The sequence below is a fragment of the Tachypleus tridentatus genome, chromosome 7, assembly GCF_004210375.1.
Source record: "Tachypleus tridentatus isolate NWPU-2018 chromosome 7, ASM421037v1, whole genome shotgun sequence".
Lineage (NCBI taxonomy): Eukaryota > Metazoa > Arthropoda > Merostomata > Xiphosura > Limulidae > Tachypleus > Tachypleus tridentatus.
The window spans coordinates 3,362,703-3,434,791 of NC_134831.1; the positions used below are offsets into that span (position 1 = coordinate 3,362,703).

Consider the following 72,089-nt stretch of genomic DNA (forward strand, 5'->3'; position numbering starts at 1 on the left):
AAGAGTAGCGCAAGATTTGTGGGTTGGTGGTGATGACTAGTTGTCTTACACTACTAAATTAGGGACGGCTAGCACAGACTACTAAATTAGGGACGGCTAGCACAGATAACCCTCGTGTACCTTTGTGCGAAATTCAAAAACAAACTACCAATCATAATACTTTAAAAGAATCTTCGTATGTCGTTGTTTGTTTTACTAGTTAAAATGGAAATATTTTATGAACAGTTTTTTCAGTGAAGTTTTCGTGTTATTTATTTAATTTTAAAGTTATATAAAATAATTCCATTATTACATCGGTTTTTGTGGTACTATGGGTATCGACATCCATCACGGTCCGATATGGCCAGATGGTTCGGGTGCTCGACATGGTATAATATATGATGGTCAGGATAACTTTGTAGGAAGAGATATCGAAAAAAGTGGTGGATATGTGGGGGTGCATTGTATTACCCTTTTTCAACACTCATCTGTTAACATCTTCCTACACTGTTTCTCATTATTGATTGGTCCAGCATGAAGGTTGCGGGTTTAAATCCTCGTCACATCAAACATTCTCGCCTCTTTAGCCTTAGGAGGGTTACAAAGTGACTGTCAATCCCATAGCTGGTAACAGAGTAGCTAGCCCAAGAGTTGACGGTAGGTGGTGATGAATAGTTGCATTCTTTCTAGTCTCACACTGCAAAATTAGGGAAGGCTAGCGCAGATAGCCCTCGTGTAGCTTTGCGCGAAATTCAAAGTAAACCAAACCAGTCGATATTTATAAACATTACACTGTCAAATTATTCTTTAATTTACAACTCCTATGCAGTAGACTAGTTTTGACATATTCACGGTTCGTCAGAACGTCTTGAGAGAGCGAAGCAAACAAAATGAATACATGAGGCCTAATGTTTTGGTTGCACGTTTGGGTGAAGGAAAAAAAACTTTTACAAATAAACTACGAACTGGTCCGCTGAATAATAATGATTAGTGGTGAAAGAAGAAGTGCACGTGAGGGCCAAAGATATTCTACTATGTTTTTTCATAATGCTTTCATAATTTGTAGATGCTGTTGTTTCTGAATCATAACCTATATATGTTTTTGCCGCGACATAGTAGCTCATAAAACGGCTCTGAGTTTGTTTGTTTTTTGTTGGTTTTTTTTTTTTTTCGAAGTACGACTTTTATTTCATAGCTTTGTCTCCTCTTTACCAATTTTTGATCAAATTACAGTTTTGGACTCAGAAGGTTAAACCTTTTAGGTAGTATATGTGACTACGCCCTAGGTTTCATAGATTAATTTACTCGAACTCTGCCTGAAATAATTTCAAGTGCCGCGGCTATTGAGAATTCCCTCTTGTTTAAATGAAAGATTGTTTGTTTGTTTGTTTGTTTGGGAATTCGCACAAAGCTACTCGAGGGCTATCTGTGCTAGCCGTCCCTAATTTAGCAGTGTAAGACTAGAGGGAAGGCAGCTAGTCATCACCACCCACCGCCAACTCTTGGGCTACTCTTTTACCAACGAATAGTGGGATTGACCGTCACATTATACACCCCCACGGCTGGGAGGGCGAGCATGTTTAGCGCGACTCGGGCGCGAACCCGCGACCCTCGGATTACGAGTCGCACGCCTTACGCGCTAGGCCATAAATGAAAGAAAGGAAAAAAAAAACACCCAACAACTTATTACCAGGTAATATTTTTTTCAACATTAACACAAGCATTTTATTTGAGTCATTTAAATTAGTACGTCACGTGTTGTATACGCTATAAGTTACTACTTTACGCGTCGTACACCCAGTTCTGTAGGTTTGCCCATATAACAGAGTTGACTGAATCTGTGAGAACCATTTATCGATCGCTAGATTCGTTGTCGCATGTTTCAAACTTCTTCATTTCGCACACCCACACACATCAAACCACACGCGAAACTGTTTGTTGAGAAAATACAATATTTTAGCTAAATTAAAACTACGAAATAACATTCGCGTTAAATATGGTAAATAACGTACGTGTGACAAGTACAGAGAAAGTGAAAACGGCATACGTTTGCTGAAGGTTAAGAGCTATGGTGACCGATATAATTAGGGTTAAAACATAATACAAATCCAAGGCTCAATGTTCTCACAACACTGTAGACCAACAATTATTACAAAGCAAAACTTAACAATATTGCAGCAATAAAAAGCAACTAAAAACTGAGGAGGGACGTAAAAGTTAACCATTGTTCGGCGCCATTTTAAGGCTACACGATTGTTGGATATTTTCGCAGCAGAGGTTTTAGCAAATATACTATTATAAAAGTGGCACGCTAAGCAGTGGTTTGTTTCGAAAGTTCGCGCAAAGTTACACGAAGACTATCTGCGATAACCACTCTTAATTTAGCAAAGAAAGAGTAGAGAGAAGTCCAACTCTTGGGCTATTGTTTTACCAACGAATAGTGGGATTGACCGTCAAGTGAAAATGCCTCCACGGTTGAAAGGTGAAGCATGTCAGTGCCAGGTTAACAGAATTTGTTGTTGTTGTTGAATAATACACTGCCTTATGAAACTACAATACAACACCAAAAGCTTCTGTCATTCAAATTAAAATATTAAATACATATGATTGTCTCAATAAATTATATTAGTTTTTAGAGGTCACAGATCGGCCCTGGTCCCACGGTGTCACCGTGCTATGTCTGTGGACTCACACTACTAGAAACCGGGTTTCGATACACGGAGTGAGCAGATAGCCCTTCCTGTAGTTTTTGCTTAATTCCAAACAACAACAACAAAAAAAAATATGGACCCTGTAGCACTAGTTAGTGAACTTGGTTTAAATCCATACGATATCATAAATTATTCCCTGCACTTTTATCTGTTTTTGTTTTATAAGAGTGACAGTCAATCCCTCAGTGTGAGAGGGTGCTGGCCCTTGGCTAATTTCTCTCAGGCCAGTAAATTTATGGATGGTGCCTGATCGTCTTAGTAAATTAGTAACTTTAGTAAGCACACAAACACACACTTCTCAAAGTGAATTGTCCCGGCATGTCCAAGCAGTTCGAGCTCTCGACTCTTAATCTGAGGGTCATGGGTTCGAAATCCCGTCACACCAAACATGCTCGCCCTTCAGAGCTGTAGGAGCGTTATAACATTCCGCGCAATCTTACTGTTTGTTGTAAAACAGTAGCTCAAGAGTTGGCGATAGTTGGTGATGATGACTGGTTGACTTCCCTCCAGCGTCACACTGCTGATTTAGCTACTTTTTTGCTTCGAAACACGAATAATTGAAGAAACACGTCTGTCGGTACCTTTTTCAGCCACATGGAGAAATTCACCATCAATAACTTTTTAATAATTATTTCCGAAACTTATTCTAAAGTTTCGTTTGTTTCAAAAATATTTTGAGGAAAAAATGGTACAAAATTAGTGTGTCATCAAAAACCTTAAAAACCTGTGATTTTTAACTTAGTTGTGTATCCGTATTTTTCTTGTAATAATATTATTATTCAATATTATACTATGCTTGATTGTTTGTAATTAGGTACAAAGCTAGACAATGGACTATTTGTGCTCTTCTCACCACGGGTATTGAAACCCAGTTTCTAGCGGTTTAAGTCCGCAGACATTCCACCGTGCCATTAGGGCCATTATAATAGGAGTGGTGCAAATCTGTTGTTTTTGATGAAATCTTTAACACTTAGTTGTTGTTCGATATAGCTCACAGTCAGTTGCATCTAGTTTCTTTGGTGATGCTAAGTATATTGATTCTGATAAGTTTATTGAGATGTGGTCCGTTACGTAGATGATATTTAAAATACACTTGTAACCGGCTCAATTAGAAATTCACCTAATCCCTCAATCACTTCGATCGTAATGTTGGCTTGTCCAGGGGCTTTTCCATTTTTACTTTTCTTTATTGCATTTTTACGTCTTCTTTCAAAACAGGAGGATCCTCAGAACTGTTCCTAGATGTAAATTGTCAAATCTTTCATCATTATAAAGTTTCTTGATGTATTTTGACCTTTTCTTCAAGACCTTTTCTTTCATGATGATGTCTCTATCCTTTTATTTTAGACAATTTGTTGATGAACTCATTTTTTTTCCACATACTTGGTCAATCCTCTTGTAAATAGTTTTAGATTGGAAAATCCTTCAGCTGTCATTTAACCATTTCTTCTTTGTTTGTGTGCATTTTTCTAGTATTTATCAACTTAGTCAATTGTATTCTTCCTTATTATTTCTACTTTGTCTTCTTTTGTCCATAAAATTCAAAATATGATCTTCTTTGAACTGGTGGTATTGTAACTGGGGTTGTTTGATTCACAGATTTCTTTCAGCAATTTCCATCATTTCTCGACATCTCTAATCCTTTTAACACTTCCAATTTATTATTTACTGCTACTATGCTTTAAAAGCATTACTTAAAGTAATTATTTACACACATTGTAACTATTCTATACATGTATAACGTTAAATTGCTAAGTATCTGTAAAGTTCAGCCATAAAATACTTATTAGGTATTAAATTAAAACGATGAAAATTTAGAATTAAGACCTTTACAGAATTATTTAAATTTAATGAAAAATAGCGCTCCCATATTTTTTAAAATATACGTGTGAACAGAATTAAACTTGTATTATTAGCATGTTTGGTTTGTATTTTGCGCAAAGTTACATGAGGGCTATTTGTGCTAGTCGTTCCTAATTTATCAATGTAAGACTAGAGGGAAAACAGTTAGTCGTCACCACCCACCGCCAATTTTTGGGTTACTCTTTTACCAACGAATAGTGAGATTGGCTCTCACATTATAACTCTCCCATGGCTGAAAGGGTGAGCATACTTGATGTGATAGGGATTCGAAGCCGCGACCCTCACAGTGCGAATCGAGCGCTGTAACCACCTGATCATGCTGGATCAAGAGGATAAAACTCCTGATTATTATTGTATACGTTACTGCTTCAAGTAATGGCCAATAACCACTTTCTGTTTGATATAGTTCCTCTTTGACCTTATCGTCTCTAAAAGTTTGTTATAGAAATTACTGTAAAAATTTAGTTCTACAGTTGAGAGGAAAACGAGTTTGAAACCTTGCCTGTTAGTTCAGAGCGTCGAAATCAAAGTTTAGCAACTTTTGTAGTTAGATCCGTTTGTAACTTTCTAGGATTAACTTGAAAGCGAAGTGCTTCAAACACTTCGAGAGTCATCATGCAGAAGAGAAGAATGTTGTGTTCACAGGTAAGGATGCACTTGAGAAAAATCAGCATTTAACTTGTGAGAAAGTGAAATCTTTATCTAATGTTCTAATGGGAAAAAAATACAAGTTTTGTTAGGGTTTTAATCTGTTTACAAGTCAGCAATAAACGAATAACCAGTTATGATCCACTCATAAAACATGCTAGAGATTCTCTAATAATAAGCACGAAGTTCAAGTTAACTACCACGTGATTTGAATGAACACTAGTTAGTGAACTTGGTTTAAATCCATACGATATCATAAATTATTCCCTGCACTTTTATCTGTTTTATAAGAATGACAGTCAATCCCTTTGTTTGAGAGGGTGCTAATCCTTGGCTACTTTTTCTCAGGTTAGTAAATAAAAGTTATGGATGCTTCCTGATAATCTTAGTAGCTTTGTCATAAGTACAAATAAAGTTATGGATGGTGTCTGATAGTCTTAGTAGCTTTGTCATAAGTACAAATAAAGTTATGTATGGTGCCTGATAGTCTTAGTAGCTTTGTCGTAAGTACAAATAAAGTTATGGATGGTGCCAAATTGTCTTAGTAGCTTTGTCATAAGTACAAATAAAGTTATGGATGGTGTCTGATAGTCTTAGTAGCTTTGTCATAAGTACAAATAAAGTTATGGATGGTGTCTGATAGTCTTAGTAGCTTTGTCATAAGTACAAATAAAGTTATGGATGGTGCCAAATTGTCTTAGTAGCTTTGTCATAAGTACAAATAAAGTTATGGATGGTGTCTGATAGTCTTAGTAGCTTTGTCATAAGTACAAATAAAGTTATGGATGGTGTCTGATAGTCTTAGTAGCTTTGTCATAAGTACAAATAAAGTTATGTATGGTGCCTGATAGTCTTAGTAGCTTTGTCGTAAGTACAAATAAAGTTATTGATGGTGCCAAATTGTCTTAGTAGCTTTGTCATAAGTACAAATAAAGTTATGGATGGTGTCTGATAGTCTTAGTAGCTTTGTCATAAGTACAAATAAAGTTATGGATGGTGCCTAATTGTCTTAGTAGCTTTGTCATAAGTACAAATAAAGTTATGGATGGTGCCTAATTGTCTTAGTAGCTTTGTCATAAGTACAAATATTTTGACTAAGATATTTTACCTTTTAATGTTTTAAACATATATGGTTTAAACACTTTACGTTAACCCTAAAAAGAAGCAAAATCCAATTTTTTACAAATGTTTGTTTTTTGAATTTCGTACAAAGCCACTCGAGGGCTATCTGTGCTAGCCGTCCTTAATTTAGCAGTGTAAGACTAGAGGGAAGGCAGCTAGTCATCATCACCCACCGCCAAATCTCGGGCTACTCTTTTACCAATGAAGTGTGGGATTCACATTATATCGCCCCCACGGCTGAGAGGGCGAGCATGTTTGGCGCGACGGGGATGCGAACCTGCGACCCTCAGATTACGAGTCGCACGCCTTAACCCACCTGGCCATGCCCGTTTTTACAAGTAACTGGTATCAAACCAAGCGTAATTGAATACGTTTTACACGATTGGCGTGTAATTCAAATAAATAATTATTTAACCGGAATTTTTCAAACATTTGAAGATTTTATCATTCATATAAATAACCGAAAACTGGGTTCACGAGGAAGTACATAAAACTGTGCAATAAATACGATTGTTTAATTATTTAGTGCAAAAAACAGTGCAACAATTTGGTTTAAATTTAAACATATTAACTAAACACAAAATATACGGTTTAAAGAAAATGGCGCTCGAAAATATGACTTTTATTGGTTATAAAAGATTTTAGAATAACTTTAAATTATTTATTTCATGCGAAAAGCATTTCATTCGTCAGAATTACGACATTTTTTTGAATATTTCATTTCATCTTCTATTCAATGTCGATCTCTGTCTAGATATAAACTTGAAACTAACGTTCGTCTGCAAAGTATCCTCCCAGTCTTCTGGATTATTGGTTGGTTTTTTCAAAGTAAAAGCACATGGACTAACCATTGTATCCTCTGCGGGGAACTGAACCCTGCATTTTAAGGTTGCGATTCCATAAGCTTATCACTGTTCCATTGAGGGACCCAGGAAAGTAATAAAACCTGACATACTATAGAAACTGGGGTAGAATATACGTTTTAAACGGTTATGTGTATTGTGTAAAATAATAGAAGAGACAGCTAAAGTAGACATGCATCTGTAGACATATGGACATGATTAAACTTATTTAGACATTAAACTTGCAAGTAACAAAAAGAGACCGTTGAACAAATTCCCACTTTAAAATTGGAAGAAACAGAAAACAACGAAAATAGAAGGAATAAAAATATTCTGTAAGCTACAAGCAAAGAACAACAAAATTTAACCAAGAAGCAGTGAAAAATTTGTTTCTAGCAACAAACGAATAGACAGAACAAGATATGGAAAGTAGACCAGGGAGAAATCTAAATGTTTCCCAAAGTTCCAGACAACAGACAGCACCTACCATTATGAATTGACTGTGGAATGAGCAGAAACTGATCATAAAGAACATTTGTAAGAAACAAATGTGTGATTATACAATCTACTTATGTACCTCATAATGCGTATATTCACCAATATATTTCTACAAGGGTTTCTCTATGAGGCATTTGAAGCCAATTTCACATTCAGTTTAATATCATTACTTTCTCTATCAAATAATACCTGGCTTTTTGTACTCTTTCTTATTAACCCAAGCTTCTGTTTACACTCACGGCCCGGCATGGCCAGGTGGTTAAGGAACTCGACTGGTAATCTGAGGGCCACTGGTTCGATTCCCCGTCACACCAAATACGCTGCCCTTTTAGCCGCGGGAGCGTTATTATGCGATGGTCAATCCCACTATTCGTTGGTAAACGAGTAACCCAAGAGTTTGCGGTGGGTGGTGATGACTAGCTGCCTTCCCTCTATTCTTACACTGCTAAATTAGGGAATGCTAGCGCAGATAGCTCTCGAGTAGCTTTGCGCGAAATTCAAACAAACCACTCCATCGCCAGTGAGGAATATTTGAACTCTAAGTTTAAAAAGACTAAGTCAGAAACAAGTTGCCCTCAGTTAGAGGTAAGATGATATCTTGAACTACCTCTGACTGCAGTTAGTTATAATCTATAACTGTTTGTTTCTGTAAATGTCACATTTGCGGATCCGACTAATTATAAATTTATACAATAGTTCTAGTCGCAGAGAATGCTTAAATGAACCATAAATTATAAATGTTTCTGTGACTTAAGATACACATATATAAGGTCTATAAAATACCGATTTCCATAACAATGACATTAACATGTTTTGTTTTTGCCTTGAGAAGATTATATTGTATCTCAGAACGGGCTGGTATTTTAGGTTGAAGATGACCTAAGAAGGTCGAAACGTTGCTCTTTGCTTTATTAATAACAGTGTTAATACCCATACTCAGATACAATTTTATTCCAAGTGGGTTTCTCATCATCAACAAGATGATATTGTTGTATAAACACCGACAAGTTTTGTCCCTGCCTTTAGAACGTAAAACTGTTGTCACATAAACACAAATGATTCAGATGATGGACATTTCACACACTCATGTTTTTTATTTGTTTTTATAATGATTTTAACCTCATAATAATGAATGCAAACTTTACACATAAAATGTTTTTTGTGTCCTATTTTGTTCTCACTAATTAATATTTCTAAATTATTCTGTAGACGAGCTGTTTAAGATACTAGAATATGTTGAGATACTCAAGAGAGGGAGAAACCGATATAATCAGTGACGAGTGGTGGTAAACTGAATGATGGATTAGGCTTCACATAAAATTCTAGTATCTTAAACAACTTCTATGATGAATAATTTAAAAGAATAAATTAACACCATCAGTGATACGTACCCGTCATATCCTGTATGAATATAAGCTTACTGCAATTCGTAAAGTGCAACTCATACACCCTTCACATAATATACAGTATAACACCAGTCTGTCTTCTTTTTGGATGGTAGAAAAGGGGTAGGGTACTTTGCATTCTCCAGAGTCTCTGATGAGGGAGTGGAACTTTTCTGACTGATAAAACTCACTGAGAAAAGATGAATGATAAATTGGACTTCATATTAATTTGTGAATAATATTTTGTTTTTTATGTCACATTTTCTTGTCTGAACATCTTAAAGAAAATAAGTTTTTTATTGTTTTTTTAGTTTTGCGCAAAGTTACTAGAGGGTTATCTGCGCTAGCCGTTCCTAATTTAACAGTGAAAGACTAGAGGGAAGGCAGCTAGTCATCACCACCCACCGCCAACCTTTGGGCTACTCCTTTACCAACGAATAATGAGATTGACCGTTAAATTATAACGCCCCCACAGCTGAAAGGGCGAGCATGTTTGATGCGACCGCGATTCGAACCCGCAACCTTCGGATTACGAGTAGAACGCCGTAACATACTTGACCATGCCGGGCCAGGCCTGAGCGTAGCTTTACGATAAAATTAATATTTATATATATATAAAAATGCAATGAACACGTATACATAATTAAACATAGCTCTTTTGAAATGGAGATAAATTTTAAGCTTTGTAGAAGATAGATAATGTATTTCGCTGTACATTTTGTGTAATACTTATAGTATAGCAGAATGAAAAAAACCGTTATTTCTTTCTTTTGGAAAGCAAATGTAGAAAACATAACTTGAAATATTTCCCTGTTTCAAGAGTATAGGTGGATATACTTTACACAGCTAATTTGATTAGTAAATTACGACGCAAAATGCGTCATCCAACAAAATTTCATAAAAGAACGGCTTCAAAGTAAGCCTTTCATATGTGAATGATGTGTTTTCGCTATGATTTCAGAACAACGTTACCTCTTATTACAAATATTAAGATAATGACTTATGTTTTCAACAACAAAGATACAAATAATAAAAACACAGAAACGGTTTTTGAGAAATTTCTTTATTTTTATGTCCTCATTACGTACTGTATCGATTTTAGGGGTTCCATGCTTATGGCTTTATTATGTACTGTATGAGTTCTAGAGGGTTCCATGTTTATGTCCGTGTTATATCTTTTATATGGCTTCTATTTTTGTCCTAATCATATGACATATCAATTTAAGGTTCTATTTTTATATCCTTGCCCCCCGCTAGTACAGCAGTATGTCTTCGGATTTACAACGCTACAATCAGGGGTTCGATTCCCCTCGGTAGGCTGAGCAGATAGCCGGATGTGATTTTGCTATAAGAAAACATAAACACATTTTATATCCTTATTATATGATATATCGATTATTGGGGTTCTATTTTACGACCTTATTGTATGACATATCGAATCAAGGGGTTCAATTTTTTTATGTTCTTAAAATTTGAAACATCCGTGCTGGTGACTTGAGTTTTGTTTTAGCATTTTAAGTATTGATACTGGCGATTCCATTTTCATGCTATTTTTATGATATGAATTATACATTTTGGAGAAAACTCTCAACTGGAATATTAAGACGGAAATTTCCACTTGAAATGTCTGATGCTTTTAATTTCTTATAATTCTTGTAGATATTACAAAACGGAATTCTACTTCTTTAGGTAATTATTAGTGCTTGCATTATGAGTAACTCAGCGAGTTTTCTGAGCTATTGAAATGTACTTATGGAAGTAATTTTTAACAAAATTGTTTATTAGTGATATAGGCTAAGCTTTATCTCATACGTTGAAACATAAAACTGATGAAGTGTAGCATTTTTCAAGAGGAATATAATTGATGTACATGTATTACAGGGGTTGAAATACTGAATATATGCAAAACATTCCCTTACTAAAAGATCACCCCTATTTATTTATCTTTTGTTATCAAATCAATTTCAGTTATACGGTGACTGTTTATTTGTTAAGTGGTTTAGAGGTATAATTTTCTTATTATAATTGAGTTTTGTTTTACTTCAAAATATTTTATGGTAATCCAGTGCAAGTTGTAACGGATATTAAAAAGTTATAACATTTTAAATTCATAAAACCTTTCAACAGGACCAGGCATGGCCAGGTGATTAGGGCTCCCGACTCGTAACCTGAAAGTCGCAGGTTCGAATCCCCGTCACACCAAACATTCTAGCCCTTTCAGCCGTGGGGGCGTTATAATGTAAACGTCAATCGCACTATTCATTGGTAAAAAAGTAGCCCAAGTGTTGGCGGTGGGTAGTGATGACTAGCTGCCTTCCCTCTAGTCTTACACTGCTAAATTAGGGATGGCTAGCGCAGATAGCCCTCGAGTAGCTTTGCATTCAACTCGTAATCTGACGGTCGAATGTCCGAATTCCTGTTACTCAAAACATGCTCATCTATTTCAGTCATGGGGGCGTTATAATGTCACCATCAATCCCACTATTCGTTGGTAAGAGAGTAGCCCAAGAGTTGGCAGTGGGTGGTGATGACTAGCTGCCTTCACTCTAGTCTTGCATTATTAAATTAGGGTCGACTAGCGCAGATAGCCTTCGTTTATTAAGAGTCTAGTCATGTACGTAGATATTAAACATACAACAACTTTCTTATAACGTATGTTAAATAAGGAGTATGCAACGTATGGAGTGCTCGACCCCTACGCAGGTTCAGATATTTCCCATCGAAAACGTATCGATTATTTTCTTTGACGTTGCTCCATTTTGGTTGGAGTGGTGTTCTTTTCCTTTTTTGTTATCAGCATCAGGTAATAAGTATGTGATTCCTTCACTTACTTCAAGATGTAAATCGAATTATTTCACCACAACAACAAGAACGCTATGATTTATGAGCTGCACTTTCTTAACAAAAATAATTAGTTTCATTACAGTTAGAATCCAATTTCTTAAGTATTTTAATAAATTAGCATCAAATCCAAAAGCTTTGATTATATATATATATATGTTTACTGCTCTCTGTTTTGTTAATTCAGAAGCACACACAAAGTCGTTTGTTTGTTGTTAAGCGAAAAGATACATACTGGGCTATCCGTGATGCACCGCCTATAGGTATTGTGACAACTTTACTAATGTATGTTTATTTTAATATCGTTGTTTGTTTTAATTGAATTTATATATGTATTTGGAATTGCGCGTAACGTGTATTGTTAAATGTGTATTGCGAAAGTCCCACCTGTTCTCTAAATTTATAGAAGATTCTCGAGTGTGAGAATCAACATTGTACAGTGCTGGTATCTAAGATACCAGTATCGTTGCTTTAGCTGAGATTTCTAGGAAATATTCTCTCGTGCTAATGAAAGGTTACCAACGCATCGTGGAGACAGTTTTATATAGTACACTATAAACATTAGAAGCTATAACTCTGATAAACGTTTATTAATCAGAAAGCTGCAAATATTTGATCAGTAACGTTTATAGATTTCAAACATCGCAAACCGTTTAACTCCAGTGAATTAACTACGAGGATATTAGATATTTTCGTCAGGGAAAACTTAAGTGTGAAAAGTTTTCTTATAGAAAAACCACATCGGGCTATCTGCTAGGTTTACTGAGGGGAATCGAATCCTCGATTTTAGTGTTGTAAATCCGTAGATTTACCGCTGTATCGGGGGGGGGGACGATTGCGTGAAGAAGCTAGTTAGCTTCCCGTCAAGTGAAGCGTATCTATGTATCAACACAGAATTAATTCCCTCATCGTGAATTGTCGATAAAATGTTCTATGGACTATCTGTACTACGCTCACCTCGATTATCGAAATCCAGTTTCTGGCGTTGTTAGTCCTCAGACATACCGCTTTGCCACTAGGGGGCGTCACTTGTATTCTTCACTTCGAAGATGAGAGCGCCCATGACAATTTATGTCATCTTTAACTATGTCAAGATAAAAAAATATGATTTATGGGGTTTCCAAAGTGAGAAGTCAGATAAAACGTGTTGTGATGTTTCTGTGAGGTTTTCGTAATGCATTATTTCGTATTGTTGGTCACTTAACAAAGGTAATTCAGAAAATAATTCTTTCAATTTAATTATCTTGTATATTCTAACGCAGAAGTAAAAGTGTTTTAGAAAACTAACATATTTTCACATTGATTGTTTGTTTTGCACAAAGCTACTCGAGGGCTATCTGTGCTAGCCGTCCCTAATTTAGTAGTGTAAGTCCAGAGAGAAGGAGATAGTCATCACCACCCACCGCCAATTCTTTGGCTACTCTTTTACCAACAAAACTGGGATTGACCGTACAATTATAACGCCCCCACGGCTGGGAGGGCGAGCATGTTTGGCGCGACTCGGGCGCGAACCCGCGACCCTCAGATTACGAAGCGCACGCCTTAACGCGCTAGGCCATGCCAGACCCATTTTCACAAAAAGAATATGCAACTAGAAACATACTAGTTCAGTTCAGTAACAAAAAAAGTTGAAAAAAAAAATGAAATATGAAACCACACAATATTACGATAGTTATTTGAATTACACAGAATATGAATTATAGTGTAGTGTTAATTTGAGAGAATCTATCATATTACACGTGTAATATTTTGATTCTTACGTTTATTAACCTGTTTAGAGTTTTAAGAACCAAGATGCTATATCGTTTTGTTTAATGTCGGCTCAGCATAGCCAGGTGTTTAAGGTATTCGAATCGTAATCTGAGGGCCGTGGGTTCGAATCCCCGTCGCATCAAACATGTTCGCCCTTTCAGCCGTGGGGGCGTTTAATGTGACAGTCAGTCCAACTATTCCTTGGTAAAAGAGTAGCCCAAGAGTATGGAAATGGGTGGTGACGACTAGCTGCTTTCCCTCTAGTTTTACACTGCTAAGTTAGGAACTGCTAGCGCAGACAGTCCTCGTGTAGCTTTGCGCGAAAATCAAAACAAACTAACTGTTTAATGTTTTTGGGAGAAATTCTAGTTGCCTTCTGTAATCATCGGTGACCTTTGAACTCAAACACCAAAGAGATAATCCTTATTCAGTCGTTACGATAGCGAAATGCTGATATTTTATACACATATATCTTATGGAAACACTTATGCTAATTAAGCTCATACGAATGGCTTTGCCATTGGATAAAGTAATATATTTATTGTTTTACCTGTTATTTTCTGGGTAATTAGAGAGAAAATATTTTACAGATTTGAAATAAATCTATTTCATTGACACGCACCTTCCGCTGAACCACTGGGGGACGAAAGACTAAGAAATGTTGTAGGTAATTTCTGAAGAACACAAATTTAAATGTTGTCTAGACATTTCAGAATGACTTTTTTTTAATTGCATATTTTCCTGATCTTATTACATCTCTTCACACTGAATTATTGAAAATTCAAAGATATAGTAAAGCTTTAAAAAAAGTTAAATTATTTCAAAAGACACTCAATGATACATTATTACTTTGCATCTTTCGGACCTATATTATGCGGACTCACACCGCTAAAAACCGTGTTTCGATACCCATGGTGAGTAGAGCACACATAGCCCATTGCAAAGCTTTGCGCTTAATTCTAAACATCCATACACAGAAACCTTTTTGTTTTTACTGCTTAGTGTCAAAGGTCACTTCTCATATAGTATTTCTCTAGATTAATAAGTCTAAATCCACTTTTCCAATTCGCAAATTATGTAGTATCCGAACTTAAATTAATGTCTTTAATTCGTTTTATTTATTTTCATTGAAACAAAATTTTGATAAATGTAGTTTAGTGGTTTATATACCGGAAGTGGATACGAGGGCTCCCGTCTCGTGTCCTATTTGTACAAAAAAAAAAAAATATATATATATATATATATATATATATCACACTCTTTACTTTGGGATGTGCTATAAAGGTTATGCCTAAATCTATTAACTGATAAGAGTAACTGTATGGTTTAAGGTTGGTGATATGACTAGCTAGCTGCATTTCCTCATCTCGTTCACCGGTTCAAAGCTGGAGAGGGATAATCCGAATATTCTCTGTGTGGATTTGCGCAAATACTCGAAACAAACCGAACTAATATATAGCATACGGATGTGTTTATAAGCACGAAGTGAAATGTTTGCACACCCAAAATATCAAAATCTAACATAATCATTCATTAAGTACATTTTATTTTTTATATGTGTCCAGTGCAGTTACTTAGTATTTCATTTTTTATTAGTAGCCACATAAATTATTTACTGTGGTCGATCTTAATCAATAAAGTTTCAAATATAACCTGACCATTCAACTTCAGCTTAATTTTCGTGTTTATATCAATTGTAATTTATTCAGCAAAAGTTCATTAAAAAAAAGTGTTTCTGTTTATTTTAAAGGAGCTCTTTAATGTGTGTTATAGAAAAACCACATCAGGTTATCTGCTGTGTCCACCGAGGTGAATCACTACGATTTCTTGGAGTTACGGCTGTGCCAGCGGGATAGCTGTTTAATGGAGATCTTTTTAGATCTTTTAATACTTAAACAAAACAAGACGGCCCGGCAAGGCGACGTATATTAAGGCGTTCGACTCGTAATCCGAGGGTTGCAGATTCGAATCCCGGTCGCACCAAACATGCTCGCTCTTTCAACCGTGGGGGCGTTAAAATTGGACGGTCAATCCCACTATTCGTTGGTAAAAGAGTAGCCCAAGAGTTGGCGGTGGGTGGTGATGACTAGCTGCCTTCCCTCTAGTCTTACACTGCTAAATTAGGGACGGCTAGCGCAGATAGCCCTCGAGTAGCTTTGCGCGAAATTCAAAACAAACAAACAAACAAAACTAAGAGGTACAACCTCTAGCTTATAGCGGGGTCGATCGTATAGAGGATGTAAACATAAGATGGTCATAAGTTGTTAGTTTTGTTTTGGATTGTTTTGAGTTTCGCGCAAAGCTACTCGAGGGCTATCTACGCTAACAGTTCCTAATTTAATAGTGTCAGACCAGAGGGAAGGCAGCTAGTCATCACCACCCACCGCCAACTCTTGGGCTACTCTTTAACCAACAAATAGTGTGATTAAACATGATGTTATAACGAACCCACGGCTGAAAGGGCGAGCATGTTTGATATGATGGAGATTCAAACCCGAGACCCTCAATCTACGAGTCGAGTGCCTTAACCACCTGACCATGCCAGGCCTAAGCAGATAATTATATCACTTAATGAAAATCGATTTTCCTACTTTTCATACTTTTATTACTTTACAGGGTAACCATTTTGTCTTCTAGAGATTGCACAACAACAGAAACGTGTCAGAGGTCGTCATCATGTATAAATAGAAACGTTTCTATCGAGCAGTGAACATATGGCAATCGATATGAATCTGCTTGGGTATTTCTATTAACACTTATATTGTTTCATAGTTTCTGCACGAATACAACTGTAATGCAGAAGATCAGGTATTCTGAAGTTTGTTTTTTCTTGCATTGACTATAAAAATGAAACTGATGTCCACCTTTTCTTCACATTTTTACGAGATGCTGAATGTTTAATAACCTTTAAATCCATATTATTATTCCATATGTGAAGGTTTTATTTGAACTTTAAGCTTGTCTGGTGTAAAGTTGTTTCTAATTTCATCTCTTTATAGGACTAAGACCGGCTTATAATGCTTGGCATGCCAGGTTTAGGATCTCAAGATGTGTGTGCATTATCATCGAGTCTGTACATTCTATATGTTGGGATGGCCAAGGCACTTAGTAGGTTTAATACAACAGAAAAGTGTACTTTAAAAGATGGTGGTCACTCACTTTCTATGCCCAACAAGCCTAAAAACGACTAAAAAAATTTAGTAGTAATTAAAAGAAATCGTAATTGTAATGTAAACAATGTTATTATTATCACCCCTTGTAGTTGGCTTCTGTGCAGAAATGTGGTGTTTTGTTTAAAAAGTTATGTACGGGATGAATCAGGAATTAAAAAGCAATGATAGATGAATATTACAAGACTGCAACGTGTAGAATACCCAGTGCTTTGTACACTATACAATCGGTGTCTTTATGAATCCAACTCTTATATTATGTATGAGGTGAAGGTGTAAAAAATAAATGCATATAATATCACATTTTATTACACACATTCATAGAATACGCCAGTATTCATCACAAGACAAGTGATAAAAATATTTTGTAAATGCAGAATAATGTATGGATGACAATGCCAAAAAGAAAGCAAGAATTAATATATTTATGCCTAGGTAATCCCTAGACGACTTTGAATACTTTACTTTAATATTACTGCAGTTGTAAATTCATGACTGCTGGTATGCGGTTTCTTTATAATAATATTATGATCATTCCATGGTATTTATCAATGTAGAGTAAAAAAGACACTTACTTATAAGGAAAACCAAGTTGAATCAAAATATCTCTTGATTATTATAGACTCTCGCTACTAGTTCGGTCGAATCGACTGACTTCGTACCCATTTTGTACTCGTCTATTTTAGAGTGTAGCATTAAATTTGAATATTTATTGGAAGTCATTCAGAGATAATCTATATGTATAGCTGTATTATCCATGTATTCCTGTTTACATTCTTTTTATCACTGCCGTCCCTAGATCATTTGAAATTTACAAAGTGTTTTATATTACTTGTAATAAAGACAAACAACTCTATTAATCTGTTAAACGTCGTGCAACGCCCTGGTAGCGGAAGGTACCGTTCTTCCCTCCACTTTTCGCTGAGTAACAGCTAAAAAATTAAGAACAGCCTTACTTGAATCCGAAAAGTTTGATTCAGTTGGACATTTAGCCCACATGTTGCATAAGGAATGATTCAGGTTGAAAATAAAAAGTAAGAACACCTTTGGTTAATTGTGATACTTTACTCAGTCATAGGTAAAACGACATAACAGGGGGTATTTAAGATTCACTTTTATTTTCCATACATATTGGATTGTTTGTAATTCGAGAGTTTGTTTGCTTTATGAATATCGTGAGAAACTACTCGGAATCTATACGCACTAATCTACCCTAATTTTGAAGTGATAGTCAACACTAACCACTGTTTACATTTTACCAACAAATATTGGAATCGACTGTCACATTAAAACGTCTTCACGGCTGAAAGGGCGAACAGGTTTTAGGAAATGTGAATATCTTCTTCCTTTTCTCTCTCTCTCTCTTGTCTATTACCAACTAACAGGGAATCATTTCTTAAAATTCTCTTTCATCTTTTCCAGACTCTCCTTGTAGATACTATCAGTTGGAAGAAGGTTGTCTTTTTTTTCATCTTCTTATTAAACGTGATACGTTTATTGATTCTCTTTGACTTTAAAAATTGTGTCTCGTCTTCAAGTTGTTCAGTAAAACAGTTATTTTTTAAGACAGAATTCGTTTAATTTGCACTTTGTTCCTATTAGATCCTGGAGCTAATAGCTCACTGCACAACAATTTTTTTTTTAAAGTTTTGCTTCCTGAAAAGTTTTTGCTGATTATGACAGGTACCTGGTGGGTATGCAGAAATACAGTTTTGGTTTTGCTTCATCACGTAGGAACTCTGAGAAATAGACAGTTAACTGTTTACTGGCAATGACGTATTTAATTGCGTTTATATTTCTAATACGCTATTAAGTTCAACATAATGAAAAGTGTTTTGCTCCTGATTTTCGTTTGTATTCAATGAACGGTGCATACTGTTGCAGTGTCCAACAGTAGTGAGCAAGCATTGACGGATTCCAGTTGCCCTGATATCATTTTTCCATTGTAGTAAAACTGAAGATTTCAATGAAACGGTACGTGATGGGTAAATCTGTATGTGATTTTCGTGATCAGCAGCCAAAAATCTACAAGGAACACACAACAGTGTTCAACAAGCAAAAACTTTGTTGTGCAGTGTAATTAACCTATTGTTATCTCTTAATAATACAAGATATTTATCATACTATTCTATGAAGTAGTTTCCCTGTCACTTAGTCTAATTTCTATTAAATCTTGAGCTACCACTTGATTTTCTGGTATGTTTTGATAATATCATAGGTTACCATATGTAGGTTATTTCGAAATCCGTTACAGGTTTGTAGAAGGCACTTGTCGGGTAAAAATATTTTACGTTTCAGAAAGTCTTGAGTTCTTGTCTTCAAACACCTTCGTGATGTATTGATCAGCCGAAGACGCCTCTAAAGATAATTCATGACAAAAGTTTGTTGTTTAACTGTTTAATCAGTTTATGTCCAATCGAGTTTTCTTAGAATGTTTTTTTTTTTTAAAAGTATTTTGTTTTAAAATATTATTAAAGTTTTAATGTCGAGATATTCCGCACAAGGAAACGGAAATCCGAGAAAAGCATTGGAGAAAGTAGAGAAACAATATCCACGCCTGGACAGGAGTGAATGGCGATGTCTTGGGGTGTGATGCGGCGGACAGGCTTTTAGCCTGACAGAAATAAAAATTAAAGTAACCCTGTGTATGTTGTTTCTAGGTGTTAATCTTCAAGTATTTCTGTTTTCACGTTCACGTTAAAACTACTCCAGACACATTTTCTTTGATTCATCTCCTTAACAATATTTTCAGATTTCTCTGAAGCAAAACTAACTTCTTCATGTCTTGTAATAGCTTGTCTAAATTGTAAAAAAATATAGTTTTGAAGTCGTGCTGGTAAATCACGGTTTTATTATTTCTTATTAGTCGTTTGTTTGTTTGTGGAATTTCCCTCAAAGTTGCTCCGAAGGCATCTGCGCTAGCTGTCTCTAATTTTGAAATGACAAACTGGAAGTGACACCACCTACCGCCAACTTTTGGGCTGCCCTTTGCCAAACAATTGTGAGATTGACTGTCACATTATAAAGCTCCAATGGCTATCAGAGTGTTAGTTTTTCAGTGTTGGGATTTGGACTAACGTACCTCAGATTATGGATCTCCTGTCCTGATCATCTAGCCATGCAAGGGTTACTTTATTAGTCGTTCAAGAATAAATTTCATAAATCTGTAGTGTTTCATGTGTAGCTTATTAGTTGTCAAGGATATCTCTAGGTTGCGTAGCAACATGAGTCAGACCTGGTCTAGCGTTTAGCCCGTCGGTTTGTGAATCATATTAAAGTCCACGGTTCGAGCCAGCTGTATGCCCTTGAACCTGTCCCGTACTTTCAACAACCGAAGGTTATAGCTGTTGTAATCAATCTCAGCGTAGCCGAAAGATGACGGTTGCTTCTTAGCGGTTGACCTTTAGTTAGCATCTCGAAATTAGGTACTATTTATTTCATAGACCTAATTGGTTGTTTTCTCTGTGGCACAGGGTTTAGTTACAATTGAAAATAAAAAAAATACTTTGCAACGATATTGTTATTATTAAGCGATCTTCAGTTTGTTGTAACGTTAGCTGGAATTAAAATTATTTGTCTGAATTGTATAATGCTGTAGTATCAGCTTCTCTTTATCTTTTGACCATGGAATAAATTATGTGAACATGGACTTTGGAATGGATTTACCACTTAAGTCCAACATTTAGAATTATTACACTGATAATATAAGAATTTCTTAAAGCCGGACGAAAATAAGAAAGGCATTTTTCTTACCTTTCAATATTTTCGTATTACTGGACAGAAACCATCACTGCAATGTTTAACTAACACAGTCCTTCAAAATCGCATATTCGTTTCTTTTATTCAAGTACTTAATTACGGCTCACTGAATAAAATCTATTATTATCCCACAGAGGAATTTTGTTTAGAATTAAACACAAAGCTACACAGTGGGCTATCTTTGCTCTGCCCACCACGAGTATCGAGCCCCGGTTCCTGGGAGTGTGAGTTTGCAGACATACCGCTGTGCCACTTGGGGGCCCCAAACTTTGGATGGACATTATCATGATAAACTCACATCATGTGTCGTTTGTATGGATAAATTTCAATATTTAATATATGCACTTGAATGTGTAACACTGTCCCAGAACCTTCGTTAAATCAGGAAACAAACTGAGAAGAACCTATATATACGGACCCGGCATGGCCAGGTGGTTAAGTCACTCGACTCGTAATCCGAGGGTCGCGAGTTCGAATCCCTGTCACACCAAACACACCCACCCTATCAGCCGTGGGAGCGTTATATGTGACGGTCAATCGTTGGTAAAAAGAGTAGCTCAAGAGTTAGTGGTGATGATTAGTCTTACATTGCTACATTAGGGACGGCTAGCGCAGATAGCCCTCGTGTAGTTTTACGCGAAATTCAAAACAAACGAAACCACACCTATATATATATATATATATAGTCAATCGTGTTGCCAGACTCGGAAAATCGATGACTAGAGAAAAAAAAATGATGAACAATCGTCTAGATGATATTGAATTGAAACTGTTACGTATTTTTTAGACTGAATCATTCTGACGTCCACGGAGCACAGCAGTATGTATGCCTGCGCTAAAAACCGGATTTCAATTCCCCTGGTGAGTAAAGCATAGATAGCCCTTTGTGTAGCTTTAAATTTAACTAAAAACAAACTGTAACATTTCTTCTATTCAAACATGGATCTGGATATTGAAATAGACTATAACCATCAGAAATGTTGTATCTGTAGTGTAACATTTTTCTATTTTTAAACAGTTTGTTTGTATTGCGCGCAAAGCTACACGAGGGTAATCTGCGCTAGCTGGTCATCACCACCAACCGCTAATCCTTGGGCTATTCTTTTTACCAAAGAATAATGGGGTTGACTGTCACATTATAAAGTCTCACGGTTGAAAGGGCGAGCATGTTTGATGTGATGGGGATTCCAATCTGCGACCCGCGAGCGCCCTATCCACCTGACAATGCCGGGCCTTAATTAAACAATAAAAAAAATTTTAAAATGTCGATTTATTTATGATATGAAGCGATTTGAATTTTTTCAATTTTCATAGATAAAATTTACACTCGAGAAACACTCGTTGTATCTCTTTGAGTAGAGTTATTGCTCCTCAAGAAATACAAAATTGGTACTCAAAATCGCCTCTACTATTTAAAAAAGTATATTTCGATGACATATTACTGAATCTTCATTATTTAAATTTTGATCTAAAATTCAGTTGGATGTTTTTAGTTTAGCTAGTTTTATTATTGGTATGCGCAAAGCCACTTAAAGGCTATTCTATCCACCACGGGTATCGAAACGTAAATCTTAGCTTGATAAGCATTCAGACGTACAGCTAAGTCACCGGACAGGGACGACTGTTTCTGAAAGGCATATTTCGTGTAGTCGTTGTCTAATTGAAATTTAAATAAGAGTAGGTTGAACATAAATAAAACGTAAAATGATTGTTTGGTTTACTTTGAATTTTGCGCAAAGCTACTCGAGGGCTCTCTGCGCTAGCGATCCCTAATATAGCAGTGTAAGACTAGAGGGAAGGCAGCTAGCCATCACCATCCACCGCCAACTCTTGGGCTACTCTTTTACCAACGAATAGTGGGATTGATCGTCACATTATAACGCCCCCGTTATAATTCGCGACCCTCAGATTACGTTAAATGAAGCAAGCGTACTACAACAGTAGCAGTATTGCTTTTTATAGCCTACTTCCATATCAGAAACAACAGCGTGAAGATGGATTTAACTATTAATAGATTTTGTACAGATTATTCTACGAACAACTTCAACAACCTTTTTTCGTGGTAAAAAAAAACAACCTCTGCGCGTATTTATTTGAAAAACTAGTAGAATTATGTCTACCCGCAGAACTTACTAGATTTAAAAAAAATTCTTCTAGCAGAATCTACTGGATTTAAAAATCACAGAAAGAAAGCGTTAAGACCCCAGCGTCACGTTTCTGGGTGTTCGGTGACGTATTTGCGCCTTGCTAACTCCAGCGTGTTATATTATTTCGGTATCCTAGGAACCAAGCAATCATGGAACTTTAGGCTTCGAATCGATTTCAAATATTCCACGTGAGCAGCACACAGGAGCAGAACAGTACGGTTCAGCAACTTTGTAGATTACACACACACACACAGTCAATAGCGGATTTGGAACGTGTTTGATCCTGGTAAAACTGTGACATCAAAATGTTTTGATTAATGAACTGTAGGTTATTTTAAATAACTGTTAAACTAATCGAAACGTTTGTGAAAGTTGATAGTGGATTATGGACGCATCTGGTCCCGGTAAAACAGTGACATGTTTATGTTATAACTCACAAAACTTTGTTGTTGCTACATCACATATTTTGTTTTTATAATTGTTTATAAAATTGTGTGCTACGCTGTATTGCTCATATTTTGACAACTTAATCACTACCGTGGACATAAAGTATAATAAATCTTTGAAAAAAACGAATTAAAAGTTTAACACAAATTAATTATTCTAATTTTTTTCCACATCGATTTATAACTCTGTGTCATTTTTAGACACTTTTAGCTGACGTAGTTTTAAATTATGCAAATAACAGTTTATTTGTTCATTTCACATTCTCTCTAATCTTGTATTTGGAACTGGGGATTACTCGTGTTCTTCTGTGATATCATTGTTCTGTGTGAGGTACAACTTTAATGAAAACACAGAATAACGTACATTTCCAAGCACTAGCAATACAACCAAGAATAAGAAACAATACCATAATCCTCTTCGTTTGCTAGAACCCTAACAAGACAACACAGTTATTCCTTCTCCCAGGCTAATCTAGCCAGTTTCCACTCCAGTTGTCCTGAGAGATCCGGATGGATTATGCGCTCAACAGGAAAGAGAAGATACTCCCCAGCTGGCAATGACAAGTTTAAGATGTCTCCCTCCCCTTTATGCAACTTCTAGTGGAGCCCAGTGACAAGAATCTTGATACAATATTGATTCTGTGGGCCAACCACATCTTGTTCTTTAGAGGGCGAGGGATAACTTTATGCATGGGATAAAAACCTTAAGAAACTTATTGTGTCGAATCACCTCCTGCCTTGTTTCACATTCAATTTCTCCATCGAAACGTTTTTTTCCCTCCTTTATATTAGTGTTACCAGTACAGTTACCGCACTTGTGGATATTCTCTGAAAACCAGCTTTTGTAATCCTCATAACAGCCATGTGTGTTTGATATACAGCCCAGCTCTGCGTCGTATTGGGTACTACAACAAAATGCAAACCATAGACAAATCGCGTTTTAATCCCTTTCGAAGTTAAATGTTCATTAACTACGTGAACTATACTTATCAGCTTATATATATAATGTTTACGAAACCAACTAGTAAAGTTCAAGCTGGATTTAAATACAAAACTAGTGACGACAGTATACCCTATCTGCAGATAGTTTCGTTAATGTCTGGTCAAGGATATTTTTGTGTGTGTGCGTGTCAAATAAGTATTTTTTTTTTTGTTCCTGTTCGTTATTTATCATTTTCGTGGCCGATAAAAAGTTACAATATAATAACTAGCGAATATTATGTTATGTGTACAAAATTATCACTGCCACCATGTCTAACGGTTGTATGCTCTTTAACATAAAATACGTAATTATGGACTACCTTTCGCAGTTATATTAAGAAGCTAAAATAGCAAAAAAATATTTTTTAATTTCTCTCATTTTAATTAAACAGTTATACGAGTTTTAAGAAATGTTATTTTTCGTTTCATATATCATATATATATTAAAATAGGCTTAAATAAGCACTAATTATAAATGAGAACGCTTTCGAAAGAGACAAATTGGAATATCCTCATCACCCCTGCTAACGAAAGGTCCATCTTTCGATCGCCCCCTGGTAGTAGGGTTTTGTATCTTTATTTCTAAATAATTTTTTAACCTAAATACTTTCCTAATATCAAGAACAACTTGTTTGTTTTGTTTTTTTTGAATTTCGCACAAAGCTACTCGAGGGCTATCTGTGCTAGCCGTCCCTAATTTAGCAGTGTAAGACTAGAGGGAAGGCAGCTAGTCATCACCACCCGCCGCCAACTCTTGGGCTACTCTTTTACCAACGAATAGTGGGATTGACCGTCACATTATACACCCCCACGGCTGGGAGGGGAGCATGTTTAGCGCGACGCGGGCACGAACCCGCGACCCTCGGATTACGAGTCGCACGCCTTACGCGCTCGGCCATGCCAGGCCTCAAGAACAACTTATCAGAGTAATGTTAACATACAGATAACAACTAAAATTTACCAATATATTAAAGTAGCCAGATCTGTAAAATTAACTGATAAAAAATACATAGTGTCATAAGTAAATGCACAAGGAAACGTATTTTTAGTACAAAATATTTTAGGTTATAAAGGTGATACACCTTCCAATACATCCAAACCAAACAAACAATCTACATATCAACACTATATGAGGCCTAATTTATTTTTTTGCGTTGCTTATTCAAGTAACATTGATGAACCGTGAGTTCGGTGAAACTAGCCTGTTGCAGAAGGACTCGAAAATCTGAGAATATATTAAACATCTGTGTTATTTTTCCGTCACTGAAATTCACTTTTTAGTTAAGAAAATGAATTAACAGAAAAGTATGTCCTATGTTTGAGCCCAAATTATTTAGGTCATTCCTCATTTCATGTGTTAAGATAAACATTTAGTGTAAATTTTTTATTATAAATGTCAAATTCATAACAGTGATATTCGTATTTGATATTATAACCATTAATACGAATAAAGCTAACTTTTTTTTTCCAAAAAATGGTTTATTTATCAAATATTGAATAAAGTCTTTCGAGAGCTAGCTGAACTAGTCAACCTGAACTTTGAAATGAATGACCAAAGGTAAAGCAGCTAGAATACAGTACACACCGCCATATTTTGGGCTATTCTTCACTCATGAATAATGGAATTGGCCTTCTCGTTGTAACACCCTCACGGCTGAAAAGGCAAGTTTGTTAAGGGTGGGATTCTAATCTGCGGGCCCTCAAGTTGTAAGTCGAGTGCCTTAATAGCCAGGTCAAGCCAGGCCTAAGGTAAATTAGAAGATGCTATTACTAACACATTCAGTTCTAAGCATACCTTACATAATCACTTTATTTGTATTCAAGAACGGTTGAATAAATCTTTTTACGCCTTATGAATGAAGCAAGTGTCCCCTGGTTGCTATAAAAAACAACTAATTCACACTTTTTTACATATCAACTATAGAGCGTTTGCTGTTACAGCACACGTAAACTTCCCTAATTTAGCAGCGTAAACCTAGACGGAAGGCAGCTAGTCATCACCACCCACCGCCAACTCTTGGGCTACTCTTTTACCAATGAATAGTGGGATTGACCGTTACATTATAACGCCCCCACGGCTGAAAGAGCGAGCATGTTTGGTGTGGCGGGGATTTGAACCCGCGACCCTCAGGTCACGAATCGAGTATCTTAACCACCTGGCCATGCCGGGCCTACATTTTGAGTAATAATAATAAATTTTCTATTTCATTTGTGCTCATTTTAATATTTGCATACTGAAATCATCTCTTTAACTCGTTGCAGAACCAGAAATTATTCAAATGTAATATTATTAACACTTGTTTGTTTCTTTTACTCGAGGGCTATCTGCCCTAGTTGTCCCTAATTTAGCAGCGCGAGACCAAAGGGAAGGCAACTAGTCATCACTACCCACCACCAACTCTTGGGCTATTCTTTTACCAACGAATAGTGGGATTAACTGTCACATTATAACACCCGCACGGCTGAAAGGGCGACCATGTTTGGTGCGACGGGAATTGGAACCCGCGACCCTTAGATTAAGAGTCGAACGCCCTAACCCACCTGGCCATGCCGGGCAGTTTAACACTTGTTTCGCTGCATTTATGCAGTATTTAATTAAACATATTTTTTTGTAGTATTTTTTCTATAATTAATTAGTTCTTAAATCACATTAACGAAGTTCAGAGTAATCAAATAGAAATACCATGAATAATAAGAAGCATGTTAGCTCATATTAATTGACTCCACTTCTACGCCGAACAAATTATTATAGTTTCATTTTACACTCTCCCTTGTGGCACAGCAGCATGTCTACAAACTTAGAACGCTAGAAACCGGGGTTCAATACCCATTGTATATCGTTTTTGCTTAATTACAAACAAAGAAACAAACTTCACTTGATAAAACCACAAAATTAATAAAACCTGTCGTATCGCAACCGAACTGAAGAGCTCTGGTGTCCACGAAAGGCCTCGTTGGTACATAAGTAGCAGACATGGTGTAATTGACTAACCGACATATTACTGTACTATTTTCTTTAAAATCGCCCGGAAATTATTATTAATAGATAAAGGTGACGGAAAGAATTATTTTATAAGTCATCATATAAATATATGTATCATAAATATATCACTGAAAATTTTCTCTCTGTGTATATATAAATCACTCATCGAATATCAGGTATTCTTTGGTTTGTTTGTTTGTTTTGAATTTCGCGCAAAGTTACTCGAGGGCTATCTGCGCTAGCCGTCCTAATTTGACAGTGTAAGACTAGAGGGAAGGCAGCTAGTCATCATCACCCACCGCCAACTCTTGGGTTACTCTTTAACCAACGAATAGTGGGATTGATCGTCACATTATAACGCCCCCGTGGCTGAAAGGGCGAGCATGTTTGGTGCGACCGAAATTCGAACCCGCGATCCTCGGATTACGAGTCGAACGCCTTAACACGCTTGGCCATGCCGGGCCAGGTATTCTTTGGTAATGTGTATAATATTGATATATTTCTTTACTTCGAAACCGTTCGGTCCTCTTAAGGTAAAGTTTATTTTGTATCTAGAGTACAGCCCGTCAAAAATAACAAAACAAACGCTACCACCCGTACCCTATACAGTACTCTAACATCACATTTCACAGCTAAGATACCTGTACCCTATACAGTACTCTAACATCATATTTCACAGCTAAGATACCCATACCCTATACAATACTCTAACATCACATTTCACAGCTAAGATACCCGTACCCTATACAATACTCTAATATCACATTTCACAGCTAAGATACCCGTACCCTTTACAATACTCTAACATCATATTTCACAGCTAAGATACCCGTACCCTTTCAATACTCTAACATCATATTTCACAGCTAAGATACCCGTACCGTTTACAATACTCTAACATCATATTTCACAGCTAAGATACCCGTACCCTATACAATACTCTAACATCACATTTCACAGTTAAGAGAAGTAAATAAATTAGGTGAAATCAAGCATGTCTATCAAACAGGCAGAAAAGTACAGTCCAGCCAATCAAACGTGTAGAGTCCAGCCAATCTAACGTCAATAACTTCTTTAGTGAGCCAATCATAATTAAGATCATTCATGAAATAAGTTCGTGGCGTATTCATAGAATAATTAGTGGCTAAAATCAGATTTGTAACTCCTGGTATGGAGAAAAAACAGTGAATTTTGATAACACTACTTTCCAACAATGGCTTTTATGTCAGCAAAAGCAAAAGTATAACCTAAATATTGTTGTTGGTCTATGTATTGAAAGTATAAAATGAAATTTATAAACAAAACTGGAAAGATATTTGTTGATTTCTTAATTTAGAGAATCCGTTGATTAAAGATTTTTTTTTACATTAAAAACGTTGGTGATATAACAGTAAATATCTTAGTTCAGAAATTATTTAAAATTAAATCGATATTCTTACTTTCATGAAAAATTTTATGCATTTAGCTCTAGAGTTGGGAATCCCACACTACGGTTTTACTTTATGCGTATTATACAAACACTCACTGCACTTATAAGGTTTTATGGAGCACACACCCATACGGCCTCCTTGCATTCCTGTCACTGAAATCGTAACAAACAGACATTACTCGAACTATTCTATCTCGATAAACGCATTTTGACTTTTATGACTCCTCCTATTTCGAGAAATCGAGCGTGACGTGAGGTAACACACACTAGCTTTTATAGAGGTTAAATACCAGAGCTCGAAGAAAGTAAGACTACATGACTAAACTGGAATGATGGACAACACCAAACTATTGTTTGTGGAATAACATAGCATAAATGTGGGCGCATAAACAAATGAGTACGTCATATCGATAAAACTGCTATAAAATGGAAATGATTATGGAACAAATATATAAAAGATATTAATCAGAAACGACAGGCTGTCTGTTTAATGTGGATATTGGGGATATCGTGATAATAACAATTAACTTTATAACGTTCATCATTCATTACGCTCATGAAATGAATCCCTGATTCAAGGCATGCATGAATATTTTTCCTGTACTTTTATTCCTGGTTAGTCGGTCTTATAGCAGGTTTTCTGTAAAAATTCCACTTAGGGAAACACAACGTAGCGATTTACCATTTACGTAAAGCGCCATCTGTCGGAGTCTAATCCGGCAGAACGAAACTGAAGAAAGAAGGACGTACTCCGTCAACATTGTCTGTCGACACTTTATGCAACAAGTCGTTTTTACACATTGCACGCTGGACAAATAAATGTGTTTTAAGAAGGCTGCAAACTGAAATAGAAGTTTTAAGCAAGTAAAAAAAAAAAAAAAAAAACTTTAACAAAAAATAAGAAACTTTCGGAATAACTCTCTACTTTTACTTTTCCCTATAATAGTTTTGGTAGAAGTTAAGCGCAAATCTAGACTAGGGGCTGTCTGCGCTCTGCCTGCCACGGGTATAGAAGAAACCGATTTTCTAGCTGTGCCACTTGGAGAGGGAGCTACAATGCGAATTCTGGAATAAAAACAGATTTATAAAATTAGGGATTAATGTGGTTTAAATAATATATATATATAATAATCATTTTTATTTACATTTCTAAAAACAAATATAAAGTTCATCTTGTGTCTTTTTGCGAGAAATTTGGGTTTTTTATTATTTCAGAATATTTTTCACAAAAACTAAGTGTCTGTAAGACATTAAACTTCTGTACTTTCAGCTTATAATTAAATACAGCTGAACTTTTAAGACTTAGTCTCGTTAATAATATTTGCGTTAGTGATAATGCCACTAGTACCTTTGTCAATAGTGTTTGCGTTAGTGTTAATGGCACAAGCACCTTTGTCAATAATTTTTGCATCAGTATTATTGGCACTAGCACCTTTGTCAATAATGTTTGGGTTAGTGGTAATGGCACAAGCACCTTTGTCAATAATGTTTGGGTTAGTGATAATGGCACAAGCACCTTTGTCAATAATGTTTGGGTTAGTGATAATGGCACTAGCAATGTTTGAATTAGCGTTTTTCACCTCATACAAATACAGTCAAAATGTGAGATATTTTGTTAGGACACCAATGTTTTTAAAAGTAGATTCTTCAGCCAAAGATGAACATGTCCTTTGCCAACAGTGAAATTTGAATGTCTAGACCAGTTACCAGGTTGTCTCGATTCCCAAATACGGATCGATATAACTTAGTAGGTGGAGCAACTCTCCTTGACGTGTGTTCGGTCATTCTTTGCTTAAAATACATCTCACATAACACATAGCTATTTTTAAATATTGACGAAACTAAAATAGGCTATTGCAATAGAGGAAAACTTTGGCATATTAAAATAAACAAGAAGAAATACCACATGCGGAGAAGAATATTGTGAACATTAGGTATGATGAAGGATAGGCTGAACATTTATTGTACTCGATGTGGTAAAGTACTCCAAGAAAACAGTGCACATATGAGGTTCAAGGAGTTTCTCTTATGAGGTCCATCTGTAAGAAGAGTTCTGATTAAAGAGATTTTCAGACAAGCACATTAAAACAACTTCTACAAAAAATAATAGATATTTATTAATCTCAGAAGGCATTTGATAAAAATTTCTTAGCTTAACTTCTCTCGATGCCAGTTTAGAGAAAATATGGGAAGAAATCTATTAAGAAAATTAAGAAGTGTGAATAACTGAGATGCAATATTTCATTACTGAAGGGAGTTTGGCACGTTTGAAAGAGCTTGATTTTTTTTGTTTTCATCTATGGGCCCGGCATGGCGAGGAGGTTAAGGCACTTGATTCGTAATCTCAGGGTCGCGGATTCGAATTCCCGTCACACCAAACAAGCTCCTCCTATCAGTCGTGGGGGCGTTATAATGTGACGGTCAATCCCACTATTCGTTGGTTAAAGAGTAGCCTAAGATTTGGCGGCCGGTGTTGATGACTAGCTAGTCTTACATTGCTAACTTAGGGACGGCTAGCGCAGATAGTCCTCAAATATCTTTGCGCGAAATTCAAAAGAAATTAAACTATATGGCGATTGTATCTGATGAGCAACTAAATCTGAACAAAATGACGTGTCATAAAAACGAGTACATAATGTAGCTTTGTTTACTTTCTTTCACTGTAGTGGTACTTCGGACTATTTGAAACATGAACTAAATAGCCAGTTCAGTAACGCTACTCTTTAGGCAGACCCATCCCTAATGCATAATTACTTTCCAACTTTGAACCAAATGAGAGATTGCCTTTCATTGTGACATTGCCCACCAACACCTGACAGTGAGGTATACGTTCAGTGACATTTTGAAACCTACCTTGTACCTTCAGATCCGCAGCTCAGACCGAAGTGAGTCTTTTATCTCACTCAGATGCTATAAAAAAAGTCCTTGGAAAGCAGTAGAGAAACAGATTGAAAACGAATGAGGTTGAATTAAAGCAAATTAGGTTTATTTTCATAATTAATATTTAACACACAATTTATTTTACACATATTTGTTCTTACTCTCTCAGACATACTTAACTTCAATTACACTATGTAACAAATTGTTTTACTTTTTCTTGTTCCTGGACAGAAAGTGTTATTTCCCATTTGCTTATACCTAGAGTAAATGGAAAAGACTTATTTTTCTCTTCAAACTTTGCTTTTGTGACCTGGGAGCGTATAACGAAAACATGATGGGAGACTATATTTGGGGACTGATACGTGAAAGTGATTTACATCACAGTCGCAAATCTCGAAAAATTACTCACTTCTAAACATTTTTGTATAACTTTAATATAAACACATGTAAATCTTGATTCATATGTTGTTTTATTCAGACCTTATGTAAATGAAAATGTGCAAGTTTGTCCGTTTTTACATAAAAAATAGGTTAATTTCTAAATTTCATTATCCAGGTCACAAAAACAAAGTTTGAAGGGAATAATTACCATTTTCTGTACTTTTACAACATAAGCAATTAAAAAATAACACATACCATCCAGGAACAAAATTTGTGTTACATAGTGTAATGTTTTATAATACTTTCGATATATTTTTATTTTTACTAATTATTCTCACTAGAATGTTTATGGTTCAAATGATGCATCTTTTTTACATAAAAACATATACATATTTTTAAAGCACTTAGACTGACAGAAATGTATCATATAATTATTTTTCTGTAAGCTGCCATTAGTTGTTCCGGGAAAGAAATTTAGTTTATATTCTAATCAGGCATAATACATAGCACATAATATTCGTAATTATAATTGTTTTTAATAAATCGATTGAGGAATCTCGAAATTTTTGAATATTTGTTACCTTTAAATACCTCTTCAAAAGAAAAATATAATTTTGATAATGTCCTGGCAGGGCCACGTGATTAAGGCACTCGACTCCTAATCCGAGGGTCACGAGTTTGAATCTCCGTCACACCAAACATGTTTCTCTTTTCAACCGTGGGACGTTATGAGGTGATGGTCAATCCCATTATTCGTTAGTAAAAGAGTAGCCCAAGAATTGGCGATGGGCGTTGATGACTAGCTGCTTTCCCTCTAGTCTTACACTGCTAAATTAGGGACGGCTAGCGTGGAGAGCCCTCGTGTACCTTAGCGCGAAATTCAAAAACAAACAGACAAATTTTGATAATTATTTCATTGCAAAGCACAAAGTTACACAATGCAGTGCCAACTACGGGTATCAAAACCTGGATTTTAACTTCATAAGCTTTCATCTGAGCCACTGCACGAAAAGTGGTAATTTTAGTAACATTGAAATCCGTAGAGACTATAAATCTGTATTGTTATTCTTGTCTTTTTTTCTATTTTAATATAAATCCAAATGTAACGATTTTGAAACCTTGAGGTGGTTTACACAGTTTTGAACCAGCTGTGCGTAGGAGTCTTTGGGCCACGTATTGTAAGTGGCACCGTTAAAGAAAAAATCATTTATGACGGTAAAATGCAAGTATTTATATAACAAAATACACTAATGAAACATAGGAAGTAACAGTTTCCTATGGTTATATCTGAACAAACTTGAAACAGCTTGAAAGTGTAGAAACTCATTTTATTTGGTAGTCGAATTTGAATATTGTGAGTTTTTGTAAATCAGTGATTCGCATCTAGTGTATTAAGTGTCGTTATTCATATTATGGTACCTTCATTGTTATTCTAGGTTATTTTCCTGCTGTCTACAATAGCAGTAAATTAGGTTATTTTCCTCTTGCTCTCACTTTAATAAGGGTTAAAATTCTGTTTAGTTATGATTGAGTATAATCAATAATGTGTTTATCAACAACCAATAAATAAAAGAGTTTACCTCAAGTTACCAATAATATCTTAACAAAACAACTTACAAATATAGGTCAGCATAAGTTCAGACCTAACTGTACTAAATAGAGTAGAGATTAAAAGAGTGAAATTTAAGACTAAGTTTACATGTGATAACAACAGAAAGGATGAAAAATACGAGATGTAAGACTAAGTCCAAATTTGCTAACAGCAGTAAAAATCAAGAGTGTGAGATTCACTAACAAGTCTAAATCTGTCAACAGTTGTATAGGTCAAGAAAGAATGATTTAAGATCAAGTCCAAATCTTTCAACAGTTGTATAGGTCAAGAAAGAGAGATTTAAGACCAAGTCCAAATTTGTCAACAGTTGTAGAGGTCAAGAAAGAGAGGTTTAAGACCAAGTCAAAATCTTTCGATTGAAATAAGTAACAAGAGCGAAAGTTTTAAGGTTGTGTCCAAATCTTTCTTTATCACTAGAGGTCATGAGCAAGAGATCGAAGATCAAGTTCATTACTAAAAGCTCAAATGTGTAGATATCGAAGAAAAACTTGGCTAAAGCATTAAGAATTGTATAATATGATAAAATGATTTTGATAGCATAACTAATATTAATTAGTCAGAAAATAAAAAGAAAAGTTAATATGCATTTATCCTCGAGCTAACTATGTGTTTACAGTTCTGATGAAGACTAAACAATATTTTTGCTTTACTGTACAACAAAAATAATTATTAATTTATTTAATTATTTCACCTACGGGAACAAATTCAAAGTACAATTCACCGATGGTTTATTTTTATGATAATTCATATTATTTGTGTATTTTATACAGAAATCTGGGGTTTGTTTGCTTTAGAGTAAAGCTATATTTGGCTATCTACTGTGTCCAACATGGCGAATCGAACTTCAGATTTTAGAGTTGTAAGAAAGCTACGATCTTTATCCTTTTTGAAACCCAGGAAGAGTTATTGATTGAGCTCTCGGGTGTAAAGCTTATTTTTATATTGCAGTCGAAGATCCATGTTTTTAAATAAGTTACGGTCATAAGTTCTTAGATTACTGTTAAACATGACATCAGTCACTCTTTACTTTCAAACAAGGTTCATGTACAAGTAGTAAGATAACCAACAAATGGCAAGACAAGGGTTCGTGGGCATAAATCATCGAGGATTTTTCAAATATCATTTGTTGAAGATTCGCATTACTTGTAAATGTTTCGTTATCATACGTTTACCTATTATCTGCCCCCTCCCCAGTGGCTCAGCGGTATATCTGCTCACTTGCAACTCTAGAAACCGGCTTTCGGTACCCGTGGTGGGCAGAGCACAGATAGCCCCTTGTGTAACATTCTACTTATCTACAAACAAACAAAATAGTCTGATATGGGATTGAAGTAACAATCAAGAATTGAATTAATCCATTAGTTTTTCAAATGAAAAGTTAAAAAAAATTATAATAATTAATAATAAAATTAGTTTATTTGAACAATTAACAAAACGTTGATAGAAACTACTGTCATAATATGAATACTGTTGTTTCGTAGACAGTGATGTACTATACTTTTAGCTCAAAAATCAATAAATCGTAAGCTATATATCAAAATCATTTGTAATACCAAGTAAAGCGCTCTTAATAGAATGTGAAATAACTTATTCCCGTGTTTAGTGTCTGTGTTAATTACGTGTATGGTATTGTGTCAACTATGTGTTCGATGGTGTGTTAGTCACACGTTAGCTGCTGTATTAGTTGTGTGTTTGTTGCTGTGTTAATCACGTGTTAGATGCTGTCTCAATTACGTGTTAGGTACTGTGTTAATTGCGAAATTACTTGAGCCATCTGCTGAAATAAATTCGTAACGACGCAATGCACAAAATTACATTTCCTGTAAAGTAAGGGTAAACCTATTCGAAGTCTTTTATTACTTTAGCATCATGTAAATAGAGATCTTGGATTTTGTAACTGATACTTTAGATCCCGTATCTATGATTTCAAATGTTGTATCTGAGTTTTTCAGTTCTAGCAAAAGTAATACGTGTGTTTAAGCTCAAAATCGACCACAAAATACGTATTTAGAGTAGCTGTATAAAAATTTGTTTTTGAATTTCGCGCAAAGCTACACGAGGGCTATCTACGCTATCCATCCCTAATTTAACAGTGTAAGACTAAAGGGAAGGTAGTCATCACCACCCACCACCACCTCTCAACTACTCTTTTTACCAACGAATAGTGGGATTGACCTTCTCTTTACAACGACCCCACGGCTAAAAGGGTGAGCATGTCTGGTACGACAGGGATTCGAACCTACAACCCTCGGATTACAGGTCAAGCGTCCCTAACCACTTGGCCATGTCAGATCCGTATAAAAGGGTGAGTTTCTAAAAAATTTGAATTTGTTTTATAAGTTTTAATGAACACAATAAACACATATCTGTCTCATGTTTTGTTTTGTTTTTTACTTAGAGTAGGTTTTAATCACTTTGCCTCAAACAAAAGTCTTAAAGCATCAAGAAATACGAGATTAAATACACGAAAAGAATTTTCTATCTAACTGTCAAATATTTGCTCTATTGATTTAACTTTTGTTACTTTCTGATGAAAATAATTCTACTCCAAACTATTTAGCAAAGAGTATATCAAAACTACTCTGGATGGTTTAAAAAACGAACAGAGAACTCAAACATAAATGTTGACTCTTGTTTACATTCTCTATCCGTAGTTGATATTCAGTTGGTTGTTTGTTGGATTTTTTTTAAGGTCGTAATTCTTTATAAAAACCATTTACGATAAAAGCTGTCTCGCTTGAAAAGCTCCAAGGAAATGCTCTTGATTGCTCTGAATTGTAAGTTATTTTATCAGTTTCGTTTCGTTACTTTCAAAGTGCGTTTTGTACAATAAATATATATTGCATAACTTTGTATTAAAATTTTGTCTATCTATAATGCAATCGGAAAAAAAACATAAAAAATTTCTGTTTTCTCATCGATATTTATCTTATCGAGATTCGTCATTTTTTAAGCCTTTTTCTGGTACTAGATGTAATTCCGAACTTTCCTCTAAAGTGTTTGTTTCAAAAGTAAATAAAACTAAAAATATTGGTTACTCTTAATTTGGAATGTATAATTATTCTCATGATTCATGGCATAGTCACGTTTTACTAACGTCACCACAGCAAAAATTCCAACATTAGGCGTCCTTGATGTGACATCATTTTAGCGTCTATTGACTAACTGACAGACAACACACTACTCTCCAGAGGTGCGAGTGATTAAAAAACGTGACCCTTTTCAGGCTGCTTTCGGGAAAATAAGTAACAATCTGTGGAAACTACGTCATTAGTCGTTATTTGTTGAATCTATCCATCATAATTACATTATTTATATCAATGTACTTCTTTTGATAACAGTGAATAAATTCGTCAGCTCCGTGTTTAATTATTGGTCTTTTATATGTTTTTAATGAACTATATAATGAACTGTTTGTGAGAGCAGTGCTGCAGGGATTAAACCCCGGATTGTAATGTTTTAATTTCGTAAAATTACCGCTAACTCACTAAAGATAATTGTTAAATAAAAAAATTAGGTATGATGCATTCACAAAAAGAGGACTGAGTAACCCAAACAGTGCTTTTAATACGTATGATCGAGATTTTTCCTTAATAGAAGTTAAGCTCAAAATAAAATAAATATTTGTATGTTGGGACGTAGAAAATAGAAATGCTACTTAAAGATGACGAACTTGCTAGACACTTCATCACGACTAAGGAAAAATAAACTGAAGAAAATGTTGGCCAAACTGAATTCAAAGATCTCGTGAACAAAGGATAAGAAAACGTCAGAAACATAAGGCAATTTGTAGCATCGCTACTATATATATACACATATATGAACGCAGCAACAAATCGAATGTACAGTACTGGGGCTAAATTATGTTGACCATCTATCTAGTTCAGCCTTATACACATGCTTAGAAGACAAAAAATGGACAGATGGAGGTTCTTTGACCCACAACATCCCACGTCTTTACCACTTTTCGCTGTCTTCAGCCGAATGATACAAATCAGTTGCTCACAAAAAATAGATAAATTAGAAACAATAACTAGAAGGAAATATTTATATACAACTAACTGTTAACTAGCTCTCTAATACTGATTATCAACTGTTAGCTATTTCTATTTCATTAACACTGAATTTCAACTGTCACTATATCTCTCTAGTATTGACAATCAGTTGTTAACAATGTATCACTAATATTGACTTTCAACTTATCTTAGCGTTCTTAAAACTTTAATAAATATTGAAACAGATTTATAAGGTTACAATAACTAAATCATAAGATTTGGTCAGGTTGATTACAAGTTCCTCGATGCATCAAAAGAAAAAGAGAGGAAACCAAGGACATTATTTTCGCAAGGGAGGCCTATTTTCCTCTTTCAATTTCTGTTTACTTTCCTTGACTGATCTAAGAAATCCAATTTTTATAGCCCAATCTTCTGATTAGGTTGTGATAGAAAAGCAAAACTTGATTCACAAGTTTCTTAAAACCTTTCAGAGCAGAAGTTTCCTCATACATCCAATTTACTGAGCGTATTCACTAACCTTACCTTCACTGTGGCAACCACCTTTAGGATTAATCTATCTTTTCTTTCTTACTTAAGTGCATGAATTCGTGTTACCAGAGTAACAGACAGTGGGAGATAATCATTGTTTTTCAGGCCTTCTTGAAATTTACCATTCTGTCTGCGACTGTCTGTTTTATACGAGTGATTCTAATGGGATAAGCCACGTACAACTGAATATAAGAGGAATGTTGAACCAGAAATTTAAGATTTTTTAAAAAGTATTATATATACATAGAACTTATATTAATGGAATTATCAACCTATGTCACGTTGTTTTATATTTAGACGGATAGTTCCAAATATACATTTCCAACACGGGAAAAAAAACGAACTCCTGAACATACGTCAACTTCTGGCCATAATAAACGTACTACTCTAAGACGAAATATAACCAAATGTTCAGATGGTGGTGCAGTGATGTATATTTACTGTTTAATCAACTTGATCTTTCGATAAGATGTGTGTAAGCTATACCAACCGTAACTATTTTATTGCTATTCAATGTCAACCGCAGCTCCTTTACTGCTATTAACCATCAACTGTAATTATATTACTGCTATTAACTATGAACTGTAATTATCTCAATACTATTTACTACGAACTGTAACTCTCTTACTACTATTAACTATCAACTATTACTACCTTACTAATATAAGCTATCAATTGTAAGTATCTCACTACTATTTATTATAAGCTATAACTATTTTAGGCCTGGCATGGCCAAGCGCGTAAGGCGTGCGACTCGTAATCCGAGGGTCGCGGGTTCGCGTCCGTGTCGCGCCAAACATGCTCGCCCTCCCAGCCGTGGGGGCGTTATAATGTGACGGTCAATCCCACTATTCGTTGGTAAAAGAGTAGCCCAAGAGTTGGCGGTGGGTGGTGATGACTAGCTGCCTTTCCTCTAGTCTTACACTGCTAAATTAGGGACGACTCGGTGCAGTGGGCCAACAACCTACTCACTTAAATACTTGTTGAAGAATCCGCAAGCGATTGCGGCCCTATGTTCCTAGATGGAATCTAATGGTGATAACTAGCTAACTAACTGTAACTATCTCACTACTGTCAACTGTAACTATCTTACTACTATTAACTATGAACGGTATCTGACTACTAGTTACTAACAATGGGGTCCGGCATTGCTAGTTGAGTTAAGGCAGATAGCCCTCGTGTAGCTTTTAGTGAAATTAATAAAGACAAAAAAACATACTAGCAATTGTACTGCTATTCACTATCAACTGTAACTATCTTACTACTATTGTCTATCAACTGTAACTATGTAACTACTATTAACTATCACCGGTAACTATCTTTCTACTATTAACTATCGACTGTAGGTGTCTTACTACGATTGACAATCAACTATAACTATCTCACTACTATTGACCATAAAGTGTAACTATCATACTGCTATTGGATAACAACTGTAACTATCTTACTATTACTGACTTTCAACTGTAACTATCTTACTGCTATTCACTATCAACTGTAAGTATCTTGCTGCTATTAACTACCAACTGTAACTACTTTACTACTATTAACTATCAACGGTATCTCACTACTACTATCTAGTGTAACTATCTTACTGCTATTGACTATAGACTGTAATTATCTCACTACTATTGACCATCAACCGTAATTTTCTTAATGCTATTCACGATCAACTGTAGCTATTTTAACTATTAAATATAAATTTTAACCATATTACTGCTATTGACTATGAACTGTAACAATCTTAACTACTAACTAACAGCTGTAGCTATCTTATTGCTATTAAATATCTAAAGTAACTATTTTACTAATGCTAAATATCAACTGTGAGTATCGTACAACTATTTACTCTCAACTGTAACTGTCTTACTACTATTAACTATCAACTGTAAGTATCTTATTATTGCCCCCAGTGGCGGCTCAGCGTTATGTCTGCGGGCCTACAACGCTAACAACCGGGTTTCGATACCCATGGTGGGCAATGCACAGATAGCACAAAGTTACACAGCAAGACAGTTATTGACTATCAACTGAAACTATCTTAACTATTAACTAGCAAATGCAACTATCTTACTACTATTCACTATCAACTGTAGTTATCTTAATACTATTAACTATTATCAATAACCGTCTTAATGCTATTAACCATCAACTGTAAACTGTAACTATTTCACTACTATTAACTATCCATTTTAACTATCTTACTAATTTTAACTATCAAATATAAGTACCTCACTACTATTTATTATCAACTGTAACTAACTTACTCCTATTAACTATCAACTGTAAGTATCTTACTGCTATTGACTATCAACTGTAAGTATCTTACTACTTATTTTAACTTTCAAGCGTAACTTTCTTACTTCTAATGAGTATGAACTATATCTGTTTTACTACTATTATCTATGAACTGTAAGTATCATACTACCATTAATTGTCAACTCTAAGTATCTTACTGCTATTGACTATCAACTGTAACTATTTCACTACTATTTACTATCAATTATGACTGTCTTACTACTATTGACTATCAACTGTAAGTATGTCACTACTATTTGCAATCAATTCTAAATATCTTGCTGCTATTGATTTTCAACTGTGACTATCTTACTACTATTATCTATCAATTGTAAATATATTATAACTATTGACCATCAACTGTAACTCCATTACTGCTATTAACTATCAACTGTAACTACGTTAGTAATATTAACTATCAACTGTAGTAATCTCACTACTGTTAAATATCAACTGTAACTATTTTAGTAATATTAAGTATCAGCTGTAAGTATCTCACTACTATTTAGTATCAACTGGAACTATATTACTACTGCTATTAGCTATCAGCTCTATTTATCTTACTATTGCTATTAACTATCAACTGTATTTATCTTACTACTGCTATTAACTATCAGCTCTATTTATCTTACTACTGCTATTAATTATCAGCTCTATTTATCTTACTACTGCTATTAACTATCAACTGTATTTATCTTGCTACTAATGACTATCAACTGTAACTATCTTATTACTATTGACTATCAACTCTAACTATCTTACTATTTTTAGCTATCAGCTGTAACTATCTCAATGCTATTGACTATGAAATGTAACTATTATACTACTATTGACTATCAGCTATTTTAATATTATTGATTATCAACTGTAACTGTTTAAATGCTATTGTCTAGCAACTCTAACTATCTTGCTATTTTTGACTATCAGCAGTTATTTTATCAAGAAAATGGAAAAGTACATGTTGTTCGAACGTGGTAGGACTTTATATAAAGTATAAAAGAAGGTGAGCCCTTTAATTTTACAACTTTCATGAGATAAATTTCTCATTTTCTAAAAGCAGTGGCATCTTTATTTGTAACTTTCTGTTAAATAATGTCTTTTCAATGTTCAATCACTACTTCACTCACGTTAATTTTGAGAATCTGATTCTTGGCTAACGCAGAATAATGTGTATTTGAGATAGCAGTTTTTACGTTAGATTATTTAAATAATTTGATGTACGAATATAATTTTCTGAGAACAATCGACGTGTGCAAATGAACTAAAGAACTGAAATATTACGGGAAAAAATGTGTCATTCAAAAACAAACGACAAACGCAAGCGAATTCGTGGCTTTTAATTATCAGGGTGTACTTAATGTTAAATTATGTTTTAACTTTTAAAACAAGCTACGACATAAGATGCAGTTCGTTTTAAAGCAGTCAACTCCAGTTGTTGAGTAAGATATAAGGAACATCAGTTACATAATCTAAAATATGAAATTTCAAATTGACCTTCTAGAAAACCTTATTCTTCCCTGTGTGACACAGCAATAAGTCTGAAAGCTTTTATAACGCTAAAAACCGATTTTGAAGCCCGTGGTGAGCACAACTTTAAGCGTAACAACGAACACAAATACTGGAGAAAAAAACCTTCTTCTCACGAATATTTAGAATGTTATTCTTGTAATGATATACTAGAAGTGTTACTAACTTCTGTTGGATATTAGGAATTATTCTTTTATTATTATTGGCTTTAGATTACTTAGTTTATGTTATTTTAAACTGAACTGGATATTTCTTGCTCGGTTCGAATGTTAAAAAGAAGTTATTTCGTATAGCAACAAAGGTTTTAACTCCAAATTAGGCCTAACTACTAAGTGTAAAACCAGAAATGTTTCACATTCAACTTTAGTAATAATAAAAAGAATAGATATAGTCCTAAGCCTAAAATTTATTTCTAACAAGTTAATTTGGCTGTAATTGATTATGATAGTTATACATTTATATTTAGATTCTACTGTACGGTTAGTACAGTAGTCTTCTTGGTGATTCAGCAGTAAATTTATAGTAAAATCATATTTCTGTAGTGGGCAAAAGGCAGATACACTGTTATGCAGCTTTGCGCTAAAACAACAACAATAATAAAATAAAACCAATTTTCTATAAAAATATATTTTAAATAAATATAACGGCCCGGCATGGCCAAGTGGTTAAGGAAGTCGACTCGTAATGTGAAAGTCGCTGGTCTGAATCCCTATAACATCAAACATGCTCGTTCTGTCAGCCGTGGGGGCGTTATAATATGGCAATCAATTCTACTATATGTTGGAAAACGACTAACCCCAAAGTTGGTGGTGGGTGATGAAGACTAGTTGCCTCCCCTCTAGCCTTACTTACACTGTAAAATTATGGACAGTTAGCTCAAATAGCTTACGTGTAGTTTTGCGCGAAATTAAAAAACAAACAAAATAAATATAAATTATTTTCAGAAACTGTAGATATTCCTAAGTTGTATTCGGATATTAAATAAAAACAGTCTGTGAAAGTTGCATAAAAAATACTCCATTTAAATCCGGATTTTATTTGTGTTTAAACATTACGTAACTGTGTGTGTGTTATGTGTGAAACAGAATACACTGTTGTTGTTATCACAGCACCATTAATGACCTGAAACTTTCTATTGGCTATAAATTTCAGAACATTTCAAATTGAGATTCCTGAATCCATATATGGAAGTCAGGGCTGTCAGGGTTTTTCACGTTACAAACAGTCGTAAGGTGCTGGTTAAACCAGTTTTGATACAAGTGTATTCTTAAACGCTGGGTTTAATGGATAGAAAGTTAAAGTATCGTAGGAATTTCAGATTTTACTACAAAAAATCGATGCCACATCAAAGCAGTTTCTAGCAGTAAAGGTAGCACGGTTATCCCTCATAACCCACTTGATGCCCACATCCTGTGAAGTCAATGAAACAAATGCCATGCAAAAAGGTGGTACTTTAGCCAGTTAAATATTAAAATAAAGACGTCCATTATATTACAGCTAATTTCAGTCTGAGGTAAACCTCTACTTACAACAACATTTGATAAATAAACCTACATTTTAAGATAAATTTAATTGTCGTGCCATTCTATGGTCCTTACTAAATGGCCTGATAGGACCTGGGTTGCCCCCCAGTGGCTCAGCGGTATGTCTGCGGACTTACAACGCTAAAAACCGGGTTTCGATACGTGGTGGGCAGAGCACAGATAGCCCATTGTGTAGCTTTGTGCTTAATTCAAAACAACAACAACAACAGGACCTGGGTTAAGGCGCTCGACTCGCAAGTTATGGGTAATGACGTAAAAACCTGTCTTCGAATGAGCTCGCTGTTTTCCCCGAGAGGTAATTATAATGTAATGGTTAATCCCACGTTTCGTTGGTAAAGAGTAGCCTAAGAGTTGGCGGTGGGCGATGTTGACTAATTACGTTCCATTTGTCTAGCATTTCAAAAACAGAGACAGTTGGCGTAGATAAATATTTTTCGAGTAGCTTTTATCGGGATTTTACAAGGTAAACAATCTTTACTGCACGTCGAAATCCAACCATGATGTTAAAATATTGACGAGATAAACATAAAAATTAGAAAACGACATTGGTTTTCATTTATCTCCTTAAAAGTTTTCACAAAAATATTACATCTCCAAAATTGTGAAATGCATAAGCGTGTTCTTTTTTTTTTTTTTTTGTACCATAACAAAGATAGTGTTTTAGAGTAATTTAAAACGCCGAGAAACTCACGATGTGTTAACGTTAGGATACGTCAGACTTCATGACGAGTGATTACAAGATGAGATGTTTGGTTGTAACACGATTCCACAAGAATGACGATAAACATATGAAACAGTTAACATATTTCACTTTCAAACCTAAGAGCTGATATTTTGGGCGTGTGTATGTGTTTTCTTATAGCGAAGCCACATCGAGCTATCTGCTGAGCCCACCGATGGGAATCGAACACCCTGATTTTAGCGACGATATTTTGGGCAATAAAGTAAATAATTATTGTTTTATTTTAAAAGTTAAAAACCATTTGGTTTTCCAATCAAATAAGTAAGTACGTATCATTTATTAGAAAAGAAATTCCAAACTCCTGATCCAATAGTGAACATATAATGTACAGCAACATATGGTATGCACGAAGCAAGGCAACCAAGCCTACATCGCAATGGCGTCGTGCAAACCCAGCGGCCCCTAACCTTTCGTTATATTTATATCAATACGTAGTTCTAGGTCTTACAGCTAACTGGATGGTATCTTGATGTGAAATTATTACAGTGCTCGCTACTTCAGTCTGTGAAGAGGCGTTCTTAGAAAACTATATGTCTGCAGATAGGGATATGGATCTGTGTATGGAGGACCAGTAAACCAGATGTGTATAAACATGGATATGGATCTGTACATAGAGGATCATAAACCTGATGTCTGTAAACATGGATATGGATCTGTACATAGAGGATCATAAACCTGATGTCTGTAAACAGGGATATGGATCTGTACATAGAGGACCAGTAAACCTGATGTCTGTAAACAGGGATATGGATCTGTACATAGAGGACCAGTAAACCTGATGTCTGTAAACATGGATATGGATTTATACACAGAGGACCAGTAAACCTGATGTCTGTAAACATGGATATGGATTTATACATAGAGGACCAGTAAACCTGATGACTGTAAACAGGGATATGGATCTGTACATAGAGGACCAGTAAACCTGATGTCTGTAAACAGGGATATGGATCTGTACATAGAGGACCAGTAAATTAGATGTCTGTAAACATGGATATGGATTTATACATGTCAAACATGTCTGAAACAGGGATATGGATCTGTACATAGAGGACCAGTAAACCTGATGTCTGTAAACATGGATATGGATTTATACATAGAGGACCAGTAAACCTGATGTCTGTAAACATGGATATGGATCTGTACATAGAGGACCAGTAAACCTGATGTCTGTAAACATGGATATGGATTTATACATAGAGGACCAGTAAACCTGATGACTGTAAACAGGGATATGGATCTGTACATAGAGGACCAGTAAACCTGATGTCTGTAAACAGGGATATGGATCTGTACATAGAGGACCAGTAAATTAGATGTCTGTAAATAGGGTTGTGGATCTATAAGGCAGAGCGGTTTGGCAAACTGTCTTTAAATCATAAAATAAAGTCTCATAATACATGTTTTGTGGTGAAATATATATAAAAAAACAAAAGTTTAAATGAATATGAACATTCGTCTTTGTTAAATGTAAATGTGCTATATCCAAGATGCATCTATGTTAATCATTTGTTATGAATTTCGTGCAAACATACACGAGGGATATCCGTCCCTAATTTAGCTGTAACAGACAAGAGGGAAAACAGCTAGTCATCACCTCCCACCGATAAATTTTGGATTACGCTTTAAGCAACGAATAGGGGGATTGATCGTAAATTATAACGCTTCCACAGCTGAAAGGAAGAAAATGCTTGAAGGGAGAGAGATTCGAACCCACGACCCTCAGTTTACCAGTTGAGCCATTCAGTGCTAGGGCTCTCATGATTTGAACTGGGGTATATACCGGTATTTTGATATTAACTCTTGTGGGTTTTGTTATTTGTAGATGTGTTCACTGCTAACATACATGGCTTTCACACGTTAGTTGTTTAAATTGTATTATAAGACATGTCTGACATTTGTGTTAGAAACTATATAAGATAGAGTAATTCACGTTAAAGGCTATTTGTAATAGAGTTGTAATACTTATTTGATACTCATGTTAAAACCATAATTCATAATGTCTAACTTTCGAATTAAAGCTACTTACAATATTTCTTTAATGCATATAATACATGGTCTAACTTTCTAACTTAAAATTAAAGCTACAATATTTCTTTAATGCATATCTGGCTTTCATGTTAAAGTTACTTACAATGGTTCTGTAATACATGTCTAACTTTCGAATTAAAGCTACTTACAATATTTCTTTAATGCATATCTGGCTTTCATGTTAAAGTTACTTACAATGGTTCTGTAATACATGTCTGGCTTTCATGTCAAAGTTACTTAAAATAGTGCTGTAGTACATGTCTGACTTTCATGTTAAAATCTACTCATGATAGTGCTGTAATGTATGTCTGAATTTCATGTTAAAAGCTAATCATGATAGTGCTGTAATGCATGCCTGACTTTCATGTTAAAAACTACTCATGATAGTGCTGAAAATGAATAACAATTATTTAACATTCTAGTAACAATAATGAAGACTAACTAACAAAGTCGTAGAAATAACTCAATTTTTTACTATAAGTCGCAGCTTCTGTCTTATCAAAAGATTGTTAAGTTTGAATGATTACCTATTATATAAACATTAGCCCTTTAAGTGTATCATATTTCGTATAATCGACATGTGATACGTAGCCTGTAGTGACACCTGTTTATTTTTACTATCATCAAAGTATATAAGCAACAAATGTGTTAAAAAGTCTGATATGCACAACCGCAGGTGTAAATATTTTTTTAAAATGTGTCTGTGTTTTGCTTAAAACAAAGCCATATCGGGTTATCTGAGGTGTCCATCGAGGGGAATCGAATCTCTGATTTTAGCGCTGTAATATAATCTTACATAATATGAAGCATTTGTTTAACTGCTCGTCAGTTTGTTTTGTTCTGAATTTCGTGCAAAGCTACGCGAGGTCTACCCGCGCTTGTCGTCCCTAATTTATCAGTGTAAGACTAGGGGGAGGAAACTAGTCATCACCACCCACCGCCAATTCTTGGGCTACTCTTTTACCAACGAATAGTGGGACTGACCATCGCATTTTAACGTCCCCACGGCTGAAAGGTCAAGCATATTTGGTTTAACGGGAATTCGAACCCATGACCCTCGGAAATATGAGTCAAGTGCCTTATCCACCTGACCATGCCGGACCTACGCGTCAGTTTGTGAATTTAACCCGTACTATATAACTTCGTAATGCCTAATTATAATATATATATAAAATGCTAAGAAAAGGCCACGTTAAATTAGAAACATACAGGTTAATAAAAAGTACTTCATATATATTATTAAAGTTTATTAGTATTTATTTTTGAATGGGCCCGGCATGGCCAAGCGCGTTAAGGCGTGTGACTCGTAATCCGAGGGTCGCGGGTTCGCATCCCCGAAGCGCCAAACATGCTCGCCCTTTCAGCCGTGGGGGCGTTATAATGTGACGGTCAATCCCACTATTTGTTGGTAAAAGAGTAGCCCAAGAGTTGGCGGTGGGTGGTGATGACTAGCTGCCTTCCCTCTAGTCTTACACTGCAAAATTAGGGACGGCTAGCACAGATAGCCCTCAAGTAGCTTTGTGCGAAATTCAAACAAACAAATTATTTTTGAAATTAATAAATCACATTTTAAGGAATTTTTATATAGGCTTGTGGGCCTCAAACCTTTTCGTTCAAATCAAAAGACCCTCAGACTAACAGAGTTTGAAAACCTCTCATTTAGTTGATTCCAAGCTAGATAATATAGAATCAATTATTTTTAAATAATTAGTATCGTATAATGACGAATATCGTACGTTCCACAAAACGTATCATGTTAATGCTTTATTGTTGTGTATACAGATGCATCGTACGAGTCTTATAATACAGATCAATATGTCTGGTACTGTCTTGATACCCAACAGAAATGGTTCTTTAGTTGACGTTATAGGGTTTCTACTGATATCCCCAAGTTTGAGACATAGTTCAGAGAAGGTAACCATTTTGGTAACCTCTCTAAGGTTTATTTGTTCAAATGAGAATACATATTTTTCCGGAGAAGACAGAAAAAAAGGAAATCTAATGAAAGTTTTGAAATTGACTTCAGTTATATGTGTTCTAACTGAAGAATTGTGGTGGTTAATATCACTTAAATATTTTACAGAAATCGAACGTTACATTTAATAGTTACTCCTAATCAGCTACTGTGCTCAGTTCCAAAGACCTGCTTCTTGTGGTGTTTCAAGTATGTTGGAAGGGAGTAGATAGATACACTGGAAATATTAGTCTGTTCCAATGAAGATCCATTGACATCTGACAAGGATGCCATTTCCTCTGATGAAGATAAGTCCACCAGATGAAATGACTAGAATTTTACTATTTAATATAGTCCGCCTACGTTATTGTTGTGAAGTTATGATATAGTAAAATAAAGATATTTTTGTTTTGCGTATTAAAATATGTAACCTGATTTAGTTGTGAAGTGATATTACGTTTATGTTCGCGATAAAACTTCCCACACCTTCACATACTAACATGTCCCACCCATACATCCACTTAAACTACCAACTCATATTCCACTAAAACTTCTCACATATACATCCACTAAAACTTTTTACACTCACACCCACTAAAACTTCTCACATATGCACCCCTGAAACTTTCCACCCATACACCCACTAAAACTTCCCACTCACACACTCCTTAAACTTCTCACACCTACATCCAATAAAACTTCTAACTCATACACCTACTAAAACTTCTCATACCTGCACCCCCTAAAACTTCCCACCCATACACCCACTAAAGCAGATTATTTTGCATATAATGACTTCAAGTATATCTTTAAAAGCAAGAAACCACAATGTGTCCCTCCGTACTTCAGGTTTGTATGATGTCGTCATGAAGTAAGTGTACTGTTTTAGTTAAACCATATCTTTAACACAGAAGGAGATCGCTTTCAAGTAACCCTCAGACACAAAGCAGTTTGTCCATATGCGTGTCCATATTTCTGTATATAAATAAATACGTAGATTATAAAGCCATGTAGTTGGATGCCTAAAACAGTTGAAACTACGGCGCTCCATATAACACTTCCTTCCCTGAATTAGCTTGCCTTTAAATTTCCCAAAGCACGACAATAATAATTTAAAATAATTAGGTTGATTATTTATTGTATTTGTTGTTAGCTCTGAGTGCTTAATGTCAGGAACTACGCTTTTGACCAAACATTTTTACACTCCAGTTTTTATGTTTTTCTTAAGATTACAGCTTCCCCCTCCCCGGTAGATCAGCGGCAAGTTTATGAACTCACAAAGCTAAAATCCGGGGTTCTATTAGTGTGATCAGAATAACAACAAAATTGGAATTATAAGAAATATTAACATGTAATCGTGAACTTAGGTTAACAAACTTAATTATTAGATTTACATTTTACTGGATGCAAACCATCTGGAAGAGAAACGAAAAACTAAGTACGAAAGCAACGATTTGATTCGATATAATCTAAAGAGACAACTTACGATCGTTGTAACAGAGGCGCCAGAGCCCGGACACCGTGAACTTGGAGAGAAACTCTCGGTCGCCGGTACCGTTGTACAACGGGTTCTGCATTAGTTCTTCGGTGTGGATCCACGCGTTAGAGCAGAGAACGATTCCATGAGCAACTAGGGACATGATAACGGTGAGAGGTGTCAGCACACGTAGTAGGCGCACAGAAAACCAGGGCATGGCGGCTGCGAAGGCGGAGGTGGTCGGATGCGGCAGTTTTGGGGGGCCCCAGGGCCCTGCTCATCGAGTGAGCCAGCGTGCCGCACCGCACGGGCTCAAACGCCCGTAGTCCACTCCTGACGCAACGGAAGCAAGGCAAACGAACCCACGAAGAGGTCTCATCCATTCGTGCCGGGAACCAGCGCCTGTTGAGGGCAGTTCTCGTCGGCCATAGGCACGAAAACAATCACCAAAACACAGATAAGTTTATCCTGTTGTTGTTTTTTTCTAGGTAGATAAGCAGTCTTCAACAGGATTGAAACAGTTTGTCGATCTTCACTTTGTAGCTCTGATGTCTCACCTGTCTCTACATCGATTTCACATCCGGGAAACTAGTCACATCAGGAGAGAAAACACTTAGACACTAGAGAGCACGCGCCACGATTTTCGTGGTTCTGGCAAACTGGGATGTTCCTGTGATCTTGGTTTCGTCTATTCCATTCACAAGGGAGGGAAACCAGGAATACGACACGATAATGGATAAATTATTTCATTTCATCGATTAAGGGTAAAACTATAAAGGGTTGACTAGCTTCCACACTCCTGATCTACGATTATTACTTACCCTTCCTAGCTGTTTAGTCTTGATTAAAGGGGTGACTTTGGAAGGGCAGATGATAAGAACAGCAAACATCAGGAGCTGTCATGGGCAGGAAATGAAGCTCCAATTTCTCCACGCAACAGTAGAAGTCGTTTACTCATTTCAGCGGCTGTAGCGCTCCAAGCGATCGATGTAGAAAATACAACAAAAATGTCTTGACCGCATATGTTAGCTGTTTAAAGACTGACAAAATTAATTTCTGAAATACGTTAGTAATTCTTATAAACGTCATTCGATGTTTTGAAAAGACTTGTAGTTGTTCACAGGATTAAACATGTCTGTACAACAAGTGTTTTCCAGAAACTTGTGTTATTTCACAGGATTAAATATGTCTTTACAACAAATATTTCACAGAAACTTCTATCAGTTCACAGGATCTGATATGTTTGTATTATATTTAATATTTAAATCCTTGCACTTTAGTGTCTGTAGAAATCTGATTACTCAGAGTGAAGTTACGTACCACATTCCAACATTCAAATTCATCACCGATAACATTTCCAACAAAATCAAAATGAAGTTGGGCTCATTTATCTCGAAAATATATATATATATATTTAAGAACAGCTAATGCACTAGGACAGTTGATAACATATTTAATTATCTCCATCTCTTAAAAGCTAAATAAAAAAAATCTAGTTATACGAAATATTTTTCATTACTGAGTTTCAACTCATGACGAAATAAACAGAATTATTTATTCTGCCTGTTTCTCTCCTACTAGTAACTAAATCTTATCTAAAATTATATATCGCATTTCTTTAAATAAAATATTTACCACACGGCCTTAAACAGTTTCGAATATTCAAGTTATCACAATGAATTTATTTCTGCGCCAATAACGATGTATTAAGTTAACCTTTTTAGTTTCAAGATTTATGATGGTAGTTGATAAAATTTTGCTACGAAACAATAAGTTCCCATACTGTTGATCATTGAGATCAAACACTCAATATTTGTTTGTTCAGTGTCGACCGTTGATATTTCTATTATAAAAAATAGAATGGTGTTAGTTGATACCAACTAGGCTCCATTATAAAAACTGTTTCAAACCAACGGAATCAAACCACGATGCGTAGCTTTCAACTTAGTTCATTGACGTATTTACAGGCGTATAACGATACATTTTGTTCATCTAGTTTTATTCTACGTTTCTAATTAGTTTCCAATAAAACGGTTATTGTGTGCCTTTACTGTAACAACATACAATTAGTTGTTTCGTAAATATCTATTTTTACATCGTTATGACAAACGCTTTTTAGCTTTGGAAAATTGATGTAGCTATACATTTAACTCGCACTTATTAGAAGCTTTTTCGGATATGAGTATATGTGGTTGTTTCCTTTTGACCACTACACAATAAACATTATCTTTGTCTTAAACCGTATTCCATTTGCCACTATTTATAACAATATTAATACATGTTTTAACGTTTTAAAGGAATAAAAAGTATTTTGGAAAATTCGTTAGTTGATCATTTTACGTAACAAATGTTTTTGTCTTTTTCAAAGTAGATCAACTACTAAATGATAATAAAAGACAGCAGCTAACTTTCTAATAGTGCGCTCTTAGTCCTTCATAACAAACTAAAATGTGGTTATTTTGCACTGTAAAGAAAATACATACAAGTATCTAATATATCTTTCAATCGTAGAGTCGCTTTTTGAAAAATATCTTAGCAAGAATCATGGATATTATAAAGTCTAACCACTTTTTATAGACAAGTTTCTTTTTAATGAGTTTTTGTATAAGAAGTAAATAGACCGAAAAAAACAACAACAGTGGCTCATTTATAAATATATTTACTTAAGTGGTTAATATTGTTTCTAACATGACATGCACAACGGACAGTAAAATAAATGTGTTCATCTTTTCATTGTGTTTTCCTACTCATTAATTACAAGAACATTACAATATCCAATCTCTCTATACCTATAAAATATTTAGTGTTACTACAACTAACAATATATTGCAGTTACTACAGCAATACAAAATTCATTCCCAAGAGGCCTGGCATGGCCTAGCGCGTTAAGGCGTGCGCTTCGTAATCTGAGGATCGCAGGTTCGCGCCCGAGTCGCGCCAAACATGCTCGCCCTCCCAGCCGTGGGGGCGTTATAATGTGACGGTTAATCCCACTATTCGTTGGTAAAAGAGTAGCCCAAGAGTTGGGGGTGGGTGGTGATGACTAGCTGCCTTCCCTCTAGTCTTGCACTGCTAAATTAGGGCTTTGTAGTAGCTTTGTGCGAAATTCCAAACAACAACAACCCTATTATAACAACACAATATTAAGTCTTTGTATAATAACACAATAATAAGTCTTACTATAACAACAATGATTCAGTCTTAATATAACAACAATGATTCAGTTTTAGTATAACAATACAATATTCAGTTATAATAACAATACAGTATTTACTCTTATTACAACAACAATTATTCTCTTAAATATAACAATACAATATTCAGCCTCGCAATAACACTGCGCTGTTTAGTTTATTAGAAAAATACGGTACTTACTCTTTTATAGCAAGAACAACATTCAGTGCACTATGGAAACATAGTGTTCAGTCTTACTGTAAAATTGGAAGTTAACATTCACTAATTATTTAATTAATAAGTTACAACAACAACGTTGTCTGTTAAATAAATATCAGTTACATATAATGTGTTACTGTTAGCAGATGAACTTTGTAAATGGATTTCAATAATGAAAAAATATGGTTATTAACTGAGCACTTTGTCTATATAGCAAAAAGTCAGTCATGGGTGTAACTTTAGTCTTCGTTTATTTGCAATTTATTTTAATCTAATATACAAATAAAATATCATAGACGTTTTGAAACACTTACAGACAGACAGAATTACAAATAATAACAAGTTAAAAGAAACACAGATATAACCTAAAATCAAGGTACGTAGTTGAACACTATGTGTGCACGATGAATACGTAGAGAAACAGCTTTGAAACGTTGAATGGATTTTTATAAGAAACAAAACACTGTGTTACCATGCAAATACTTTACAAAATATTGTAAGCTAGAGGAAAATAATATACATCACAGTAGTGACATTGTTACTCAACAAATAAACATTAGGGTTACTCGCAGCAGTATAAGTAAAATTTAAGACGTTGAGGGCACGGCATGGCCAGGTGATTAAGGCGCTCGACTCGTAATATGATGGTTGCGGGTTCAAGTCTCCGTCCCACCATACATGCTCGCCCTTTCAGCCGTGGGGGCGTTATAATGTAATGGTCAATCCCACTATTCTTTGCTAAAAGAGTAGCCCAAGATTTGGCGGTGGGTGATGATGAATAGCTGTCTTCATCTACTCTTATACTGATAAATTAAGGACGGCTAGCGCAGATAGCCCTCGAGTAGCTTGGGCTACTCGTTTACCAAAGAATAATGGAATTGGCCGTCGCGTTATAACGCCCCCACAGCTGAAAAGGGGAGCATATTTGGCGCGACGGGAAATTTTTTTTGGGCTGCAAGGACAAAACTTATGAATGTACAATAATAAAGTCATGAAAAATAAATTTCCTATAGCAAGTTGTCGGCATCACGAAGAAGCTGACACCAGAGTGCACGCGAAATTTTCTAACGAGAAATACTTTATCTTAATGCACAGTATGTAGCCTCAAGCGGTGGGGATCGAGACCCGCAGCTCGTACAAGAAATCTATTTTGTGTATTCTGAAAATACGTTTTCTCTTGGCAACATTTTGTGAAATAATTTGGAGGCAGACGTTTGTGTATGTTTCAACTATAATATTACTTCTTCATTTTTGTTTTGTTGTTGTTGTTTTTAGATCAGAGCCAAGTAAATCAGGTTATAAAATTATCTACTCTTTGATGTGACGTTTATTATGGCACATCGCGGTTCTCAATAAATAATATTATAGGAAAAACCTTTTTGATTGGAAAAAATGCATTGGTTTTTTCAGTGGATATTCTTCAGATACTGCTCTGTGTGTGCAATGATAAAAGCATGAGACTGAATAATATCACAAACAAGTTTGGCTTGCTAAAATATCATGCTAATCATTTTATTTTTACACAGTATGGAAGTATTATAACTTTCTGTGCAGATGTGTTCCCTTAAAGGATCGTTCTATTTCTTCATGTGGCCGTTAAAGCGTTCGACTCGTGATATGATGGTTGCGGGTTTGAATCCCCGTCACACCAAACGTGCTCGCTCTTCCCAGCCATGGGAGCGTTATAATGTAACGGTCAATCCCACTATTCGTTGGTAAAATAGTATCCCAAGAGTTGGCGGAGGGTGGTGAGGACTAGCTGCCTTCCCTATAGTTTTACACTGTAAAATTAGGGACGGCTAGCGCAGATAGCCATTGATTAGCTTTGCGCAACTTTCAAAAAACAAACTTCAGATCTTTATAGCTTTATATTAGTTTGTTTGTTTTTTTTTTTGTTTGTTCCTTTTTGGTCTTTTTTATTTTTTGTGGTGATAAAGTTTTGAGTTGAAATATTTCTCTGCACGTTTCTCCGCCGACTTTTAAGTGCTACGTGAGAAGTCTATTTTAGCATAACTCTGCTCTATTGGATCTCAAGATAATTACTCCGATGTGATACTATGGATAAGCTAGACTTTAAATGATGTTTTGTAAGTTTAAGCCTAATACAGCTCACATAAACTATCGTTCAGTTTCAGTATCGTGTGGAGAAAGATTCGACACCAAAATGTCACACTATTGCAGGACAGGGTCAACTGTGTTCTAAGTACCATTGAAAGTTGTCTTCATAACACGAGCTACAGTAGGAGAGTAACTAAGAGGAAGCTAGTTCTTATTCTGGGCAACATTACAAGTCAAGAGCAGTGGACATCACGGTTGTCGTTTAGATGTTTTTCCATAACTGTGATTTCTCAACAGAGAGTTAGATTCACTTGGGTTTGACAACTCTCCTTCTAGGGATGTTTATCAAACCATCTGCAAAACACGAAAAAAATGTGCCCTTTGGGCAGCTGGGCAGGGTTATACGTCAGATAATATTTCCACTCACTCAATCCAAACCATAGGATGACATCTTATAGATCAGGTCATTAACGTTCTTCCGTTACTAGACCATCTTTGATTGCGCCCTGTAAAATCGCCCCAAACAACCATCTTCCAGGGCACATCCTTCAGCAGGAGTAGTTTGTAACTCCTTGAGCTTCGATTTAAATTCTTGTAAATGCGATGTGTAACAACATTTTACCTTAAACGATGCCAACAGTAGGTCTGCTAAATACCAATGGAAATCTTGTTTCGAGTTTGTTCAGCTAATAAAACAGTATTCATTCCAAATCACGTGTACGGAGACATTATACATCATAAAAAACAGTTTTTCTTTTACGATATCTGAAATTTTAAGCACATAACAAACAACGAAAATTATATTCATACCACAATTTTTGGAGAATTTTTAGTAATTATATTTTTGTTGTTTATGGTTTATAAAAGTTTTAGTTTTGTAAAGTTCCTGTGAAATTGGGATAATTGTGTCTCTAGTGCTTATATTATTAATCTTAAAAAAATTTAAAATTTTTAAAATAGCTTGTTTTATAGTCGTTATTTCAAGGGGGGGTCTAAAAATTGAGGAATGCTTAACAAAAGCAGATATTATACTTAGTACCAAGGACATTCAACATTCTTTTCACTTAATATATAGTCATATTTTTCACCGTTATTTACAGCTCAGTGATAAGCTTCATTATTGTTTATAACACCAAAATTCTGGTTTCGGTTCCCACGCTGAATTAAGCGTAAATAACCTATTTCATGCTAAAAAATACTATTTATTCTACAGGCATACAGCTTTTTGATTAACAATGGCCGTCCCTAATTTCACGGTGTAAGATTAGAAGGAAAGCAGCTAGAAATCATCACTCACCGCCAACTTTTGGGCTACTCTTTTACCAACGAATAGTGGGATCGACCGTTACTTTATAACGCCTCCACGGCTGAAAAGGCGAGCACGTCTAGTGAGATGGGGATTCAAATTCAAACCCGCGACTCTCGCATTACGAGTCGAGGGCCACCTGGCCATGCCTGGCCAAGGTAAAAGGAAAGTGACCGATCCCGTTTATTAATTTCTAGCCTGGATCGACTTCTAATTAAATCATTTATTGTTATATTTCATAACGACGATAAGACATTGTTTTCACAGTTGATGAGAGAGCACTTATTTCGTTTATCCAGTTTGACTGATAAACTCAGTTGCATTTTTAAAGGAACATTATAGGGCATGGACTGTCCTATTGGTAAGCCTCTCGACTCGCAATTTTTGGTTTCAACAAACATGCTCACCCTTTCAGCCATGGAGGCGATGTTATGTAACGGTTAATCCCACTACTCATTGGTAAAAAAAGTAGTCCAAGATGTGCTTGTGGGTGATGATGACTAGCTGTCTTTCCTCTAGTCTTTCGCTACTAAATTAGTAACGGTTCGAGCCAATAGTTCTTATATTGCTTTGCACGTAATTCATGCCAAAACAAATCAATCTGTTCATAATTAGTGTAGAAGGAGTTAACACTTGGCCCGGCATGGCCAAGCGTGTTAAGGCGTGCAACTAGTAATCTGAGGGTCGCGTGTTTGCATCCCCGTCGCGCCAAACATGGTCGCCTTTTCAGCCGTGGGGGCGTTATAATGTTATAGTCAATCCCCACTATTCGTTGGTAAAAGAGTAGCCCAAGAGTTGGCGGTGGGTGGTGATGACTAGCTGCCTTCCCTCTAGTCTTACACTGCTAAATTAGGGACGGCTAGCACAGATAGCCCTCGAGTAGCTTTGTGCGAAATTCAAAAAACAAACAAACAGTTCACACTTTAAGTTACTAAAAGTCCCTTTGCAACGATAACAGAAATTAACCACCGCAGAATGAAAATATTCAAATATCACACGACTGATAAAAAAAAACAATAACAGTGTACGAAATACGAAAACTTTAAATAAAATTGTTAAAAAACGTGTTTAGAATTTTTCACAGAAAGCTACACGAGGAACATCTGCGCATATCCGTCTCTAATTGTTAAGTGATGGACTAAAGGGAAGGGAGATATTTAACATCACTTACCGCCATTTTTTGGGCTACTCTTTATTGATCGAATAGCGAGATTTGACCGTTTTTTGCTGTTATACTTATAGTCGGGACCCAACACAGCCAGGTGGTTAAGGCACTTGACTCCTATTCTGAGGGTCGTGAGTTCGAATCTCCATTATACCAAACATGCTTGCCCTTTCAGCTGTGGAGGCGTTGTAATGGTAGATTAGTCCCACTGTTCGCTGGTAAAAGAGCAGTTGAAGAGTTGGCGGTGGGTGGTGATGACAAGCTTCCTTCCCTCTAGTCTTACACTACTAAATTAGGGACGGCTAGTGCAAATAACCCTCGTGAAATTCAAAAACAAACCTACGGTTCCAAAGTGCCAGACAACCAGTGTACAGTCCTGCAAAGTTCAATTTTTTACTTTTATTTAATACTCGAATACTTTCAATTTTTCTCAAAATCGCAGTTCTCTTCAACGTTACGATTTTCATTGTTTACTTACAACTGTTAATAAGCACTATGTTTCTGTTAATAGAAATATTTAAATTTTCCTCGTGTTGTCTTCACTGTTTCGCTTTCTGAAGCTCGTCCACCAGGGACACCTTACTCTATAGGTCTAATGCTCACCGAATTACAAGATACGCTCAAAGTCGCTACGTGATAAGAAAATAAGCTTTATTTACCCACGTAAAATAGACTGTATTAATATTTCTTATTTCTGTCATGTCATTGGAATCTTGCATACATGTTTGCATACAAAATTGAAAGATGTTAGTTTCCAAGGTATTTTAAACCACATAAATATATCTTAATTCGGTATTTGTAAGCTGTTTTTACTTTTTGTCTGCTTAATTAGCTTACTTTATTAAACAATAAATGCTTAAACATTCGTATTGTTTAATAGTTGTTTTTTTAAAAAAAAGCATTTTTAAACATCAATTTTTAGAAGTTCATACAAACTGTTTCGAGGTAACGAGTTTTTGTAAATTTACAAAATGAGCCGATGAAAAGATAACTCAATTATTTAAACGTACTTAGTTTAGGCCGATTTTTTTGTAAAGATTTCTGCAATATATGTTTGAATGTATTTGTTTCTTTTTGAAGTTCACCCAGAGCTACACGAAGTCTGTCTGTTTACTGTTCTTGCTTTCGCAACGAAAGACCAGACGGAAAGCAGATGGTCAACACCACTTACAGCCAACGCTTGGACTACTCTTTTGACAACAAATAGTAAATTTGACCGTACCATTGAAACACCCCACTTCCTCGTAAAAAATGCAACCATGTTCGGTGTCATGGGAATTCGTACTTGCGACCCTCACTCAGAGGGCGCGTCGAGCGCTCCCTAACCATCAAGCCAGCTTTTGTTACCAGTAAACTTTAAATAAGTCAAAGAAGACGGCGGCCATGTGTAGCACATCGATTTCTACTATTTCTGGATACTTTATTGTTTATTTGTGTGTTGTTTTTTACAGTTTAATATTACGTTGTTAAGCTCTGCGTTTAAAATAATGATTTCCTCTCTGATATTCATACCTCCATATTAGGATTAATTACAAAACATCTACGCTAATGTTTGTACTTATCGTTAGTTTTATATCAGTACCAGTTCTTAAGATTGCTTTTGAATAATAACGATTAAAACATGGTGGGTCGTATATGGATGGAAGGATAGAGATAATACTTGAAAACAGGCCAGGTGGCGCTCGACTCGTAAGCTGAGCGTCGCGGGTTCGAATCTCCGTCACACCAAACATGCTCGCCCTTTCAGCCGTGGAGGCGTTATAATGTTACAGTCAATCCCACCATTCGTTGGTGAAAGAGTAGCCCAAGAGTTGGCGGTGAGCGGTGATGACTAATTGCTTTTCCTGTGGTCTTACACTGCAAAATTAGGGACGGCTAGCGCAGATAGTCCTCGTTTAGCGTTGCGCGAAATTCAAAAACAATCCATCCATATTTAATAAGCTTTTATAATGTTCCATATTTTCACTACACATATATCTTTTGGTCAAATCTTCAAATAACTACACTGAATATGAACCATTCTCATTGAATTTTTTTTAAAATTATTTAAAACAGACACAAACATAGCGTGTTTTTTCTTTGTGCATAAACTATACCGTTTCAGGTACACGGGTCCGTTGAGTTGCATTTTATGGTTTGAGATGCTAGTTTCTTTCCATTCGATGCCTCGGAGATCAGATATCGGGTTGTGTGATGAGGTTTTCAGGAGGTGACGTCATTCTTAGACTTCTATCTGTTTGTGTGTCTCTTTATTTTTGGAGCTGCCATTGAATTTCAGCAACTGTCAATGAAGCTAGTTTGTGTAAAAAGAAGTTTCTATGAATGTGGTATTTAATTAACCTCTTTCTATGCGACACCCACTACAAACCGAAAAGAGGCATTGAATGCTGTGCTGGTGAGAAGTTTGAGGCCGTTGACAGATGTTTATATTGTTTGTTTCTTGTCACGTGTGTCTGCCCTAAATCTGTAATAAAATAATATCTTAAACACGTTGCTGCTTTCCAATAATTAATATAACACCACACTGTAAAAGCACTTGCTTCCAAAAGAACATTACTTTTATAATTAATAAAACTCTATTCTATAGTGTAGAAGCACTTACTTCGAAAAGAAAATTTCTCTTATAATTAATATAGCATTATACAAACGCATTCGAACCATTTATTGGTCGGTTTCTTTGTGAAGTAATAATCTAAGAGAAAACTATGAAGTTCGGAAATTCTTGATAAAACACGAATCACCGTTATTGAAACATCTAGTTAACTAGATGTCATTACATTCACTATACAGACACTCAGTGTTTCCTATACGTCAGTTTCATGTGAGTTGACTGTACGACGCTGCGTTTTAATATGAATTATCTTTAAACGTAATTTTTTTTTAGTATGATATGACAAATGTTTTTCTTCTGAGAAAATAGTTTTACCTCAGAGCCTGTTCTTTCCCACACATAATCGAAATGCTAAAAACATTTGAAATGTTTTTTTTGTGTGTTGTTTGTTTTTTGGTAGGGGAGAGCACACGTATGATAAACATGATTTCAGGGTCACTAAGGCCCTCTAATAAGCAAGACCTTACAAAATTGACGAATTTGTTCCTGACCCTCAGAATCAAAAAGGTTCATAAGGCTCGCAAACTTAGCTCAACGAAAATGTGATAATGCGTACATGAACTCGTTCCACATTTGTCATGAACTCCGGTGATATCTAATAGCGGTTTGGAAAAAGAAAAATGTATTTTCAGAAATAAAATAGAAAAAAGAACCGACTCGAAAACGGCGTACAATGAATAAGTAATTCTCTCCTAATTCTATCTCCAGTAATTAAAGTGCAACTAGACATTTAAGCTTGGTGATCAATAGCTGTACGGAGGGTTGTCTGCAGGGGTGCTGGTTGTAGCGGATATAAAACTTTACGTTAGTTCTGCGTATCTGATTTTCATGGCTAGGATATCGATCTTGCGTCTAAAACCGATGTAACATAGTAACACAGTGACAACCACTACTGTACGCCAAGCCGATAGAGGTTGGCTTCAGAGAAGAAGACAAAACGATGAATAAAAACATTTCGGAAACACTTATAAAAAATGTTTTTGTTTGTTTGTTTGTTTGTTTTGAATTTCGCGCAAAGCTACGCGATGTTTACCTGCACTAACCGTCCCTAACTTAGCAGCGAAGACTAGATCTCTCTAGTCATTACCACCCACCGCCAACTCTTGGGCTACTCTTTTACCAAAGAATAGTGGGATTGATTATTACATTATAACGCCCCCACGGCTGAAAAGGCGAGTATGTTTGGTGTGACGGGGATTAGAACCAGTGACCTTCAGTGTCTTAACCACCTGGCCATGCCAGACCAAATGTTTTAATAGATAAGTATCCTCCATGTAAACTTCCATTGTATTTACATAAACTGTGAAATTTTTGTAGCAAAAACGAGAAAGAAGATATATTTTCTGTGTTTCCTAGATCACTTCTTCTTTGGATTTTGCTTTAACTTTAAACCTGGTATTTAAAAGGGGAAAAATTCTAAATGAAAAAAAAAAAATAAGGAAAAGGAAATTGATGCGACCTAGTCCAAAACATAGTTCAGTTTGTTTGTTTTTGTAACTTGTGAAAAATTGCTCAAGATATTTTACCTACCCAAGTAGAGTGATGGATACCGTATACTTTGACTGTTGTAACACAAAAATAATAAATACATAATAAAATAATTAATACTTTGTCTGAGCTTCATCGACCCCCTTTCTATTAACGTGCTTATTCGGATTTTTTAAAGTAAAATAAAATTATTATAAATTTCTACTTAAAACCGTAATGCATCGGTTTCTATAGGTGTTTCTACATATCTGTATATTTGTAACTTACTGTATTTGTTGTTGTAAAACACACGTTATGCTTGTAACTGAAATGCAACAGGTTTCTCGGATATTATTATTCCTATATATGTGTAACTCTTTGTGATGTTGAATAGTTTTAAATAATGTCGTAAGAGTTTCTTTTATTTCTTAGTTAGTATTCTAGTACGCAATGTGCCAGTTAACAAGATACATATTTTTTTCTTCAGGTGACTTGTCTGCACATTTTTTTTTCTTTAAGGCTGAAATGTTTCATCAGAATACATTCAGAGTCAGAACCTGAAACCTGAACCAGTTAATCGTATTGTCTCTTTATAATTAATGAACAGCGCACAACAGCGTATTTATTTTTCAATTGTATTACGACGTTTCTCTTTAATCCTTCAGACTAAGTCGATATTACATTTTCAAGAGTTATCAAACACTTTTACGTCAAATAAAGAGGAAGGTGTAAGAAAAGCTATGGATAATTTAATTAACATATGTGACAGACATATGTTACCATGCGTAAGCCGGTGAAGGCGCATTCGTTATTGATTGTTTAACCTCAAGTAGGTACATTATTAGCCGTGATTGTTGCCAGATGTAAACAGATGCTTAGTATTCAATTAATTTACATGAAATGTTTTTTTTTTGTTGATCTATGTGTTACAACAAAGGTGACTAGAATAGTATTTTCTTGACAACAATTGTCCTCATACGTAAATAAAATGTTTTAAGTAACTTCCAGATTATCTGTGTAAAAAACGGCTGGTATGGGTATCACGGATTATAACTTCCAGCTTGCATTACTTTACTCCCCCTGGTTTCTGTAATGGAAACCAAAATTCTAAATTAATGTGAGCGTCATTTTGATTTTGTCTTAAAGGGCAATAAAAACACCATTATGTATACTCGCCAACAGTATCTTTAAAAAAAAAAAGTTATTTTAAACTAAAAACAATCTAGAACGAAGATAAACAAGAAAACAACATAGTTTAAAAGTGAAACAAGCTATAATAGATTTTGACATGAGTTGTTCTCTTTCTTCTTGTTCTTTTAGAGAATGCCCTATAAATTCTATTAAACAAATATATTAGAAGACGCTATCATCTTATGAAGAAACATATATTAGCTTAAGATTAAATTTCTTGTATATCGTAAGACAGTAAATTAAAGCGTTTTTTTTAGTTCGATTAATTATCGTTTGTATGGAGCGTACAGCTTTCACCCCCACTGGCACAGCAGTACGCCTGTGGACTTACAACACTACAAACCGGGATTCGATACCCGTGTTAGGCAGAGGACAAATAGCCCACTAATAAACAACTACTTTGTAGAAGATAATGTTCAGTGTCTGCAAACGCCTTAAACTTTGTTAACAATGGTTACAGTAAATCAGGATTGAACTGTAGGCTTACACGGTACAGTCAATGCTTTAAACTTTACTAGGTTTTTTTTTTTCAAAATCTTTAGGCTGCAGGAAAAGTACAGATACAACATACAACGCTTTGACAGTTCTCTCGATTACAATGAATCTTTCAACGTTTATTACAGGCAGAATGTATCTATACGAACTTGTTGTTCTGTTACGTCGAGACTTGTATTCATATAAACATGTTATTTTCTAATGTCGATACTTACAAGTATCCAGGTACACATGTTGTTCCATAATGTCGAGACATGTATCTGTTTAAATGCATTACAGTAGCACATGTTTTCCAAAATAGACCACATTAGTACATGTTCCTAAAACACATAACACTTGTACATTTTTCCAAAATACCTTATACTTGAATATGTTTTCCATATTTCTTTGCAAATTAAAATGTATTTCCATATCAATGTTCAATGCCAAAGACATAAATTTAATTCAATATTATAAAAACAAATTAATAGGCAAGTAACACCTCCATTGTCCAATTTTTTGCTGGTCAGTTACTCAGCCTGACTGATAAAATACATTCTAATAAAATCACTTTGCATTTCAGAAAACAATCAAGTGTGATGACAACTTCTGTTTGTATAGTTTGTTTAACAAATTAATTATATATCCACGATATATTTTACTTTTGTCCCTTTCTCGCCTTGCACGAAGTGACTGGCTACATGTTGTGACTTCAAATTCATAACTAATGTAATAATAATAACAAATGCTTCTTGGAGAACAAGAATTAGTCAGCGACGTATCATAAACAGACAAGCGTGACATCATCAAAGATCGGAATGACGTAATTTCTTCTCAAGTTTGACTGTGTGGGTATTTGGGTATTGATGTTGTTAAATACCCAGGAGGGTCAGGTACATTTGACCTCTTCCTCCCTCCCGAACGATTATAGCGTCTGTCTTTAGGATTGTTTTTTTTTTAAAGCTTTGGGCCAGAGTAAAAGTATAACATCATACTCAGGTCCATTTCAGGGCTCAGTCCATGCATGGACGAACAAGAAGTTTTTTCTTTTGTTTTTTTTTTCTTCATTTAATTTTTTTCCATATATATATATTTTTTTGTATTTTCATATATATATTTTTTTTTTTTGTATTTTTCTCCTTTTTCTCAAATGAGAGAATGCTACTAGTACTTGTAGTAACACACACACACACACACACACAAAGAAAGTAATAATAATTATTATTATTCAATACTTGAATAATGATTCAAAAAGAGATAAAAAATGATTAAAAAAGAAAATAATAATTATAAAAATATAAAGAAACAAGGACTAAGTGTCTAGTGCATAGTGGCCAGCTTGTGTTACATTTCTTAAATATATGTTAAACGGGGAGAGGTATTTAGGACCATTTACACCATGTACGTGATTTCTGTCGAGATCACACATTAAGTCATTTTTATGCCAATTCTTATTGAAATATTTTAGAGAATTATGCAAGAGTCTTTCAGCTATTGTATCTATGTTTGCATACTTGTGCATGAATGTGGTTGAGGTGCTACGTGGTACTTTATATGCTGAAGTTAGTACAGAATTTTGTATACGTTGAAGTTTCTGTACATGTGTGGGTGCTATGTTAATCCAGGCAGGTGATGCATATTCTATTGTTGGTCTAATGTACGTTTTGTAGATTTTAAGTATGTTGTCTGGTGATGTTCCTTGGATTTTACCTGAAAGACTTCTTGCATAGTTTGCTCTTTTCCAGATTCGTATCAGTACATTTTTAATATGTGGTAGCCACGTTAATTTTGAGTCATAGGTTAGACCTAGAAATTTAGCAGAAGTAGCAGTCAGTAAAAGTGATCCATTCATATAGAGTTTTGGTGGATCTTTTTTCAGCTTATTCAGTCTGCTGAATACTATGACTTGGGTTTTTGGAATATTAATTTTGATTCTGTATTTCTGGCAGTATTCTTCGATGTTATTTAGGACTGGTTTTCTTCTCAAGATATTTTGTTTGGTTTGTTTTGAATTTCGCGCCAAGCTACACGAGGGCTATTTGCGCTAGCTGTCCCTAATTTAGCAGTGTAAGACTAGAGGGAAGGCATCACCCACCACCAACTCTTGGGATACTCTTTTACTAACGAATAGGTGGACTGACTGTCACAGTATAACGCCCCCTCACGGCTGAAATGGTGTGTTTTGGTGTGACGAGGATTCGAACTCACGACTCTCGGATTACGAGTCGAGTACCTTGACCACCTGGCCATGCCGAGCTCTTGAGATATTAAAACTCACTCCGTAACGTTAGAAGTATGCAGAACTTCTGAATTTATTGGTTTGTTTATAATGAAACACAATGGGGTATCTGTGCTCTGCCTACCACGGGTATCGAAACCCGGGTTTTAGCGGTGTGAGTCCGCAGACATACCGATGTGCCATTAGGGGGCAGTAATTTTAAAACTTATTTAAATTGTAGAACGTGCGTTCATTACACAAATTATCAGCCTTACGAAGAGGCATCTCAATCGGTTAGAATATAAATTATCTTAAAATAAATTTCAATTCTAATACTCCACATATTCCTACACGTCAAATATATCGAATACTGATTGGTTGGAAGAAAGAAATGAAATATAGAATTCCCGGACGATATGAGAATATTGACTTGTTCTGCTAACCGGAGTTTAAAGTTTGAAAACGGTTATTACCAAATACCCCTGAAAAATACCCAGAATGCCAAGTACAACTGACAATACCTAGAATGCAAAATACACCTGAAAATGATTAGAATGCCAAGTAACTTGAAAATGCCTAATTCTATAATTTCTTACAAAAATAATTTCATGCGAAGTAATAAATCTTGACTTTTTGTCTACATCTTAAAAAATACGTTGACCTTGATCGGGCATCGTTCATAGTTTTGTTTATTGTTTAAAGCTACGCTATGAGACAACTTTCCTCTACCCGCCAAGGGTATCGAAACCAGAATTTTAGCGTTATGACCAAACAGATTTACTTCTGACTCCCGGAAAAACTACTCTCAGAGAAGTCTGCTAATTGTGTAAACACAACAACACTTTTTAATGAAATAAATTATATTAGTGTAAAGACTAAATACATACAACAAGCTATACATGGAATACATATACAACAAGCTATACATGGTCGCGTACAGTATTTTAAAATGTTTGTCTACAACTAATTTTAGAAGCACGTGTTTCTTCGACTCATTCAAATTATGCAATGCATTCTGCAATTAAACGTGATGCTTTCTTTGAAAACATTAAGGTATCTGTATGTAGTCTAGTCGTTTTCTTGTGAACTATAGGATTCCTGTTCATAATCTGTTGCCATAAAAACAAGCTCCGCACTTCGTAGTTACGGCACAATAAAGAATAACGGCAAATTGTACTCTTTTTTTTGTTTTCACAGAAGAGTAGCCACAAGTGGTTCATTGGTTCATTTGTTTATTAGACTATACAATGATAGTACATACATTTGTTGTTTTCTACCTAAGATTTTGGAAGCTAGAAATCATTTGTAAATGTTGTATTTCAAATGGGCCCAGCATGGTCCAGGTGGGTTAAGGCGTTCGACTCGTAATCTGAGGGTCGTGGATTCGACTCCTCGTCGCACCAAACGTGCTCACCATTTCAGCCGTGGGGGCGTTATAATATTACTATTAATCCCACTGTTCGTTGGTAAAAGAGTAGCCCAAGAGTTGGCGGTGGGTGGTAATGACAAGCTGTCTTCCCTCTAGTCTTACACTGCTAAATTAGGGACGGCTAGCACAGATAGTCCTCATGTAGCTTTGCGCTAAATTAAAAAAAAAAAAGTATTTTAAATGAATTATAAGACTTAAATACTATTATTTTGGATATGCAAATATACAATCACCAGATAACACGGCCAATATACAGACGTTTATTAACGTTTAGACTTAAAAGTACTCCAAACCGAAAGTGTCTTTTATTTTGACCGAAAAACAGCGAACTTTCTCACAGCAAAAGAATTGTCAATGAAACGATTGACTCCCCTAATGCACTAAATATTATCTGAAACTACGTGGAGTAACAGTGTGAAAAAAACATTTAACTTTATCAGATTTTGAAATCGTTTTAACAAGTCAACGAGCTTCCATCAACATTTCCTCGTCTTTAGTTTATTTGTCGTGTTTGACATCATTCGTTTTATAATAATAATACTTGTGTGTTTTGAATGTTTGTCCGTTTTTTACTTTAAAAATAAAAAAGAAATTCGTCGTGCGTGAAACCAAGCAGTCTGCAACTCAACGATTGATGTAATATAACAATGAAAATGGTAAGAAACATTCTTTAAAAAAATAAGTTGCAATTACCATTGAACACGATACCATTGTTCGGTTGTTCCCTTTGAAGGTCCGGCATCGCCGGGTGGGTTAAGGCGTTCTACTCGTAATATGAGGGTCGCGGCTTCGAATCCCCGTCGCACCAAACATGATCGCTCTTTCAGTCTTGGGGGCGTTATAAAGTGTTGGTCAGTCCCACTACTCGTTGGTAAAAGACTAGCCCAAGAGTTGGCGGTTGGGAGCCTTCCCTCTAGTCTTACACTGCTAAATTAGGGACCGCTAGCGCAGATAGCCCTCGAGGAACTTTGCGCGAAATTAAAAAATAAACAAAAAAACAAATTATTTTCTTTGTGTTGTTTTTAAACAAACAATTTATACGACACACATTAAGACCTTAAGATGCTTTGGAATATTTTCACGAACATTATCATAACTAAGTTAATTCACAAATAAAATATTTATTCCAATTAAAATTCATTTCTCTACTGTATTAATAGGCTAATTTATCCTTCCTTTTGTATATTTGTGCGAGTAGGTATGAATGGCAAATCTATTTTGAATGAATAAACAGCCTATTGTCATGGATAATTCCTATTAAGTATCTCTGAACAGTGCTCTACATATGTTATTTTATTGGGATAAGTTAAAGAGGTTATAAAACTAGTTCATTCAGAAAATAGTTTAAACTGAAATCGTTAGTCACAATAAAAAACCAATGAAGTGATGAGACAATAACTATCTATTGTAAATTGGATAGCTGAGTCATTTGGAGACACCGAGCAAATGTGAAAAAGTTTTCAATGTTCAAAACAAATGTATTCCTTACAGAAAGAGAAGGATAGTTTCAAGTAACAGTCAGGTTAGCTTATAAAGGGCATAAGAGTTAATAAGAGCATAATAAATTTAAAAAATGTAAATATAACTGAAATTATAGAAGATTTAGAATATACGTCAAAGAAATTTGTCAAACAGTTAAATTAAGGCATAATAAATGATGTATGAAAATACTTGGGTGAAGACATAAGAATTAACAGTGAGAATTTTTATAAAAGTACATCAGGGGTAAACAAATGTAAGGCTAAGGATAGTACCCTTGAGGGTTGATAAAGAAAGACTTGTATCTGTTAATTGTTAGGTTATTAAATTCTGCTTTCTATTAGGCTATAAAGGGCGTTAGCGGTATTCTTCATTTTGAACAATTGATATATGAAAACAAAGTTGAACAAGACAATTGCATAAATTCTGATCTTGTTAAAATAAAATTGGGAAGTTTAGAGAACGCTAAAGCTACTGGACCAGATAATATTTTTCCGAAGGTTTTAAAGGAAGCCAAATATTGGACATATGAGCCACTTACCACAATTTTTTTCGAAATCTTTGAATAATGGACAAGTACCAAAATATTAGAAATTAGCTAAAGTCACTCCTTTCTTCAAACGAAGTGATAAAAGTTGTTTCAGTAATTATTGGCTTATTAGTCTAACCTAGGACTCTTAAAGGATCATAAAGGGTTGTATCTGATGAGTATGAGATGTTTGGGTTATCAAATTTTGCTTTTTATTTGATTTTTACTAACGAAGGTTTAGACAGTTTTCCACATCTTAAACAGTTAGAAGATGGAAACAAGAGTGAACTAGATGACTATATTAATTATGAACTATTGAAGAAAACATTGGGAAGATTAAAAATGATAAGTCTTTTGGGCCAGATATGATTTACCTACGAGTTTTGATGAAAATTAAAGATTGGATATGTGAGCCACTTACAACTATGCTTGTCATTTCTTGAATAGTGGTCAGACACCAGAAGATTGGAAGTTAACCACTGTAACTCCCATTTTCAAGGTGAGGATAAAAATTATCCTAGTAATCATAGACCCATCAGTTGTGGGAAATGTCTTGGAAAGCTTGTTTGTTTGTTTGTTTTTTCTTTGAATTTCGTACAAAGCTACTCGAGGGCTATCTGTGCTAGCCGTCCCTAATTTAGCAGTGTAAGACTAGAGGGAAGGCAGCTAGTCATCACCACCCACCGCCAACTCTTGGGCTACTCTTTTACCAACGAGTAGTGGGATTCACCGTCACATTATAACGCCCTCATGACTGAAAGGGTGAACATGTTTGGCGCGACGGGGATGCGAACTCGCAATCCTCAGATTACGAGTCGCACGTCTTAACACGCTTGGCCATGCCGGGCCCTCTTGGAAAGCCTTTGCAAACTCATTTTACAAAGTTTATAATTTTATTAAACACTCAACATAGTTTCACTAACTAAAGTAAAATCTTGTCATACAAATCCTTTGACATTGTTTGAAAAGGTTACTACTTATGTAAAAGATGGTAAGAGTGTAGATTTGGTAAATCCATATCCAGATTTTCTGAAAGCATTTGACAATGTATCACATAAATAGCTTTTAAAAAATTGTCTCTATAGGTGTGGGAGATTAATTAATTGGATAGAAGAGTAGTTGGATGGAAGAAAGCTTAGGGTTGTTACAAATGGAGTTCAGTCAAAATTGATTAATGTTGCAAGTGGTGTTCCTCATGGCTCACCCTCTATAGTGTCTTATAGGATAAGAAATGATAATTTTCCTCGATCGTCCAACTTCATTTAAAATGTACCGACACTCAATATTCTAATAGAGTTTATTGATACAGTTTTCTTTATATATATATATATATAATAACATGAAAATCGTTGTTGTTATACAATTAACTAACTGTAAAAGTGGCCCCCGACATAGCCAGGTGGTTATTGTGCTCGTTATCGTGATTTCGAGTCCCCTTCACACAAAGCATACTTGCCCTTTTAACCGTGGGAGCGTTATAATGTTACAGTCAATGCCACTATTAGTTGGAAAACGAGTAACCGAAGAGTTGGCAGTGGGTGTTGATGACTATCTATCTGCCTTTCCTCTTGTCGTACACTGTTAATTAGGGACGGCTATCGCAGATAGCTTTTGTGTGGCTTTGCACGAAATTTGTAAACAAACTGTACAAGTACGGATCGGGTGTTGAGGATCATACTTTAACGTACGTCTATCGTGTGCTCTAATAGTTACGTGATAAATTCGTGTACCCAGTAGAAACGTATAAAAAAGATCTGTACAGACAAAAATTAAAACCAATTTTCTAAATTGGGTATTCTGGGTTTCACAAGAACAACAAAAAATACGTTCGGACATGTTTCCAAACAGTTTAGTTCTCAATGACTCAGCGGCTTACAACGCTAAAAACCAGACTTACATACCCGTCGTGGGCACACCACAGATAGCCCATTGTGTAGCTTTGTATTTAACGGAAAGAGCAAACTAAACTGTGCCTTCCAATGGCTCAGCGGCAAGCCTGCACGTTCACGATGCTAAAAATTGGTTTTCAATAACTATGGTGGACAGAACAAAGATGGTCCATTGTTGTAGGTTTGTGCTTAATTGTAACTAAATCAACTGTTTAGTGACTTTACAGAAAACGCACGCTCTCAACTTTTCTATGTCGCTCGGACTGATGTTTCACAAGGTTATTATGACAAGTGAATGCTAACCACGTTTGACTCTTATGCGAAGGAAGCTTGGAACCGCTGTTTATTACCTTTCACGTCTTTCATCTCTAAGATCATTTGTAACGAGAAAATATTTATTATCATTATATTGCACGAACAGTTTTATCTTTCGCTTCTCGTGTTAAGCGCAAAGCTACTCACGCTGTACTCACTGTGCAATGCCAACCACGGGTGTCGATATCCGATTTTTAGCGTTATGAGCTTTTTACTTTTTGCTAAAATTGGTTTTGATTAATAAAAAAATAAATAAATAAACATTGTGTTCAACTTACGCGTCTTTAAAAACTGTAGAACTGAGATATCAATATACAATATTAATCTTAAAGCCAAAATAAAATAAGATGTTTCATGCTTTGGAAAAGCTAAACACGACCTCATAATTACAGTTTCTGTCTCATCTGAATACCTGCTTTTTTCTTTAAATGACAAACAGCTTAATCGTTCTAAATAATTACAAAATAGAAGTAGTGTGAACGTTGTTAACAAGTTAATAAATTTGCTTTTATGCGAGAAAAGTAAACAGTCGATACAGTTCAGTTTCTTGCAGCTTCAAGACAAGATATACCCAGTCTATCTTCAGCAACATCTTACACGTATGTGGCAGTTCTCCGTTGAAGGTGTCTGATAACTTGTTCGAGACTCATCAACTGCTTTCTTAAATCGATCGCCTTGTGGCTCGTGCCCCTCGAGCACAAGTAACTCGTGCTCAACGACGCCACGCATTCCTTGCACTGCATACCCGCCATTTTCTACATGACAACAAAAGAAGCGTGCAGCCCACACAGCTGAAGTAATGTAGAATAATCTGGGAAGCGATAAATAATCTCATTTCGTGACTTACAGAAAATAAAGAAAGGTATAAGCAACCTCAGGGTATCAGCTTAACTAATGACCCTTTGGAGATTTTCATTGTCGTAATTTTATTTCTTATACGACACAAAATATTAAAATCATCTCTTTTTTTTTTGATCAACAGCTTCTTAAAAATTCCCCTCTAGATCAGTGGGACTACC

General features: G+C 35.4%; 1 protein-coding gene across 3 annotated transcripts; it reads right to left on the reverse strand.

Annotated features, from left to right (window-relative positions):
• Nucleotides 1-8,832: 8,832 nt before the first annotated feature.
• Nucleotides 8,833-50,638, reverse strand: LOC143255010 (uncharacterized). Of its 3 annotated transcripts, none has more exons than XM_076509997.1 (2): nt 49,556-50,618; nt 8,833-9,238 (listed from the first exon to the last, which is right to left on the reverse strand). In XM_076509997.1, exons 1-2 carry the CDS (start codon nt 49,761-49,763, stop codon nt 9,105-9,107), a joined length of 342 nt encoding a protein of 113 aa, XP_076366112.1. In that variant the 5' UTR covers nt 49,764-50,618; the 3' UTR covers nt 8,833-9,104. The 3 variants fall into 3 exon arrangements, 2 of the variants coding, with proteins under 2 accessions (XP_076366112.1, XP_076366113.1); XM_076509998.1 differs by lacking the exon at nt 8,833-9,238 and adding an exon at nt 30,220-30,595 and having other exon boundaries at nt 49,556-50,616; XR_013030410.1 differs by lacking the exon at nt 8,833-9,238 and adding an exon at nt 31,489-32,684 and having other exon boundaries at nt 49,556-50,638.
• Between the last annotated feature and the right edge of the window lie 21,451 nt (nt 50,639-72,089).

Excerpts from the sequence above, each read along its gene's own strand:
- LOC143255010 (XM_076509997.1), bottom strand. The coding sequence starts at position 49,763 with ATGCCCTGGTTTTCTGTGCGCCTACTACGTGTGCTGACACCTCTCACC. Across the intron at positions 9,239-49,555 it reads GCGCCTCTGTTACAACGATC|TGAGTTTTATCAGTCAGAAA; the intron begins GTAAGTTGTCTC and ends ATCTTTTCTCAG.